This window comes from Elaeis guineensis, chromosome 7, assembly GCF_000442705.2.
Source record: "Elaeis guineensis isolate ETL-2024a chromosome 7, EG11, whole genome shotgun sequence".
Lineage (NCBI taxonomy): Eukaryota > Viridiplantae > Streptophyta > Magnoliopsida > Arecales > Arecaceae > Elaeis > Elaeis guineensis.
The window spans coordinates 72,482,490-72,553,476 of NC_025999.2; the positions used below are offsets into that span (position 1 = coordinate 72,482,490).

The following is a 70,987-nucleotide window of genomic DNA, read 5'->3' on the forward strand; positions in this document are numbered from 1 at the left end:
TTAGAGACATGTATGGCAATAGTTAAGAGGTCCTTGATTTCTCATGGTTTCCACTTAGAGGATCCTCAACCCGTCAATGATGTCGCATGGAGGATGTACAGATACTTGCCTTTGATAGAAGACTTTCATGCATTGAGAAGATACTATACGATAAGGGTTTAATATCGGCTGATGATATTATAGGTATAGATGTAGCTCCTACTGAGGTGAGTATGATGCTGTAGTTGTAAAATAGAAATTTAGATATAATGTTATTTTTGATCTAAATAATCTTTATTATTAGGTGAGGGCAGAGCATTCTTTTTTAGGTAAAGAGCCCTATCCAATTGAAGTGGACCCTAGTATCCATCATAGTATAGGAGCTGTGGAGGTAGTTTTTATTAATATAGAGTCAAAGATATGGCTTTTATATTATAATATGAAAGCTTATTGTGTGCCAACATGTTTGTTCTTATCAGGTCAATTTTGTGGCTGAAGTTGAGTGCAAGAAGGAATATGTCATCGTGAAACATGTGTTCTCATCATGCAAGCATATAAAAATGGGAACTCACGAGAGAAAGCCTACCAAGAAGAGAAAGGCCATATCACACCTTCTTAAAATCTATAAACATGCAAGGAAGAAACAATGAGCGGAGAACATGGGTGAAGGAAGTACGGCCTTACCCATAGTTGAGAGTGATTCAAATGCTTAATTGTTATCATTTTTGGAGCCCATCACTACTACACTTATGGAGCTACAATACTCAGTTAAGGACAAAGAAGATTCATCCCCTCTAGAGAGGTTTAGAAATTTTTCATGTATTAATTTTTAAATTGTTATGATATTTTGTAACTTTGTATCATATGCTTATATGACATATATTAAACATTCAATTGACTTAAAATATTTTTTATGCTTCATCACTTTTAGCATATTCGAGATTCTAGTACAGTTATAGATGTTGAAACATCGGTGATGCTGGATAAGCCAATACGATTGGCACAGAGGTGCACCTATCATGGGAATGGAAAAGATATACTCCCATCATATCTTGAAGCATCAATTGATTTCTATGTTGATGGAGATTACTCTGAGTAAGTCAACAGAATATATTTTCTATATCTCATTATTCACCATGAGTTCTTTTCTTAATACGCATAGGTTTTATATAGTGAGACTATCTGGAAGGACTAAGATACATCTAAATCTTCCCGCATTTGCCATGCATTGGATCAAGTCCTTCAAGATGGGCTACCATGGAGTGATGTATAAAAATGATGCTCATCTATGTCCCTTACTCTTGTATTTTTTGGTCCTAACTAATTATTTTTTGATTATGTACAACTCATTAATGTATACTTTCGTATCATAGAGTTATTTCATATAGAATATAAGAAGCCAGTGGAGAACCCCTCTTTATGTTTGTGTTGTGAGATATAGGTACAAAATTTGTTAGAAGTATACATTTTATTTTCAGCAGTGGATGTTACAACTTACTCATCTTTCTCTTATCTTCTTTGGTGGAGACTGCTATACTTCAATACCTTTCAGGGTCACTAAGGTGACCCTTGAGATCACCAATCAGATTCTAGATTCAACATACCAAGCATATAGAAATAGATGGGTGATATCCACTTATCAGATCTCGAGTTGATAGTGTTGAAAAATGTGTCCTAAAGCCAATCATCGAGGTTATAGATGATTGTGCTCCATATAAGTATATAAATTATAAAATGATAAATATTATCTGGCAGATTCATCATAAGGAATATATCTTCTAAAATAGAACTCATATGTTATGATGAAGTCCTTAGAACTACTTCCAAAATGATAAAAGAGGATTTATCATGTGGTTCTTAAATCCTGCTCGTGATCAAATGATACAATTGTCATAAGGATGATAATTGTATCGAGTATAGATCATTGTATGCCATATTATTTGGTTCTCTTCTTAACTAAGATGTGTGGTGACAAGGGTATGGCATACGGATGATATGTAGAAGTACATTTCATTGAGCGTGATCACTTCCGGATCACTCTGCTTTCAAGGGTTGCTCTAATGGAATATGGGTATATATATCCCTCGGACCTGAGGCTATCTCAGTGACTTGCAAGTAACTTATTATGCTTTGATGCCAGACTATCCGAACTTTTAATTCGATGATGGAAGATTTTTGGGTACAGCCAAGTACTTGTGAAGTCTGAGTGTGAGTCAAGATGGGATTGACCCCTCCAAGTAAAATTGAAGATGATGCATCATTGTGTTTCAATTCAATAAAACTTTGGCCAAAGTAATCCTAGTGAGGAGTCACAGGATTTTTGAGGTTGAGACACAATGTGGACCACTCTTCTTGGGTTGATAGTTTAACCCAAAGTCATCCTTGAGTATCAAGTGTCAAAGGGATAAATTATACAGTAACTATATCCACATGAGTTTTAGAGTGTTGCTGGGCATACACTCAGCCTATCCAGACATCGAGTCCCATTGCTAGATGGTTACATCGATTAGTACAAAAATTATTTTTGTGTTATTGATTTAGGTTTGAACTTATGGGGTCACACACATAGAAGTATCTGTCTGATCAAATGACTGATTGATGATTATGAATCATTGGAGGGTTCAATTATCAATTTGATTGATGATTAATCCTATGCAAAGATTGCAATAAATATTTACTAATAGTTAGTAAACTAAAGAAATAATTAATTGACAATATGGTTATTAATTGACTTAATTTGATTGAGCAATGGGGATTGAATTAGATCTAATTGAATTGAATTCAATTAGATTGATTTTGGATTGATTGGATGCATCCCTATTGAATAATAGGGCTTGTTTCAATTGATCTCAGGGATGCATGAATATGATTTAATTATTTTTATTTAGGCTTTGGATTGATTGAATGCAGCCCTATTGAATAATAGGGCTTGTTCCAATTGATCTCAGGGATGCAAAATCGAATTCTAACTTAAATATGAATCAATTATTTTAAATATATTTTTGATCGAATCAAATCCTATTGGATAATAGGCTTGATTGGATTAAGTCCTATTATCAAATTGCTTCCCTGATATCCATCCAGAATCAATCCCTAGATCAATGGGGTTTTAATCTAACTAGTTACAAATTCAATTGGGACCTAATAATTGGACTAGGATCCAATTAGTTAGTTTGTTATAACTAATTCTAAGTTAGTTAGGATTTGGTCTATTAATTAGTTAGAATTTGACCAAGATCTTGAATCTTATTTGGAATGGGACTAAACCAATTTCTAAACCCCCCATATGATATATATCTCCACGCCACACCTCCCTTTCACCATGGAAAATATTTTTCAAGCCCTTTATGCGCCCTCTCCTCTCTTTCGTGAAGAAAAAGGAGACGTCCTCCCCTCTTTCATGTCGCCCAAAAAGAAAAGGTAAGAGAAGGGGGCATCCAATATCTTATGCATCTTGTCTCTCCTCTTCTCCTCCCTTCTTGAAAGTTTTTTTGAAATCTTTTATTACTAATTTTTTAGCATCAAAGAGAGGATTCTCTGCTGATTTTACAGTAAAAAATTGAAGAAGAAAAGTTCTTCCCAAAAAGAGATAGATCAAGAAAGAAGATGAGTCTTCTTTCTTGCGTGCAGTCTTGAAGAAGAAGAAATTCTTCTTCCAAAATTTTTTTTTATTTTTTTTTAAGATAAAAATTAGATTAAATTTAATTTTTAATATAAAAATTTAGAGAAAAAATATCAAAAAAAATTTGATTGGAGTTTGGGGCTCTCTAGAGTTTTAGATCAAGGAAGAAGATGGATCTTCTTTCTTGTGCGCAGCCTTAAAGAAGAAGGAGTTCTTCTTCTAGATTTTTTTTAAAATTTTTTTAAAAATAAAAATTAGATTAGATCTAATTTTTTATATAAAAATTTAGATAAAAATATTAAAAAAATCTGGTTGGGTGTTTGAAACTTCTTAGAGTTCTAGATCAAGGAAGAAAAGAGAGAAAAAAAGAGAAGAACGGTTCTTCTCTTGGATCTCTCTTTTAGATTTTTTTTAGAACTTAGGATTTCATATAATTTTTAGTATGATAAATCAAATTAGATCAAATTTTTATCATAAAAAATCAGAAAAAAAATATTATTCTTAAGGGCGTAAAAGGAAGAGAGAAAAGTTCTCTTTTATGCATGCAAAATTGAGAAGAAAGGATTCTTCTCTTGATCTCTATTGTAGAGATCAGATGCATGGATTCAGAAAGAAAGGAAGAGGGTCTCCTTATTCTTCAATTTTATCATATTCCTCTTAGATCAGCCAAAAGATGGTGTCTTTGCGAGCTAGCACTTCTGAAAAGATCGATCAGCATAAGTGCTTCGTGTGGATACCCATAGAGGCGGGATGTGTGTGCGGCTGTCAGACATCATGAAGAACTATCTATCATAAATTTTGGATGTGCTGATCTACTACCCACGCTCAGGTATGAGATTTTGATCTCAATTAATTTTTATATGTAATTTAAATATGAATTAGATATGATCTAATTACACATAGATATGATCTGTACTTGCTGAATTTTAGATTTCAGATGTCTATACATGTATATTGGCTTATATCATAGATTCTGTATGATAATTTAGATTTAATCTATGCATGCATCATAGATTAAATTGTTTAATCTATATATATTTCACTGCAAAAATTTTTAAAATGCATGCACATCATCCACCACGCTTTCCTTCAGATAGGTACTTGGTCATCCTAATGAACATAGGATGGCATTGGTACATTTTTGTTTTGGATTTGAAGGAGCCGTAGTTTGACTGCTACAACTTGATATGGAGCTTCAACATATCAGATGATGCAAATATGTAATAGTGTTCGACAAATGTTTATTTCTTTTATGTGTAACAATATCTTCAAGTAATATATTATATTTTGTACCATGTTGTGTAGGAAATATTCATGTATTTTTAGCTATCAGAATGAGTAGGATACTACATCCCTAAAGCTCACATTCGAGATATTCATGGCTATCTGCAGCAGAGCTATGATACCATAGACTGCGAAGTGCATATGTTAAAATTTTCAAAGATACTCACATGAGGTAGCTCGAAACCATTATACGATGATTTTAAGGATGCCTCATTACATAGGAGTTGGATTATGGGAAATATTTATTCTATAGTTACTGTGTTACATATAACATATTTTGATCATAGTATGAGAAGAAGATGCCAAGTATAAAAAACTAGAACATGGTGGTTGTGTAAACGGTCTTCAAAATTTGTGTCAATTGTAAAATCTGATCTTGTACTAATTTGATACAGATATGTTAATACAATTCAAAATTTTTCTACACTGTGGCATGTTCTAATGTGCAACAGGTTAATATTATATTCACTATATATGTTGGTAATGTAATTGTGTATCATGCAATATTCAATATATACCAGGTTAATTTAAGTATGTATCGGCCTAACTTAAGTGTGTATAATGCTCTATTCATTTGTGCTGGTACCGGTGTGTTGGGCCTAGAAATAATTTTGATGAGACTAAAATATTTGAGTATATACTTGCACACCAGCGAGTTATTTAAGCTTTTGATAAGAAGTTTCAGGAAGCTAAAGCAATATTTCAAAGAATCTCCCAGTTTCCATTTTAAAAGTCCAAAGAAATAAAAATGAAGAAAATCACACTGTGAAAAATCAAGTGAAGAAGGTCAAGAGCTAACTCCAAGCCTTGAAGAGTCAACTCTGGCATGTAAATATCAGGTAGCATAGGTCTCAAGTCGACTCTAAGCATTACTCAAGTCGACTCTCTCAGAAAGATAGAAAGCATATTTTTTGAGACTAATTCTCGAGTCGACTCCTAAAGATCTTGAGTCGAATCGAAGACATCTCGAGTTGACCCCTGATTGAATTCGAATCAACTCCACTATGACCGACAGCTCCAACAGCTAAGTTTTCAAATATTGCAGTTTTGCATAGAAGCCCTTTAGTGGCTAGTTTTCAGCCTCCAACAGCTAGAAATCTATTTTTGGATACTCTAACAAAGATATATGGGCACCAAAGGCATTAATAAAGAAGAAGACAAAAGAAGATAAAAGAAAGCAAAAAAAAGGCTAGAAATCAAGTGAAAATCACTTTGACCATGATTATTCAACTGTATACAATGACAAATTAACTATATACCATTTTTATTTAACTGTATATCATATATATGTAACTGTATATCATGTTTATGTAACTATGTACCATATATTTGTAACTATTATCATGTTTCTTTAATTATATATAGTGATAAGTTAACCATGTACCATACTTATTTAACTATATATAATGATAAATTATTATGTACCATATTTATTTAATTATATGCAATGATAAGTTAACTGTATATATTGATAAATTAACTATGCAATATATTTATTTAACTATGTACCATATTTATTTAACTATGTGCAGTGGCAGCTTAACTGTGTACATTAGCAAATTAACAATATACCATGTTTATTTAACTATGTAAAATGGCAAGTTAACTGTGTACATTGGCAATTTACTATATACTATATTTATTTAACTATATACCATATTTATTTAACTATATATCATATTTATTTAACTGTATGCTATGTTTATTTAACTATGCAGTAGACTATGTAGATTAATAAATTAACTGTATACTATATTTATTTAACTATATACAGTCATAAATTAATTATATATATTGATAAATTAACTGTGTATCATATTTATTTAATTGTGTATCATATTTTTTTAACTATATGCAGTGGCAAGTTAATTATGTACGTCAATAAATTAATTGTATATCATATTTATTTAACTATGTATAGTTTCAAATTAACTATATATCATATTTATTTAACTATATACAGTAGTAAATTAACTGTAATCATGTTTATTTAGCTGTATATAGTAGCAAATTAATTATGTATATTGATAAATTAACTATATACTATATTTATTTAACTATGTACCATATTTACTTAATTGTATATGATATCAAATTAATTGTGCACCTATATGTAGTGGCAAATTAACTATGTACTATATTTATTTAAATATGTACAGTGACAAGTTAACTATATATATTAGCAAATTAACTATGCACCATATCTATTTAACTATGTACAGTGTCAAATTAGTTATGTATCATATTTATTTAATTATGTACTATATATATGTAACTATGTATAATGGCAAGTTAATTATATACCATGTTTATTTAACTATGTACATTGGAAAATTAATACTATATCATATTTATTTAACTATATATCATATTTATTTAATTATGTACAATGATAAGTTAACTATATACCATATTTATTTAACTATGTATAGTATAAATTAACTATGTACTATGACTCCTTAACTGTGTACCAAATTTATATAACTATGTACTATTGTAAATTAACTATGTATTATATTTATTTAATTATGTATAATGATAAATTAATTATGGACAATGACTCTTTAACTATGTACCAGGTTTATATAACTATGTACCATATTTATTTAACTATACATAGTCATAAATTAATTATGTATCATGACTCCTTAATTATGTACCAGGTTTATTAACTATGTACATGGTAATTTAACTTTATTTAATGATACCTTAACTATGTAACATCCAAACCAGCCCAATATAAGCCTACAATTCAACATCGAGCATGAGGAGACATCATAAGAAAACTACAAACTCCAAAAAAGAGTTTAGAATCAAACTATACCATGAGATATTAAAGCATGCCATAGATAGTGTGTAATATTAACAATGTGTCATATTTAGTTGTTTGATTAATCTGGATTCCTTTGTTGCCGTTGTTTAGTTCAAAATTTAGTAAGAGAAATCATAAAATTTAAAGTAAGAACAAAGCATATAAGTTTTCAAGTGAAAAGCAAATGAAAGTAGGAAATGTAGATATTTTCAGGTTTTACAAATTTACAACAAATTATAGGGTTTTCATAACACTCAGCCATTCTACTTCTCACAAAACAACTCAAATCTTAAATAGTTACTCAATAGTCTCATTACAAGTTGTTCTGTTCTATCCTTCTTTCCTACATTATCCATATTTCATATTTCTCAATGAATCTATCTATGAAGCTCTTCTCTTCTTCCTAGGCCTGTTAGGATAAGTCTTCACGATAGAAGGTAAAATATATATCTCATCTGAGGCATTGTAGGTTACTTCAATATTAGGAATTGGATTAATGAATTCTACATATGCTGTTCTATGTATTTCAGTCTGAAAATAATTATCAATGAATTGATATAATGATCTACCAGCCTTCTTAATGCATGCACATGCATACTTACATATCATCCAGAAGATTTACCATTCACCACAAGAGCAAGTGCATTCCTATAAGTCAACCTTACATGAGTACTTTATGTCCTTTACATCATAAATCCTGATGTTTGATTTAAAGACGAATAACCTCTAACCATCTTCTGCAATTCTCTACAATACTTTTTTAGGATCGGGGCAAAGATGGGTTTGGATGTTGTAACCTTGAGTCCATCTATCGTATATCAATTACATAATTTAGAGTCTTATCAATCATCTTAGGAATGAAAAGATGCTGAGCCTCCAGGATCTAATTTTTAAAATACTCAACCACATTAGATGTCATGATACCCCAATGTGGATCTGAAAAGACTTAATTTGCCCAATGCTCTGATTTCACATGCATAATAAAGTTACTTGCTCCTCGAACTTTTGCTATAAGTTTGCTTATTAATTTTTAAAAAATATTTAGTCTTAGAGTATTTACAGTAGGATTTAATAAATCAACCGATCTCTTCCTTTTAGATGCATGATAATGGACAAGCATTTGCATGCAAAATAATGAAAGGATCATGTATACACCACTTGATTTTTGAAATTAAGTGGTAGTTACTTGATTTTTTAAATTATCTTTGATATGATGGATGCAGTAAGAGTGGTATTTACTAGTAAAGTACTTCAGTATTGCTTTCATAAGTTCTTGATGTCTATCTATCATAATTGTGAATGGTTGTCTATAATAACCGACACAAAACTCTAAGGTTCTTTTCAAAATCTGACAAAATCAGTCCCGATTGTCATCATTCTCTGTATCAATAATAACATATGCTATAGAGAACATATTATTATTGGCATCTTTGCTCATAGCACCAAGTAAAACTCCATTCTCGTGCTTAATAAATATTGCATCCATGAATATTAGAGGTCTACGACCTTATATAAAAGTATCAATTGAGGCTTTAAATGAAATGAATAGATATCTGAATCAATCTTCGAGAGTTTCATACTCTGCTATGTTGTCGGGGTTGGTCTTAAAACTGGCATCACAATACCATTATATATGTTCATAAGATACTGACCTCTGACTATAGAGCTCTTTGATAGCAATCTGTTTTCCATGTTAAGCTTAATGACATAACAATTCCACACCAAATTCTCAACGAATATATTTTACAATATCAGTTGGCTTATACAAAGGCATATCTTGAATTTTCTTTTTCACAATATTTGAAACCCAATGCTTCGAAGCCTTCGGATGAGATCGAACTTATAACCCTACTTTGCATGTATGTTTATTATTTATTATTTTAATTATAAATCCATCTTGATTCCCAAGATGGGAAGCATGACTACGCCATCTATATCCTTTATATGCATACTCAACAATCATATGCTGATGATCATTCTTCATATATATAAAATCTCTATAATTTGCAATGCAGAAATTATGAATTATATTGTGAAGAGTTTCGACATCCTTGAATTCTTGACCTACATTCTTTATAAAGCTCTTCCAAGCATCCAACGTGTTTCATGGACTTGGTTCATCTTCAACAATAGCTCTTATTTCTTCAACCACTCAAACAGAATTACCCAAGTTGGCAAACAAGAAAAAACAAGATAAATTACTCTTTTAATAATTGTTGGAATAATGTATGTGTTCAGCATTCTGGGATGGGGCACTATCTCTATAATATAAAAAGATCATTCTTTCAATATATTACCTTACGTTGATTATCACATTAGATAATTCAGTCTAATTAAAAAAAAATTAAAATAAACTGTGAATAAAATTTGTATTATCTTATGTTGATTATCACATTAGACACTTCAATTATCAATATAGAATGATATACAACCATGTTAATTATTGCAGTTTTTAACTTTAGATGTATTTCAGATAAATTCTTAACATCCTTATCTACCGTGAGCATAACAAGCATTCTCGAATTATTAGGAATATAGAATTTTATATCAATTATTGTATAGGATAAATGCTTTCATCTCTGAATTATTTCATTGCAAATATAATTGAGAGTTGTATCTTAAAATTGAAATGATATGGGCTTTACTACCATAAAAGTGCCCAGCCATAAAAATAGAATTTTCAATGTCCATACAACCAATAACTATTAGAAACCTAGATGGGGTCTTTTAAAAAGCTAGATTTTTTCTAAGGATCAATAAAAGTTTGTTGCAAGAAGCTCATCCATAAATAGAAAAGATGTTTAGGACTTGGACAAGTCAACGAGACATGAAGAAAGATTTTTGCCATGGAGAAACTTAGGATGAGCTATAAAGAAATTGATCCATACCTCAATTTATTTGTTATGATAATATAACCTGAATCAAATGGGATTCGGGTTGGCTAGAAGAAAATCTAAATGGGGCAACTTCGATAATTGTGATTTCTAATTTTAGCCAATGAGATTCTATGATATAATAAGACTATGATATAATAGGACGTTCAAAAAACCTAGGAACCACAGAATAGGGAACGTTTCCGAGAGGAGTCCTGATCAAAAGAATAATTTAGGTATTTTTTAAAGTAAAATGACACCAAAAGAATGTTCTATTACGGTAAACTTAAAAGCAGAGATTAGGAATTAAAGTCATGGTCAACGGAGACTCTTTGTTAGAGCGACGTCAAAAAAAATATCGAGAATTAAATTTTCAAAAAAAATATTCTACTGAGATATTTTTTTCCCCACTAACCAATGGAGCCCTTGATTATTCTAATTTCACCCTTTTCTTCCTCCCCCTGCTAGGACACTTCCCTTTACACGAGATAAAACATTGATCTCATGCACTTCAAAAACACCGAAGTACAGAGTTCTTCCTCGTAAAGCCTGTGACAGTCGAGGATGGCTGTCACATAGATGTACCAAACGAAGTTTATACATGAATATAGATGATACATGAAGCATGTGAAGTGCATACTAGCCTTCACCATGAAAAACGTACAAGACAAACTTTGTCTCAACTTTGGTTTAATCACTATGACAAATTATGCGTCTTTCTCATTAAAAAGGCTAAATGCTCCACCTATGTAGGGCAGATCTTCTAATCCAACTAGCTTTTGGAGGCTCTGCAACTTCAATTTTGATAGTTTCTCACAACCAGGTCATGTAGCCTCTTTTGCTCCAAATTATCAGTCCACAATCCATTCTCCTTCTATGTGTACCAGAATGTCACTGGGTAGGATAGCATAAGGTACAGATTTTACTAATTCCATACCCTATTCACCCTCTTACCGACCATCCGACCCTATCCATCATGACGGATAGGGATTTTAAATCCTTATCCTACCCATGCAAATGATGGGTAATATCCTATTCTACCCATAACTTACGAAAACAAATGCATAATACAAACACCACCCACTCAAATCTGTTTCAAATTTATCATATTTCACACATATTTTAAATCAAACAAGTTCTAAAATCTATTTCAACCATTAATCTGTACAATACAAACAGATATATACAATAGCAAAAAAAATCCTAAACCCCTAATAGATTTAGTATATATATATAGATATATTTATAAATATATTATTATAGAAGATGATATTTTAGTAAATACATATACATAATGGATCGGGTAAGATACGATTTAAGAGTAAATCCACAATCCGACCCCATCTACTGTGAATTTTCAAAACTAAAATCCAAACCCGACCCATAATGGGTTTTTTCAAAAAAAAAAAAAAAAAAAGGACCAACCCTACCCAACGGATAGGGGCGGATACCTATCAGGTAAAGTATGGTACATTAATATTTTCTTGCCATGCTAGTTAACCGTATATTATTTTAATACTGTTTCTGAAAAAAAGACAACCGTGCATTTCGAAATTTAGTAGAATAACATGATTCTTTTCCTTTTCCTCTTCCCTACCCTTGCCATCATTTCTGCCAATCCAAGCTTCCATTAAAAATAAAACATGATAACTTCTACACACAAGCAGCAGATTATAAGCTTGCGACCATCCATTTGTCTCTTTGCTTTCTATCATAACAAAATTTTCAATGCATTGCTTCCATTTTACAAAGGGCAATTGAGGAACCGGATGCCCCAGATAAATTGCTACCAAGAACTCACCAGTGCAACATGACACCCCACATTAGTAGCATAAAGCGGCACTTTCACAGCGAGGTTGTCAAAGGCAAAAGATGGGGCTTATCGACAATCCGATCATATATGTGGGCAGTTACTGCTACAGAACATCTAACAACTAAATGTCCCATCTCATGACAGACCAACATTTACATTAGATATAAGAAACTAAACATTATTTTACACCAATCAAGTATAGGGTTGATAGTTGCGCCAACTTGAGGAACCTGCACAGGCAGCTGAATGCGACAAACCAACCGTCACCTTTTTGGGTTCTGGGAAAACCCAATGGATGGTAGTTTGACTCGAGGCAATGTCTTCTCTTATGTCAACTGATAGAGAAGTGATCGGTCTCCAGTAATTTGCGGTACTCATGGAATCTTGACATTTAGTTACACTGCTCATCAACCAGTAGACAGACAAAAATTAGCAAACGAATAATAACTAATTACGAATAAAATGGCCGAGTTTGATGATTTTTACTTCTAAAAGCATGTTATTCGTGTCCTAACTGATTCAAGTAGTCTTCAAGTTCTCGTGACACCCAATCACCTGAAACCCTGGATGTTGCTGTTTCTACTTTGCTCAAGTCTGCCTGAGAAGAGGAAGAAAAAGGGACTTACAATTACTTCTTAAAAAATAGATTTTGGTCAAATTTAAAGTTATGAGACGTGGGCATGGACATGGGATACAGATATGGCACAATATGAATATACAATATGACAGTCTTAAAAAAGTAGAATATGGTATGGTTAGGAGACGTCAAGGAATACTTGTGTGCGTGCATGTGTGTGTGTGTGTGTGTTAAGCATGTATTTATACATAAGTACATGCATACAGGCAGGCATACACATAACCATATGTATGAATATTAAAAACTATATATAAACCATAATAAGCTATCAAAATAACAGTCATTATTCCATAGACAATAATGCATATTGCATATTTTAAAATTAATATCAGACTACAAAATTGACCATTCCTTTCAATTTTGGAGGTGTTGTGGAAGTATCTAAAGTGTACTTGGAAAACATTCTGGAGTGTTTCTTTAATTTTGAAAAATAAGATACTTAACAGAAGTATCAGACACATTTGAGAAGTATTCAACAAGTATTGACATCTGATATGGATACCACACAGCAGATGATTTGGAGTATCCATGCTTCCTCGATTTAAGGATTTTAACTTTCAGAATCATGTTCCTTTGGTCTTGCTTATTCACTGCTCATGAAAATTTTAATTTGAAATTTTTATGATGAAATCTTTGGTTGCCTGAAAAGGGATTGTAACAATAAAGGAAGAAGAGAAACCATAAAATCTAAGACCACAACTAGGTTGATATTTTCCATTCCATGTTATAAGGAACTCTTAAGTTTTCATAAGAATCCAAACACTTCGAAGAAAAACTTAACTTGATTTACTAAATTCCAGACTAGAAAACAGGCCCTGGATGGTTTTGCAAGAAAACAAGTGTTGCAGCAATTACTGTTACCATGGTTAAATGATCAAGCAAGGATTTTTTTTTTTTAGACCACAAAATGCTGAGGCCCAGATGTCCTTGGCTGTTTCTTGCATAATATACAGTTATGCATCAACGTTACATGTGGTTACCTTAGCTTGCCTGTAACTTTCAAGCATTCGGCGGTATTGTTGCTGTGCTTCAGGGCAGTCAACCATTGATAGAACGCTTGAGACAGCTTCATCAAGAGCAGCATCCACTTTTTGCTTACGGAAAACCTTTAGTATGTCATTTTCTTCCTCTTTATTGATTGATTCTGGGTCAGCTCGAAACCCTCGTAATCCAACTCTTCTCCTACACCACCGCAATATTATCTTTTCTAGAATGCCAACAGTCAAAAGCAACTCATACTTCTTTCTTGCCTGATGTGCTCTTACACGAGCCTGTCAAAATATTTAAGAGAGAGGAAAAAGAAAAGTAAAAAATATATTTATTCAATTTGAAATAATATACATTTGTAAGACAATTAAAGGTTTGACATAGCAGGGTCCATCCTCTATTAACCAAAAAATCCACATCATTACAAAAACTAAATGAGTTCAATAATGTTTCAGATGTTGCTTGTGGATAATTGTCGTATGACATTTTTACACTAAATATCAGATATTGAACCTCATATTAAACCTTGTTGAAGGTCATAGTACATTATTATTTGCTAATTGGATAGCTAAAATCTGTGTCTATTATCCAACTATGGATATATAGGAGAAGTTCAAGCTAGTTTTCAGGAGAGATAATAAGTACAGCATTGTTCTAGTAATAAGTTGTCAAAAAATAATGTCCAGAGTTCCTGTTGGGACTAGCAAGTATTTCTCAAAGATCTAGTACTTGGGCTAATGGTAGTGGCTCATGGTGGCAGCAACGTCTTTTTATGAGCCACTCCGGAAAACTTTAATTTTATTGACTGATAATATTATTCATAAATTTCTTTCAACCTTTCCAACCTTAGTATAATGTATAAAGGCAAAAGGTGGATTGAATGTAAATCCTTTATCCATAAAAATTTTCAATCTTTTCACCTTTTCACACCCACACATCAATAAAATTTTCACAGAGATGTATTTTACAATTAAAAACAAGAACATGAAAGCTTGATTACTTGGATCTTTACAATACGTACACAAATAGGCATGCAATCAATTAAGTTTTTAAACGAACGTGTATTACAATTAAAAAATGAATATGGAGGTTTGATTACCTGTATCTTTATGACATGTTTACGTAATGTTACAAATTCTTTACGTCTCTTCCAACAACGATAGTTCTTTTGAATTGATAGAGCTGCTTTATGAAATGCTCGATCACAAAGACCACGAAAAGCCACAAACACTCCATTTATATCTTCTGGAGAGAAACCATCCTTGTCTTGATCAGCATTTTGATGTTTCTTCCAGAAAGAATAAGCACGGAAGGTTGATTGTATTCGTGCCGCAGCTTGAGTTGCATTTCTGACAGCTGCTAAGGAATCTTTAAGTAAAAGTTGATCTTCCGTACCACCTTGTAAGTGGGCACTTCTCTGCGATATGCTCTCAACACCTCCATCTGCCTCCACGGGACCAGAGGTTTTGGAAATCTCACTTTTTCCCATTGCGAGAGAAAAAAGATGATTTGTTAGTGCAGCTTCTGAAAGATATCCAGCAAGGCCTTTGTGGTCATTGGCAGCAGCAAGAGAACCTGGTGTTTTGCCTGCTGGTTCTTGCGGAGTGGGATCTGTCACAGCACCAGCTGAAGCACCTGCAGCAAGAAGTGCAGCAACCATTTTCTCCCTGTGACAATCATTTTTTTAAAGAGTCACAAGAAAATTTTCACAGCATAGACACAGAAATCAAATTCTACATTAAGTTTATATAACTTTGTTATAAGCCCAAGAGCTCCACCTTGGAATATATAACTTTTAGTTTTCCACTAAGGATGATTAATAACAGAATGTGAACTGTGTGAAATTTCAGTTACCTTCCAAAACATGCAGCCCAATGAAGTGCAGTCCATCCTTTTGTATCACGGAAATTTATGCCAGTGCCAGAAGTAAGAATTGGGTTTAAGGCCCACTCATATCCCAAGCCAGAAATCATGTGTATGATGCATTGCTCTTGCTTAGACAAAACACAGGTTTGGTCAGCATTTTCCAAATGTTTAGACAATAACCACTGCTGCAACTTATCTTTTAATAGTTCTTGCAAGATCCAATCCATTGTGTTTGCTGAAGTCTCTCTACCAGCTAGGAGAGCTTCAACAATTTCCCCTAACCGATCATCATTTCTTTTCAATTTTCTGGAACGATCAATACATGTTTCAACATCACCTTCTTGAGGAATAGATGTCCTGTCATGTCCATATAAAAGTAGCTGCACAAATCTGACTAGCAACAACAATTCCTCAGTGCCCATGACTGCATATCCTTGCTTTGAAGTGCTACTGAAACTTGAGGTGCCTGGGTTTGCACGAAATTCAAATTCTCGTACATCACTACAGGGTTCTCCATTTCCAGATGTAATGCGCAATTTGACTTTTCCAGGATCATGTTTGGGAGCCAGACAACGGAAGACACCTTCCTGAACAATTTCCAGTGGAACTTCAGCATCCCCAAATAATATGGCCCATGAGTGCCCTGGAGGATTGCAAAGAAAGTGTCCAGTAATGATAACCTGCAGTGTGCGCTTCTGTGTTTAGTTTTAAGGCAGCTTGACACATTACTTGTTCTTTATAGCATTAAAAAGAATGATAGTGTTGCTAGAGATGTATAGGAAAATTAAAAATATGGTTGTAAAGAAACAAAAAAGAATGTTATCGTGGTTCCTTTTGCTTAGTAATCATTACCATAACCATCAAGCCTTCTCCCAACTACTTATGTCAACTTTAAGAATTCCTATTCACAAGCATTCCCACTCTTTGCTACCTTTAATGTCATCTCATTCTTCTCAACATAACTAAAAGTGGTTGCTTCTATCTATGTCACCAATAGGTTTTCCCTCGCTTCAAAAATGAGCAAAGCAAACATCCTTATTGGAGCCCATCGGATCTTAATTGCACACACCTATACCACCTCAATCAACTTTTCCATCACTTGGTCCTTAACTTGTCAACTCCTGCAACTCTTATGATATAACCATTCCTCACTCTAATATCGCTAATTTTACTATATAATCATCTTGACATTACCATTTCTGCTACATTCAACTTGTGTATTTCTAGACCCTCTATTGCTTGACATTCTGAACCATACAGGACAGCACACATTTTATATTTTTTTTAAGTGCCTAGATATATGTTGATCACATGAGAAACTTAAAGTGCCATCCAACTCCTTCCAATGGGCCCTAATTTTCAAACTTTTTTTCATTTTTTTCTCCACTCTTTTGCATCATAGATCTAAACAACAAAATTTGTCACCCTATGGTCTCTTGTCCATCAAATAGGATTCAAGGTCTTATTTTCATTTCCACTTTCACTAAAATTACATCTTACATATTCTATTTTTTTTCTATTGATATTTAAGCCCTAATCCTTTAGGGGTATTTGGGATGGGATGATCATCCCGAGATCAAGAGTGATATGGGTGGAGCTAATGAAATCATCATATTTGGTTCCACCATTGTGATCCTACATAGTAGCCATCCTAGATCACCCCCATTGTTCAAATCACCACCCACTCGAGTGATAGGATACCCATCCTTGAGGTCAGGTATCCAAGATCACCTGAAGGTAGTGATCTTAGGCTGAAATTTGAGGACAAATATACCTCTCGGTCTAGCGAAAAAAATTGATACAATAATATACAATTAATCTATTATATCAAATATTATATATATTAGATTATATTGATATTTTATGTATTTTATTTATGATATATTATATCATAATATATTTTTAATCATATTATTGTCATATTATTATTCAATGATAATTTTAAATTATAGTAGAAATACATCATTCTACTTTATATTTAAAATAAAATTATTTAATATATTATTTACATTTGCCTTATTTTCCTTAGCAAAATAAATATTGGTATTAAAAAATATATATTATAAGTATAAATAAAATACTAATTCTATAATAACAACTAACTTATCTTTATAGGATTGATAATTTATAGGACTGATAAATATATTTTTATAAAATATATTAATAATTATATATAAAATAAATATATTAATATTTTATCATAATATATTTTACATGATTAATAAATATATTTTATGGAATATATCTGGGGTAGTTTAGTATTATATGGTCGGTGATCTTGGATTCCTATGGAATACAAACAGGTTACTTGTGGATACCCAGAAATCTTTAATCATCGGAAGAAAGCATACCAAACATGATGATCTTAGATCATCATGGATTAGTACCTCAGTATAAGGATCACTAGTGATCTAAGATCACCTTGGTGATCCCATTTGAGTTACCAAATGCCACGTTAAGGCTTTCTTCCATTAATCCAATTTAACATTTACTCCTGCACTCCTCTCGTCAATCACCACATCATCTGAAAAGCTGTTATTTTTCCCTGATAAGAAAGAGTAAAGCTGGTAAATGTCACAGAACTTTCCAACATGTAGTTGCTGACTGCAAAGACTGCAACAAGAAGACACCAAAAGTGCAAATACCTGTTGAAAAAAAAAGGCAGCTGAAATTTGATGGAGATTCCTTAAATTTTAGTTCATGGTGCACCAGGTAGCATGTTTATTTCTGGCTTGTAGTTGGGCCTGAATTAAGTAGCTTAAAAGCTAATTAGCATAGTATAATCCTTATTATTTGTGAATCCCCTTAATAGTTTTTTTTGTTTCCTGCTCTTGAGTGGGAGTCTCCATAAGGCTTTTAAGAAGCAAAGAAAGGATGCAAGGTTTAGCGTTCAAGATTATTCTCATCTTTTCATTTCTTTATTAGTTTCTTTTTGTCTCTGCTTTTTCCTCAATTTTGTAATTCAATACCGTCCCTTGAAGTGGCTGCTGCATTAACAGAACTCTGCAGAGCACCAAGCTCATGGTGGATCCATCAATTCCTCTAATGGGCAATGTGGTTAAATCTCCTGTGTTGTTAGAGACCTATAGTTACAACATAGTTATCTAATAGCCTATGAAATTAATCCAAAACAGTACCTAATGTTTTCTCTCTCTCTCGACAAGATTTGATGAAGTCTGATCTAGAATGAATTTCGTTACCACCATTTCCTTTTGTGATTGTGAGACACGAGTTTGTTCCATGCTAGAGAAGATTATGTCCAATGTTTTAAATACCAATATCAAACCTCATGCTGTTTTTTCACTGGAATCATGTATTATCAGTACAGTACCAGTACTGATGGTAAATACTGGAACTGAAATATCAGAAAAGAATGAAGCACCATTGGTGCTGACCGATGGGGTCGGTACAGTATTGTTGGCTATGCACGGATACAAACCAATATGGCTAGTAGACATCAGTATGGATGGTTTTGGCATGTTGGCACCAATATCAGTCCCGGTTTCACACTGGGAGGTACACATCAATGGTACCATTCCATTCCGGTGGTTTATTTATCCATAATTGTGTCAAAGATCTATACCTTTTATGATGCTCAAGGAGGGTGTAAAGCGGATAAAGTGTTGATGTCATGTGCTTTTCCCTCACTCTTTAGATGGAAGTGTTTGTATGCAGCCCTATAGTACTGCTAGTGCTTGTCAGCATGCACAGATTTAAGTACTAAAACTGGTAAAACAGGGTCGATGCTAATTCCTGACAGATGTTTGAGCAAACGAACTAGATAATTATGTTAAGTCCACAAGGAATTTCAATAAATTACAGTTGTGTTTTTCACGTGTAAAATTGTTTATTTAAGTTGGATAGGAAAATTTACTGCAATGTCTACTTATGTAGGTGTACTTTTTAGGGTAAAAGGGAGAACACTACCTTTTTTCACTTGGAATAACATTAAAGTAGCCTCATGTTCGGGGTGGTTGGACATGATTGTCCAAATCAGGTTTGAAGAAGTTCAATGATTTTGCTTACTGAAATGAGAGAAAATAACAGAGAAAAAATTTAGACCATTATATTATTCTGGATGAGGGCAATACATCACTCATATCCATAAGGATATGACATAAAATCAGGTTGCATAAATCAAGGAGAAAGAAGAAAATCTCTTTACCATCTCCAGAAGAGGTAGTTGCAGATCTGTTTAATATAGACTTGCCTTTTTTTGAAAAACAAATATTATTTTAAGGTATGATTGTTAATTGTTCCAGAAAAGTGAAGACTTTAAATCTGGCATTAGTGCCAAACTGACAAGGTTTGCTTCAGGTTATATGATGAAGGCTCATCTTGGTCTAGAATGGAGCTAAAAGATATATGTGATCAGGTTATATGATAAGAGGACCACATAATACATATCATGTGCATTATCCAGTTGTAAGTTTAAAAAAGTAAATACAGATGCCGATGAAGTTGAAATTCAAGAAGGATCAAAATTGTTTGACCCATAAAGAAGGGCCAAGAGTGGCAGAATGGTGGAAATATTCACTTCAGAATCTAGATTAGCATGAAAATTCAATTCTTGTTTTGTCAAAGTTTAAATTATAATGAGGATATTCTTAGGATCTTCATTGAAGTTTTGGTAAAGGTTTTGATATGTAGTTCAATCAAATTTCTGGTCTACTCATTGACGTGCCATAGAGGCAATTCGTTCATGCCTGAAGATCTAGTTGGACTAGAGTCATCACAAGGAAAGATATACAGTCTGCTTATGGAAGCTCAGGGGAATTTTTGGTAGTCTTTTGGAATCATTTCATGGCTATGGTCTCATGGATATCAGATACACACACACACACACACATATATATATATATACACATATATATACACACACACACATATATATATATATAGTCGATTGGGTTAAACAAAGTTCCAAGCGGAAGTGGCATGCATGTGGTTAGGCCACTGCATAGTGCATATATAGTAGTTTGCAGGTGCATATGCAGCTGCATGTGGTTCGTACTTTTGAATATTTAAAATAATATACATAATACATATGGTTAAAAAAATAGAAATAAACCAAAAAATAATAAGGATTAAGTTTGCAAATTCATACATATTTGAGAATTTTGAGTGCATATTCTCAGTTATAATAGAACATGACATGCTAACCCGATAAATATAGCATGTGGCGCTATGCAGGTGCATATGTGGCTGCATTAAACTGCTTTCTATTACAGTGAGGTTGAGAAAGTCCCGAAGTCTTTAGATTGTATATTAAGAGGCTATTTGTTTGATGAATTTTACTAAAATAAGTTGATAAAAAGTTCAAAATGAATGACTTTTAGAATAATGGTTGTTTGGTTGCTTTCCATAATACCTATTTTGCCAAAGCTGGCAAGTCATATAACCAGAAAAATGAGTTTTATGAAAAACAAGTCCCTCCTGTTTTTCATAAAACATGTTATATAGATACCCTGTTTTATAGTTATCTATTTTAGGAAAAACTCACAGACAACCAAACAGCACCTAAGATGTTTTGGTGCCTTTGGACATAGCATCCACCAGAATCAAGATCTTGTAACCAGTGGCCCAGGGAGTAACTATTTTTTTATATTCTCTGATTGATTTATAACCAGAAAAGAGTTTCATTCTTTCTTTTCTCCTCCTAGATTATGACTAGAGAATGCCAAATCAAAATTCTCTTGCTACGAATTATGAAGATGTTTCCTCATGAAAATTTTTAAGGTAGAAGTATCCAATTATGGATTAAATGAAGCCCTGATGGAAGAGTTCAATAACATGTCAATTTACTGGACTTCTTCCTGCACAATGATGTAGATTAAAGTTGAGCATCTGAGTTGAAAGAACAGGAACATAAATACAAGAGTAATGATGGTAAAGGAGAGAAATGATTGGTCTTGGTAATCTCCAAAGTTAATGATATAAAGTAACTAAAAAGATAACTCACGAAGTAAGAAAAAGAGGACAAGCTTTGTGGAATTGCCATTTAAGGCATGTATATTTCGTCAGGGTTAAACGAAACATCATCTTCATGCATGTAATCATCAGCATGAAAAAAAAGCTAAAGCCCCTAATCACATCAAAGTGATTATCACATGGGGTGCTATCCACTGGGTTCCCCACAACATTAGAAACACACAGCTTCTCAAAGGAGACACATAGGGGCTGGCACAGAAAGGAATGAAGCCCCTTCGCTGAACAAGGCAAATGAGGGATTACACAAGAATAAAGAAAGAAGAAAAGAACCTCACATAATATGGATTCCAACAGAGCCATACATACTGCTAAACTGAACCCCATTGGCCTAAGTACTTCCTCATCAACCTTCTACAACAAAAATTAAAACAAAGACATGATTGTTGAGATAGGTATTCAAAACAGGCTCTAGAATAGTCAAGAAAAATCAACTACAAAAGTTAATGAAAATAAAGCTAAAATGTCAAAAGTGACATGAGACTCTTTAGGCTAAAACTGGAAAACCAAAAATTAACAAAAGAAAACCTCTTGCGGTGTTTAGTGTTGGTTCAAGAATTCACCTTGAATATAAGGTTCTTCAAGATATAAAATTCCAGTATATCCTATGGCTGATCTAGCAATAGCAACTATTTGAGCAGGTTATTTGCACCATTTGAGGAGTACTTCAGCACCACCTGGATCAGCTTATATTGCTACAAATTGGTTTATACTATTGCATATTACTTTGATAAACATAATTCAAGCTGATATGTAACAGTAGAGGGATCTATATCAGTTTTCCTTTTAACCTATGCTTGACCATCCTAAAAAGCATTAGTTCTATTCATGGTTCAAAACTCTTGTCCATTGATTTTTTAACTTTTTGGCTTTTTGGAGATCTAATGGTTCAATCTACAAAAAAGATGCTAATATGATACAATTTGTTGACGAGTGCCGTGTTTGATGATACATGACTAATTCAAAGAGGAAGAGAAAAGATAGAAACAGTTCTCTTCAAGGAGCAGCAACCTCCTATGATCCTCTCCAAGCAGGACCGGTCCTCCTAGTTATCTAAAAGAGCACCCTTGATCTGAAATTCTCCATACCATCGAGTCATTCACATCATCAAGAAGAAATTTACAGCAATAAGTGCCCTTCAGTAACCAGCCGTAAGCAATAACACATCCTAAAGGACCTCAAACAATTAACTTGCACCATGAATACAAATAATGACTGCCTAATACATCACATCAGTCCCTAAATATAATATTTTTTATTTAATATCGACTGATGAGCCACATAACATTGGATGCCTTGCACTTTTATCAACTGCAAAGAGAACATATGCACATCTCTTCATAAGAGAATAAACTTGGTCTTTATGAATTGACATGCACCAACTTCTGTAGTTCATAAACCTACATTCTCCACTCTCTTACATGCCCTCAATCACTTCTTAATGCTTTGTTACAAAACTCAACAAACAATAAGTGCTTTGGTTAATCACTGTATTCTGAAAGCACATAACCTATGGCCATAAATAACTTAGGTCCCAGCGGGACATCCCATGGAACACCGGGATGGGGCACCATCTCATGTGTCGGGACAGGGCCGTCCCGCTAACGTCCCAGCATCCTGATTGCGACGTCTTGGGACATCCTCTATCCCAAGTATTAAGACGGGGCGGGATGGTGGCATGTCCTATTCCATAGAAAAATCAAAACAGCTCCGTCCCACAGGATTTAAAACCTTAGCCGTAATATTCCAAAATAAATTATTGCAACTTTCTAATTCTCTAAGCTCTAAAGTAGTTGTTTCCACCAATGCAAGCTCGTAATTTATAGAGCCTTTCGGTAACTTCACTCTTTTATGGCAGACCATGAATCGAGCTATAGCCCAGCAACTGCACCAATCCATTGGCAAGGAGGTTTGGAAATTTGTTTAATTTTGGATATTGGGCTATAGGTCAGTGAGTCCACCACTAGTCCACTAGGGAGGAGAATCTGGGTCCCAATTTTTTTTGTTCTTCTGAGAAAATCTATCCACAATGTCCAACTGATTTTTCATTAAGGTAATAAAAAGGGTGCATTGTAGAAAGTTAACAGTGGGCTTAGTGTCCCATCATTATTCTCAGAAAAAGAATAAGAAATCTTCTTCCAAGTGTCCAACAAACTTGTAGATCTGTAATATTGTTTTGTGTTTTCATTTTCTTTCCTTTTTAGTGCATGTGGGGGGTGGAGGATGGAAAATTCAAGAATCTGGAGCAAATGGAATTTCTTGATTTCCTCTTATAGAACATATTATTTAACAACTTCTATCACTGAGGCATTTATTTTAACTCTTTGCTGTCCTCAATCCCTGACTGGACTCATGGAGCAAATGTAAAATTCTTTATCGTTCAGCATTCTTTGCAATAGTTTCTTCAATTGTCAACAGCCTCAACAAGATCCTTTGACCTCAGAACATGATGGCCTGTGTTGCAAATAACCTCTCGAACTTCCAACCAGATTGTGCAGAAGAGTATGTGAGATCTTATCAGAATGATGTAACACCAGATTGAGTCCAAATGCATGTTATTTTGAAGGGAAAAAGGCATTCTGTTGTGACTAGGATGATCCAGCCATTCCCTTATAAAAATCTCAACTTGGTTATCATCTCTCAAGAACATGAAAATGAAATTCAACCCTTCTGCACCCACCTCCCCCCTCCCCCACACCCCCACACCCCCAAAAAAAAGAGCTGATAATCAAGTTAAGCATCTTCATTCTACATCTAATTTTACTGTGCAAAGTGAGATACTTTGGCATGTATTAGCACAACCAAAAGGATTCCCACCATGTGCTACAATCTTATGCAGAAAATCTTCAATGGAACTATTCTTTACATTTATATACATAAAAACACTCCGTCATACTAGAAAAGATATTGTACATTTTCTTATTATGTCTGCAGTAACTTTATCAAATCAAAAACTAATGCCCCTGTGAAGTTCTTCAAGTTTTCATACATCATTGTTATATCTTAACAAATTGTCATGCATAGCTAAACACTAAAATAAACAATATAGTGTTGACAGAAAGAATAGAGAATCAAAAAATTCTATAACTTTCAGGGTATGCACCTTTGTTCTTTCAAAAGAAAATGCCCATTCTGGAGAGATTTCACATATGTTAAACCATGGTTTTTGTGCTACTGGCAAACCAAAATCTGCTCCAGAAGAAGAACATACACTATTTCCAGTTAATAGCACTGTCTCCAGCCCATGAGTGTTATTATCATTTCCAGGAGTCAGCAATCCAGAGAGAGCTCCACAAGAGTTTATCGTAGAGGTAGAATTTATCAGGGAATGAGATCCGTGAGACCATCTTGAAAATTCTGCAGTGCAAGGTAAATGGATGTATCATTAATGTTAAGATATTAGGAAGTACTTCAAGGTAAATTATCATGGAAACAAATGAGGTGGCATAAATTAGCTATATGGTAGTCCACAGGAGAAATCTAGTGATAGTAATTAACTTGTATGGCTATCAAAGACAGATGAAAGGGCAATTGGCTCATGGATCTTAACACTATCATGGCTTGCATTGTATCAGTGGCCTCCTTTTCTGGTGGTTTTTACGTATTTAATAATTTCGATAATTAAAATACTATTGTGTTTACTAAATTATAAGGTGATTCATAGAACATTAGCTCATCCTTGGATATTTTGAAACTTGAATTAGCAAAATCCAGATAAGATGGTGCATTTATAGTTAAAAGAGTTCAAAACTGTTCCTGCTAAGTTATTTCGCAACCAAGCTTGTTGATTATCGAAGATAGTCAAAGAAAAATTTGGCCAAACCTAACCAGACCAAACAAAAGTCAATGATCCATGTTAATTACAAAAAAGGAAGCATGACATACCTGGACTCTTTACCATCTGGAGAGCGTGAGAACCATCTTGCTGTCCACCCTCTTCCACATGATCATTTGCCTCATGTTTCAATTGATCAAGTAGACTGTCGAGTGTTTCCTGTACGAAGTCCCTTGTTTCATGGTTCAGAATTCCTAAATCTTCTGATTTCTCATTCTGATTGCAGCTAGGATGCAACTTCTCCTCAGAATAGATGTAACCATTACCATCATCATCATCATCCAAACTTAACTGCTCTTCAAGCTTCCGTAATGCATGATTGACCTCTGGCAGCAATGGCTGGTTATAAGTTTCTGATGTATCCATTTTAATCAAGAGGGGCTTCTCAGTTTTTCCTGTAACAAACTCAGAACTAGCTTCTTCCACTGAAACCGAGCTGCACGGGTTCTGGCACTGTTCATTTAATTCATTAATTTGAGTGGGGAAGCCTTGAACTTGAGCATCAGTAATGCTGTTGGTCTGATTGAAAGTTGAAGGAGATTCAGTTGAGACGCTGAAAATTGGTTCAGGAACAAATCTTCCCTGGAAGGAACAGAGAATAAGAAAAGTGAAAAATAATACATAATTAATATACCTTCAATATGTCACACTCATTAAAAATGAAGCCACCACATACATCATGAAAGAAAGAAGAAAAGGGCAATCATATGGAGAATAGAGATAATAGTGAGACCAAAAAATGCTGAAGCAGGCCAAACCGCCTGGTTCACCCCATACTGACCAAACCAGTGCAATATCGACATAGTTCAGCTTGTTTTTCCAAGAAGGCACCTGAACCGCCCCAAATCGGATGTTTGGAGTGGAACTGGTGTGAACTGCCCAGTTCACACCAAGTTGAACTGGTTCAGTCCCCACTCCCTCTATTTCAATTGTAGAAAGGCCTGAGAAGGCCTCCCGAGCCTTCTCAGGCCATTCTTTCATTTCTTCTTCAAAACAACCCCCCTTTCTTCCAAAAAATGCCGGGATTTCAACGATTAAAGGAGGATCCAACCATAAAAAGGTAAGGTGGCCTCCCCCCACCTCCATTCTTGTTTTTTCAATATTGGAAACAAGGAATGTCGTACCGGGCCGAACCGCCCGGTACAGGGCATACCGAACCGGACCGGTGGCCAGCCGATCCGATTCGGCCATTTTTTTCAGAAAACACATCCGAACAGCACCGAACCGGACGGTTCGACACGATTCGGGGCCATACCGCCCAAAATCGGGCGGTATGGCTCGATACAGTTCGGTTCGGTGTTCAACCGAACCGTACTGACAAAAATCAAATGGGGGGAGGTGGGGGGTGTAGTGGGGTCTGGACTGTCATTTAGTGGCAACCCAGATGCTTTCTCTGAGAGATCCGAGAGCTCTCTCAGAGAACTCCCAAGCTCTTAGACATTCGATGATGCAAAAAAAATTAGAAAAAGAAAAAAAATTCCACCAAATTACAGCTCTAGTTCGAGGAGATGCTGATTTTTGGCTGAAAGTAAGGTAATGTTTATTCTTTTAATAAGTATTTTATTTTTTATATTTTTGTGGATAAAAAAAGAATAAGAACGAAGAAGTATGAAAATAAGAGGAAATCATGCCAAAATTTTGTGATTTTGGTATGATTTGATCATATGTGATAGATCTTTGGAAGATCTACATGATGACACTAAAATTATTGATTTTATTAATTATATATTTTTTAAATATATATATTTACTTGTAAAAATTTGTTAAAAAATAAATTCAAAAAAAATAAAAAATCAGAGTTTCAGAATCATGTTTAGAATAATTGAAGCTACTTGAATCTAACCTCGAATTTTTTTTAAAATTTTTGAAATAAAAAATATTTTTTTAATTATTTAAATAATAAAAAAATTATCAAATAAAAAATATGTAAAAATAGTATTATATTTTAGTTAATTCAAAAATATTATTTGAAGCATCTAACATATTTTTTTGAATTTATAAGTTTTAAAATTATTATTAATTTTTTTTGAATTTATATATAATATTGTTTTTAATAATTATTAAACTGCCATGTTTTGTTATACTTGTAAAAATTTGTAAGAAGAAAAATTCAGAGTGTGACATTCATTGACTTTTATTAATTATATAATTTTTTAAATATATATATTTATTCATAAAAAATTATTAAAAAAATAAATTAAAAAAATAAAAAATCAGAGTTTGAGAATCATGTTTAGAATGATTCAAGCTACTTGAATTTAACTTCGAATTTTTTAAAATTTTTGAAATTAAAAAATATTTTTATAATTATTTAACTAATAAAAAATGTTATCAAATAAAAAATATATAAAATTGGTATTATATTATAGTTAATTCAAAAATATTATTTAAAGCATATAACATATTTTTTTGAATTTATGAGTTTTAAAATTATTATTGAAATTTTTTTGAATTTATATATAATATTTTTTTAATAATTATTAAACTGTCGTGTTTTGTTATACTTGCAGAAATGAATAAGAAGAAAGATTTAGAGCCTGACATTGATTGGGATCATGGCGAGATGCTCTCGGCTCGATATCATTGGAAATGCAAATGATGCAACACAGAGTTCAAGAGAGGAGGGGTAACTAGGTTAAAGCAGCACCTGACTGGTAGTTATCCTAATGTGTCCATGTATCGGAAATACCTACAGGAGGTCCGACAATTGATGAAGAAGTACTTCGCTAATTCGAAAGAAGCAAAAGAAAGGACAAAATAGAAGAGGACAGAAGTGGATCGTTGAGCTGCAGAACCACCTTCTTATCACTCTAGAGAGTCAGAGGAGGCTTCTACTCCAGATAATGAGGAGGCATAGATTGAGGCTGCCATTCCGACGAGCTTGGTTGATCAGTACCGGCAGGAGGAGATGGCCAGGTATAGAAAGCGATTTGGACCATCATGCTACAAATCGGGATCTGGATCAGAGATCGATGGGGGAGAATTCGAGTTCAGAAGGACTATCTCAATCAGAGAGCCCGATGGTAGAGGAAGTAGACACAGCATGTCATCTTTGTTGAAAGCTTTTGGCAGGAGGAGGTCCTCCAGAGATATTCCAGCAGGAGCCACTATCCATGATTTCGATCCACATGCTTTTTCCAGTAAGGATTCAAAGTAGCAGAGGATTGACACTATGGTGAAAAAGGATAAGAAGAAAGATATGTGGCAAGCTATTGGATCATAGTTTCATTTCAGCCATATTCCAACAAATACAACAGACAATCCTTACTATCGATCTGTCATTTCAGCCATAGAGGCTGCCGGCCAGGGTGTAAATCCGTCAGGACCTAAAGACATCTATGGTCAGCTTTTTGACAATAACAAGGAGGATCTGCAGAGATGGATTGCTTCTTACAAGAATAAATGACCTACATACGGACTGACAGTGATGTATGTGGTTGGATCGGTCCTACTAGACAGAGCATCATTAATTTTTTGACGTACTATGATGAAAAAATATTTTTTCACAAATCAATTAATGCTTCAGATAAAATGCACGATGCCGCATATATCCTCGATCTGATGGAGGAGGTGATTGATTTAGTGGGTGAGCAGTATGTCGTGCAAATCATCACAGATAATGGACCACAATATAAGGCTGCCGGAGAATTGCTGATGGAGTAGCGACTGCAGATATACTGGACTCCATGTGCTGCACATTGCATTGATCTTATATTGATGGATATTGAGAAGATTCGTAGGGTACAGCAGATAATGGAGATTACCCAGACTATTACTAGATTCATCTACAATCATACATGGATTCTTTCATTGATGCGGATGTTTACTGGAAGGAGATCTTAAGATCGACTATCACATGATTTGCTACCAACTACATAGCACTTGATAGTCATCTTCAGAAGAAAGCAGCCTTACATCAGATGTTTGTCAGTGTCGAGTGGCAAGAGAGCAGATATGCGAGGGCTAGTACTAATGGAAGTCATGTGGAGAACTTGGTGATGAGTCAGTCATTCTGGCAGCGGGCTGAGAAGATAATGAAAGCTATTAAGCCATTATATGAGGTGCTTCGCAACGTAAATTGTGAAAGATACTCCTAGATGGGCTTCTTATATTACATGATAGAGAGGACAAAGAAACAGATCAATGAGAATGATCCGAAGCATGCTTAAGAATTCATTAACATCATTGAGTACCGTTGGGACTATCAGATAAATAGAGATTTGCATCTAGCCGGTAAGCATGGATTCAAGAATATTTAAAATATTTTTTTCTTATACTTGTAAAAATATACTTAATCAATTATGAAATTTATAAGTAGCTTATTATTTGAATCCGAGATTTCAGTATACTATTCCTGGAATAGATATGGATAACGAACTTCTTGTTGTTCTTCGTAATGTGATATATAAGATGTGCTCGATCCAGAAATCGTATCTTTGTGTCTGCAAGAGGTATGCTAATTTAAAACAGATGTGATTATTCAACTGAATTCAATCTGTACTCAACGATATATTTATAAATTTAATAAATATATTTTTTTATAGATGAAACAGTTTAAAGAGGGATCAGACAGCTTTGAAGTCCCATCAGCTGTCGTAAGTAAAAAGCAGATGAATCCAGATAAATTACATATCAATAATAAGCAGTATAGATTGACATCAAATGCCTAATAATATTATAAAATTTGATATATAATTTTGCTTTTGCAGTTGAATAATGGATTCATTTTGGAATGTCCGCAAAATATTTGAGAGGTGTGGCTGTCCGCATTCTTTTTCAGACGATCTCTACTAATGGCTGTGAGCGCAATTGATCGACTTTCGCCCTTATTCACAGCAAACAGAAAAATTGTCTGACACAAAAGCACCTTAATGATCTTGTATATGTTCACTATAATCTGAGGTTGAAGCTAAAATACATTTAGAAGAAAGTACAACTGAAGTACACTGATCCGACACTAGATGATTATACTGACAAAGACGACGATCTGATCATCAGATGGCTTGCAAGTCAGCAGCAGGAGCCAGAGCTTGATGAGCTGGGGTCTCCTCCACGACCAGCCAGTGTGGTAGCTAGGGAGATCAGGGTGGATCCAAGGCAATGGGCAAAAAAAAATATTTCACATAAGGTTCCAGCTGATCAGCCACAATCTGAGGGGACACAGGGGACTCATTCATCATATGACTCGATGTCCGATACATCCTCACAAAAGTTTGAACGACAAATATTTAGACGAGGTCGGCAGTCAACAACAAGATATCCATCCTTCCAATCACAAAAAACTCAATCATAGAAGGGCACAAGGGGGAAAAGAAAAGACAATTACATATGCACCACTCTCGAGAGTACAGGAGCTATCTGGCTCAGATTCGGAGATCAAAGAGAGTGATGATGATACTAGTAGTAGTAGTCATGGATCTAATGATCAAAGAGGAATTGGAGAATAGGAGATCATTGCTTATGAGACAGCCGCAGGATGATATTCGATTCATCGATGAGTCTCAGTTTACACATGCCACACAAGATAGGGACCATGGTGGATGAGTCGGTAGAGACCGTGGGGAGCCGATTTCATATAGACGACGGACTCCTAGAGGTTATCCAGCACATGATGCAGCTGCAGACGATCTTGCACGTGAAGTAGGATCCATGGATGTATCCGGATCATCCTCGCATTATGGATCCTATTATCCGCAGCCACCTTATAATCCATATGGATATGGTGCATCCGAAGCATCGTCTTCTAGTGGTTACTACTCTATGCAGTCTGAAGCATCTTACGAATCAGATTTTACTACCGATATATTCGGATGGGCTCTTCCACAGCCATACCATCATCCCGAGGATACTTTTCAGAGTCAGAATTTGAGTGAGAGATCTGAGATATCTTACAATCTAGAGAGGATGCCTTATGGGATGAATATTCAAAAGTACAGTACGTCTTGATTAGAGGGATGGACTGATATTCCTCCAAACTATGCCAATGATCCAGATATCTATGAGCGTCACAGACACTCGACGAGATATTAAATGCAGAGCAGATCTTGAGGTCAGTATATCATTTTTTATGCTTTATACTTTAAAAGTTTAGATATATTTTAAAATATATTTATATATTTTTTTTTTAATTTTAGAACGATAGAGTTGTAATATAATGTAAATAAATATATATTTAAAATTTTAAATCAAGAGTCCTTGTACCGCTATCGAACTCAAAAATTGAATCCAAATATGTTAATAATATGTAATATAATATAATTTTGAGGTTATAATTATGAATTAATAACTTGGAGATCCAAAAAAAATAAAAAACAAAAAAAATTATATCGATATCGAATCGGTATGCCGGAGCGTATCATGTGTCGGTACGGTACGATATCGATATCGTATCGTACCGACCCGACGTCAGTACACGCACCGCTATCGGTACAACGGACCTTGGTTGGAAAATATCAAAAAATAGAAACATAAGAGATCATGTCAAAATTTTCGACTTTGGTATGATTTTATGATATATTATAGATCTATAGATGATCTGCAGATAAGACTAAAATCTTTAGATTTCATCAAATCTATAATTTTTTAAATTAAAAATATATTTTTAGATTAAAAATAAAAATATAAAATATAATTTAAAGATAATTGTAAAATTAAAATCTTATTAGGGAGCATGCAAGTTACTTTCAACCTAAATTTGGTATCCACTTATTCAAGTATGGATGCAATTATACATATAGTGGCCTACACCAAAATTTGAATAAAATTGAGAAGTAGCCTTAGATGTATGTCCACTGGCTTAGAAAAATATATGTAGCATCTATGATAGGATTCTACACATATCTGAGCTCAAATTAATATTTTAAATTTTTTGGATTCAAAAATTATTTTTTGATTTAAAAAATTATTTAAAAAATATAATTAACAAAAAAAAATAAAATCAGTACTATGTATTAGATAATTCAGAAGTATTTTTTGAAGTAGAAACATATTTTTCTAAATTTATGATATTTAAAAATATTTTCAATTAAAAATTGTTAAAAATTTAAATTACACAAAAATAATGAAAAATTAAAACTATGTATTACATACTTCAGAAGTATTTTTTAGAAGTAGAAAATATTTTTTTATAATAATATAATTTATTATTTTAAATAATTAATAAACTGATATGCTTGTTAAACCAGCAAGAATGGATCCATTGAGGAAAAAAGATGTCGAGTGTAATATTGGTTGAGATCATGAGTGAATGCTCTCAGATCGGTATTATTAGAATGCAACTACGATAACATAGAGTTTAAGAAAGGAGAGATAACCAAATTGAAGCAATGCTTGGCTGATGGTTACCTTAATATATCTATCCATAGGAGATCCGATAGTTGATGAAAAAGCACTTCACTAATTTTAGAGTAGCAAAGCAAAACTAGACCACTCTCAAAGCTGCTGAGGAACAATAGTCCATCCACATAGGCTTCCCTCCCTGCTCCCAACCCAGACCTTGTCCTCCACGTCATCCGCGCCACCGCCCCCTCCCCGCCCTCGACTTCTTCTCTTGGGCTCACTCCCACCCCTCCTACCACTCCTCCGCATCGAGTTCGACGCCCTCCTTCCCCTCACCCATGCCCGCCTGTGGCCCCATCTCTGGTCCCTTGCCATTGACATGCGAGCCCTCTCCCTCTCTTTTGTCGGACTTGTTTGCAGCCGTCATCAATGCCTACAGCTGCATCACCCTCCCCAACCTAGCCATCGAGGTCTCCCACACCTCCCTCCTAGCCAACTCGAACTTCGGTCATGCCCATCTTAACCACCATCTTCAAGCCCTCCAACCGTACCAACGACAGTGGAGGAGGGACGGGCCAACGCAACGAGGGCCAGTACTGCCTAAAGCATCAGCTAGAGGCATTAGTGCCACCAAGGAAGGTGTATGGAGTGATAGGGAGAGAGGAGGGGGATAAGCTATGGGAAGAATGAGAGGCGGAAGGTTCGAAGCAAAAAAAAAAACATTGTCTTAGAAAAAAATAAAACATGTGGCGGACGAAGGCTCTACCAACGCAGATGCCTCAGTCATTATATATATATATATATATATATTAGATTAGAATCTTATTTCGGGGCATACAAGTTACTGTCAACCTAAATTTGGTATCCACTTATTCAAGTTTGGATGCAATCATACGTACAGTGGCCCAAACTAAAATTTGAATAAAATTTAGTCTTTCATGTACGTCCATAAGCTTAGAAAAATATATGTAGCATCCATGATAAGATTCTACATGGATCTAAGCTCAAATAAATATTTTAATTTTTTATGATTTAAAAATTTTTAATTTAAAAAATTATTAAAAATATATAATTAATAAAAAATGAATAAAATTAGTACTACATATTAAATAATTCAAAAATATTTTTTGAAGTAGAAAACATATTTTTCTGAATTTATGTTATTTAAAATTATTTTCAATTAAAAATTATTAAAAAATTAAATTACACAAAAATAATGAAAAATCATAACTATGTATTACATACTTCAGAAGTATTTTTAGAAGGAGAAAATATATTTTTTTCATGATAATGCAATTTATTATTTTAAATAATTAATAAACTGATTTGTTTGTTAACCAGCAGGAATGGATCCATTGAGGAAAAAGGACCTCAAGCATGATATTGTTTGAGATCATAGGTAAATGCTCTCGGGTTAGCATCATTGGAGTGCAACTGGTGTAACACAGTTTAAGGTGGGTGGGATAACCAGGTTGAAGCAATGTTTAGCTGACGGTTACCTCAACGTATCTATATGCCAAAAATATTCATAAGAGACCCGACAGCTAATGAAAAAGTATTTCACTAATTTTAAAGCAAGGAAAGAGAGGTTTGCAAGAAGAAGACAGAGGTGGATTGCCGAGCCGTAAAGTTACCTTCTTATCACTCTGAGTCAAAGAAGGCCTCTGCTTCCAATGATGAGGCATAGGTCCAAATTACCATTCGTGCGAACCTAGATGATCAGTGGCAGCAGGATGAGATGGCTAGGCTTGCGGCTCAATTTGAGCCATCATACTACAAGTCAAGCTCTAGTTTTGAAACTAACAGGGGAAAGAGTTTAGGAAAACCTCCTCGGTTGTGAAGGACATCAATGGAGGTGGTGACTTACATCTAGCAGGTAAGCAAGAAACTAAGAACCGTCTAAAAATTTGACTGCTTCTATATATATACAATTTTACTAAAATAATTACAAACTCTATTTGTAGCTTACTATCTGAACCCAAGATTCCAATACACCATAACTAGGATCGACATAAACGACGAGTTTCTAACCATCTTGCATAATGTGATATACAAGATGGAGCTTGATCCAGAAATTGCAACCTTATATTTACAAGAGATAAGTTAAGTGGCTTGCTTTTGTTAACTTAACTCTATCTTTAGTCCTTAATATATTATAACAAATATATTTTTTACAGATGAAAATATTAAGGGAGGGCACCAATGCTTCGGAGTTTTGGCAGCTGCTATAAGCAAGAAAAATATGAATCTAGTTTAATTAGATATTCTATTACTTGACGTTACATAGCTACTAATATGATACTATCTTATATGTAAATATACTTTCTTCGATGCTTTTGTAGCTGAATAATGAATTCATTTTGATTTGCCAGCAAAAAATCTTAAGTGGCTTACTATTTAGATCCTCTCCTAGACAGTCTTCTCGAGTGGCTATAAGCGCAACTGGTCCACCTTTGCTCTCATCCATAGCAAGCAGAGGAACCATTTAACATAGAAGCGCCTCAACGACCTCATATATGTTCACTACAATTTGAGGTTAAAACTATAATACATTCAGGAGGAAGTGGAGCTGAAGTACTCGAGTCCAATTCAAGATGCTTTTGTTCAGGATGAGGATGATCCGATGATTGGATGGCTTGTGGGCCAACAGTAGAAGCAAGAGCTTGATGATCCAAGATCGCCTCCACAATCAACTAGTTTTATAACCCGCGAGTCTAGGGTGGATGCAAAGCGATGGCTAGATCACTACATTCCACGCATGCTTCCAATTGATTAGTCATTGCTCGAGAGGTCAATAGGGAGCTGACCATCATGTGACTCCAAGTTCGATACATCCACCCAGAGATATGATCAAGAGTTGCTTAGAGGAGGCCAGTATGCTACCTAATTATCTCAAACAGTAGGGAGACATCTATCCTCCCAGCAAAGCTAGGCAAAGAGAGGTGTGAGGGGAAAGTAGGTAGCTGCTTGGCATAGCCTCAAAGAAAAAAAGAGAGAAACTGAAGGAGTTAGTTCACTCAGATTCAGAGATCAGAGAAAGCAACAATGACAGTTTCGATGGGTATAAATTCAATGGCCGGAAAGGGAGTGGAGGACATGAGACTACTATTTATGAGACAATTTATACATGCCACATAAGATATGGACTATAATACACGAGCTAGTAGAGCCTGCGAGGATGCGATTACATATAGAAGATGGGTTCCTCAAAGTTGTTCAGGATACAATGCATCTGCAAATGACCTCGCATGTGGAGTAGGATTCATAGACGTATTAGATTTTGAGTCGTATATTGAATTCTATGACCAGCAGCCATAGGCAATTTATAACCCATATGGATATAGGAATGACGCATTTGAGGCATTATCTTCCAGTGGATACCACCTAATGCAACCTGAAGTACCTTACGAGTTGGATTTTGCTATCGGTATATTCGGCAACCATATTATCAACCAGAGGACACCTTTCAGAGCCAGAGCTTCGATGAGAGATTTGAGACCGGTTATAATTCAGAGCGCATACCTCATGGGATTAGCATACAAGACTATCATGCTGCTTGATTAGAGGGGTGGGCCAATGTGCCTCCTGATTATGTAAATGATCCAGACGTATGAGCAACATCAGCACTCGAAGAGATTCTAGACGTCAGATGTATTTTATCCTTTAAATACATGTAATTGATTATATCATTTTATGTTTTGAATCCCGCTAATTGACTTGAGGATATGTCACTTGATAAGATTGCAGACTGGCAGTCATTAAAATTACCATTTAATTGTTCTTAAGAGTATAGGTCATGAAACTCTTTACAAACCCACCACGATCACCATTGGCCTCCACCTTCTCGGACTTGAGATCAATGTAGGGCATCTCTTTTGATTTTTTTTTTTAAGTGCAATGCTACAATGACGCAGAAAAATCACTTCAAAACATCAAGAAGCATTATTTAAGGTCTATCAGAGTGATAGAAACATCAAAAAAAAAAAAATTATTCAAAAAAATCAAAAGAAAAAAGATTAGTTTTCATGAAACCTTAGAAAATTAAAAAATCCCAAAGCACACCATTGCGTACCATGTATCGGTACAGTACTGAACCGATGGCCAACTGGTATGACTAACCTTGAGTGAGACCGTAGAATTGCATCTTAGATAGGACAAGACCATCATATCATGATATTACTTGAAATCAAATTAGAGATAGAAATAAGGTTTACTTTTACATAGAGGCATCTTTGTCATTTAGTAGCCAGCAAATATGTGAGTTGTGCACTCTTCCTTAAAGTCTTTAATCCCTTGGTTCTCCATTCAACTTCTACCTCACCGCTATCTGAGACATTGTCATCCTTTGCCTTTCATTGCAGTTATTACCTCTGACTTCCTAGAAGCTCCATCACATACAACCCTTGTGGGTTGATACCAGAAACTCCCTAAATGAAATCAATGAATTACCACAGCATATGTATATTATGTGCTCTTATCTAAAAGAGTAAAGCTAAAGATAAGATGTCCCTTTTCCCACTGGCGGAGCTAGGATTTTGTTTAAGGTGAGGAAATAATTAAACCATGTTTGTAATAGTAATTGTGAGAAGGCAATCCATCAGCATGAACAACACAACATGTTAAGGCAAGGTACATGATTACCTCATCATGTTATAAACATCGTGTTACTTTAAAGGAGTTCAAATTATGAAGCTCAGAGCTACCGATGATTTAAATTTGCAATTACTAACCAAACTTTTCCACACCTTTTCATGTATCTTGACTTTTCCAATCAAAGGGCATCTCTGCTCTAACAAATAAGGAGTCTTATATCTGAACTCTTATTTTCTCTCCTATTTGATTGGAGAGATGGAATTGTTTTCATATAAACCTAGATTCATGAAAATGTTCAATAAGAGGCTGTGAGAACAGTGCTGTTAAAGAGTGATCAACCACCTGATCTGGTTAGAGACGCTGTGTGAATAGTAATGGTGGTGTTTGAAAACATGCCATCATTTGTGCTTATTTTTTAGTTGTTTTGACACATTCTTTTCTATCCATTCTTCCACTTAGATTCTTTAAATTAGAAATGGCTATCCTGGTATGGAAACAAGTGGGGTATCAACTCATGAAAATTAAACTTTCAACTGCTTGCTCAGATGGTATCACCCCTTGCCACTTGGGCAAGGGAGGATTCCAGTAAATGGTTTCAGTCAATCACAACCAATAATTTAGGCATGTAAATTGATTGAGAAGTTAATCTGCAGTCAAGTTAAAAGCAGTGAACCCATATTCAAATAACAAAATATCCAGTCACCAAAAGGAAACCCACATTTTCAGGAAGGGAATCTCCTATTGGATTTCCCAAATCCCATCCATATCTAGTGACAGACCAAGAAATTTTGGGCAGGGGGTGCAAATGATCCTAAACTCCAGAATAGTCTAGAAAATCCAACACATCCAGAAGGCAATTGTCCCCCATCTCCCACTGGCTATGCCATTATCATTGCCTGCTGAAAGTGCTGCCACTTTTGACATAAAGCAGCATCCCCAACATAGGAGTCCAGTCTCTCTTTTTACACTGTTTGTGATCATGTTAATGAAATTTGAAGCCATTATATGGCCCTGAACCTTTGGTGGTCAGTAAAGTTATGATGATTAGTATTGAGCTGTAGTGTAAAAATTTGAGAATCAGGAGGTTCATATAGTGAATTTTTATCCATGTATTTGTCTATATTCTAATTGTTTGACAAGTTAAAAACCTTTTTCAGACAAGATGCTGAAGATTCATGTCTTAACAATCTTTCTTTCATGTATTGAACATGCATGAACTGTTCAGCTCTTGTAAGGAGAACCCATATTATATTTCCCCAAGAACAAAATTTAATATCCAATCCTGCATACATACCCCATTTAGAACAAAAATATACATTAGCATTATGAACAATGGCAGCAGCCATGTATAGCAATTCAATGGTTGATATATGAGGTCCAGGTTCATGCACTTTTTACATAGGAAAATAAATTGAAGCAACATATATTTAATAAAAGAAATTTAAAGAAACATGATAAATTAAACCAGGCAAGTATGATGGTGTGTATATGTCAGAAACATTATGTATGTGTGCATGCAATGGCATGCATGTATAGATGTATGGACATATGGATAGACTTGCACATGCCAGTTTGCAGTGAGCAAATCCTAAAAATATGGATGACCATTTGAAGATTACAAAACATAAAGCAATTCGCCAGAATATAAATGTAAAGGTGTGTAAGCACTGGTGATGCAGGATAGTTTTTTATCCAGTATAGAATAAATTTTTGGTGTTTTTGTTTATTGCTTTCTCCAAAATTTTGGTTGGTTGTTTTCAGGAAAACTTAATGAATTCCTTATAAATTACAGTCCTTTTTTTTTTTTTCAATTTTCTTCATTTTTTTCAGCACTCTTTCATTGGGGGAAAATGATGGATGGAACAACTAAAGAGAAAATGTATATACAGAATTTTCCCATCTTTTGCTGGGTGGGGGAGGAGGGGAGAGGGGGGGAATCAGGAACAGACCTCTGCCACGTCTCTATAATGGACAAAAACAATGTGCTCATTGGCCCTGCACAGGAGAAAAACGTGTACTTAGGCACACATGAAATACTTACTAATTGTAACACTAGGTGCTAGGCACATAATAATGTTATCCATCACAATCTTCTAATGATATGGGTTCTATTAAAAAAACTGACATATCCAATATGAACCATCACTATAGTAAATTCCTAAAAACATATAGATCAACAAACAGCTTGAGCACAAAAGACTTGTCATTGGTATAATAGAATGCTAAACTAAATACTTACTTTTGAAGCTTACTTGGAAAAAGGCAATTATATATTTGATTGTATCAGAAGCTTAGGAAGTTTTTTCTAACAATATCAATTACTTTCTATCCAATATAAAATAGATCTGTTTAAATATCATCAACAAATTGACATTTGACGCCATCACATAAACATTGTGGCAGTTGGTGGCATCAGAAGGAGAAAAGGCACTTTTATACTCACGCATGACCAAGAAAGATGCTCAATACTATTCAATTATATAATCAAGATAGCCTCCAGAGGAGAGTAAAAAAAAAAAAAGATCCCTTTTGTAACACAAACAACGAATACACAACCACCTTATCTAAGAAGGCAGCAAAAAAGAGAAGCCAAATGGATCAGATATGACTTGACAAAACTATTCTCATAGTTTAGTCTATCCATAAACTTAATTCCAACCTGGTCTGAGGCTGAAAAAAGGGCCTGGCTCAATCTGGACCTATCAAGTGATGGTTCAGTTCTAAATCTTAGACTTAAAATAAGTTTAGATTGGATTTGCATCAAGCTGGACCCTGTTTTACGCCTTAATGATGAAACTCTTAAGTGGTCTACTCCCCTTATCACAACAAAAGGAAATATGTATGTTGTGTTAATTGTAAAATATGGCTAAACTCTACAAGTATCCTTCCACTGTCCCACATTGTGTGCATGTCTACCATCTAACAGTTATCAAATTCAAGCTAGTTGATAGTATCACCTAAAAACAATATCTCAACTATGGAGTAAATTTTTCATGAACTTCATGGATAAGTCATCAAAAGGAAGTCTCAAAACATCCGATTAATAAATAAAAAAGCAATAAATTCCACTAAGAAAATCAACATAACATATCTCTCCATGATTATCAGAAATAGAGAAGAAAAACTTATTTAATAAGTGACAATGTTCGAAGGCTTATATGCTAAGCTAGCAACTTTTTGTAGTCAAACAAACATAATAATAAAATCAAAGGGAAAAAAAATGAACATTTGATCAATCCAAAGTAAATGGGATTAAAAAGTATGCCAATTATTTAAAAATTACGAGGAATGTATAATCTTACGGGTCCAACATCCAATAAATACGCCTCTGAAAACAAGGATTTTGCTCCCCACGAGCATAATAGCAAGACAGTACTTCAGCAGCCCCAACCTAGCCATGTTAACTGATGCTGAGAATATCATTTTAAGGTAAGGAATATACAGTCCAGATGACCTCACAACAAAAACATAAATAATAGCAGTTTAAACTAATTTCAGATCAGGTAACTTTTACTGTGACTTAAATATGTGCATGAAGTACCAAGAATTCAATGTTTGCTGATATTTAGGAGGCATAATACAGTTATGTAATGGAGAAATTAGCGACCGATATACTAATCACTGTCAAAAAATAGAAATTCTATAAATATATTAAATAATTTATAATTAAAATAGAAAAATAGAAGATTTATGAATGCTATTAGTTCATGTACATGCAGAGCTCAGCGATTTCTGTCCAGCAACTGATGAAGGCCAGGTTTGATATTTTGAGGTACAGGACATAATACCAGTCATGTACTGTTCCATGCATAGAATAATGAATGCCTATATTTACAAGGTTAGCCATCACTGTTAGGATTTGACGCCTCGAGATTCAGCCCACATTGAGCCCACAGCGAGGTTCGTGGCGAAAAACGGAGTCCAACGAGACCAAGATCACCTGAATCGGAGCTCGGATGGAAGAGATACGAGCTTTTGAAGTCGGCACGAGAATCGAGGCGGCGGAGGACCGCCGGCGACCGGCGGCGGACGGCAGCGGCGCGCGGGACGCGCGACCCGGGCCCGCGTGGGACGCGCGACCCAGGCCCGCGCGGGGGGGGCCCGCGGCCCAGGCGGGCGCGCGGCCCAGGCGCGCGCAGGCGCGGCCCAGGCCCGCGCGCGCGGGCCGGCCCAGGCCAGCGGGCCTGCTGGCCCTTGCCCCGGTCCACCGTGGACCGGGTGGTCCGCAGCGTGGTCTGTGGACCGCGTGGGCGTTTCTCACGTGTTTCTCGCGGTCCACGGCACTATTCCGTGGACCGGAGCGCGATCGGAGGGCCCAGGTGATTTCCGGTCTTGATCCGACGGTCCAAGGGGTTTTTGGCTTTGATTAAGGAGTCCTAATCCTTCTCTAATCAAGGTTTAAAGTCCGATTATGCCTTTAAAAGCCTTGAGAACGAACAGAAGAGGGGTTTTCGGTTTTCTCGCCGCCGTACGAACCGAGAGGAGAGAGAGAGGCGTGAGGCGCTGTGAGAGAAGGAGCAGGAGGCTCCTGGACAGCGGTCGCCAGGCTCTTCAGGGGTTCAGGAGGGGCTCCAAGAGAGAGAGAGCTTTTGTGAAGGAAACTTCATGTGAGAGAGAATTGGGTGTACAAGGGTTGAGGGTGAGGTCTCCTCTTGTAAAATTTTCTTTTCATAGTGAAGTTTGCATGCCCCGTGGAGGCGAGCCCTTTTGTGGCTGATCCACGTATTTTGATTGTTTTTCCTTTTGTTTTGTTTCTTCTTTCTTCCTGCTACATCGCGTGGTACTGAAAGGGTCTTGGGAGGTGGTGTCCTGGCCAGACATCCACCCAACAAGTGGTATCAGAGCAAGGCGGTACAAGGACGCAGATTGCAGTGGTGGTGAGCAAGACTGAAGATGGAGAAAACAGAAACAATCAGGATGGAGATCAACAAGTTTGATGGTAAGAGCAATTTCTCCTTGTGGCAGGCAAGGGTGAAGGACGTGCTCATCCAACAGGGGTTGATCGAAGCTCTCTTGTGCGATGAGAAACCGACCACCATGGAGGTGCGGGATTGGAAACGGCTACAGATGCAGGCGGTGAGTACCATCCGCATGTACCTGACGGATGAGGTGGTGATCCATGTGCTGAGCGAGACTTCCCCGACGGTGCTGTGGTCGAAGCTCGAGGAGTTGTACATGGCGAAGTCTCTCACCAACACTCTTTTCCTCTGGAGGCAGTTTTACCAACTGCGGATGACTGAGGGACAGAGCGTGCAGGAGCATCTGAGCCACTTCCAGAAGATCCTCACCGACCTTCTCAGCGTTGGCGAGAACGTTGAGGAGAAGACCAGGGCGCTGGTTTTGCTGGCATCGCTTCCTTCTTCATACGAGTCCTTGGTGACTGCTCTTCTAGTGGGGAAGAGCACTATCAAGATGGACGAGGTCACCGCGGCGATACTCCAGAACGAGGTTCTCAGGAGGGAGAACCCAGCTTCGAGCTCAGGTGGCGGTAGCTCAGCTTTGGTGGCTTCTGGAGGTGCAGGAGGCGGTAGACGGAGCGACAGGAGATCGCATCGAGGGCGATCTAAGTCCAGGAGGGACTTGAGCAAAACCAGGTGTTACCGGTGTGAGGAGTTGGGGCATCTAGCCAGAGATTGCCCTCAACTGAAAAATCGGACGGTGGCTGCTGTAGCGACGGCCGGCAGTGATTTAGATGGAGATGTCTTCGAGATATCTGATGAGGTATCTACTTCTTTCCAGCAGTGGATATTAGATTCTGCATGCCCCTATCATGTGTGTTGCAGAGAGGAGCAGTTTGACTCCCTGGAGAACAGTGAGAGCACTGTATATCTGCCGGATGGATCGAGCTATGCGATCAGAGGCATTGGGACGGTCAGCTGGAGGACACATGACGGTGCAGTGAGGAGATTGGGGGAGGTCCGATACATACCCGATTTCAGGCGGAATCTTATCTCACTTAGCAGACTGGATTCGAGAGGCTACAGGACGGTAGCTGGTGGAGGAATCCTGAGGGTGCTACGCGGCGATAGGATTGTACTGGAGGGGAAGAAGGGGAGCAGAGGACATTATTACCTGGCAGGGAGCCCAGTGCGAGGTGGAGCATCGGGAGCCAGGTGGAGCCCAGAGCGAGGTGGAGCTCCAGGAGGCGGATCAGGCACGAGACAGAAGACTTGGGAGGACGAGAGGCGACGTCGCAAGGTAAGATTCCTATTGCCGCAGGATGATGCCCCGAGCAGGTCTCAGGTCAGGAGGAGCACAGCATACGACGGAGATGGGATCGAGCAGCCTGGCTCGACTCCCATGTTTGCCCATCCATGATCAGCAGGCGATTGCCCCAGGGCATGGGGGCGAGGAGATCCAGAAGCTCTCGGAGTTTGGAGGAGGTCGAATATCGAGTCGAGGTGGAGATTGTTAGGATTTGACGCCTCGAGATTCAGTCCACATTGAGCCCACAGCGAGGTTCGCGGCGAAAAACGGAGTCCAACGAGACCAAGATCACCTGAATCGGAGCTCGGATGGAGGAGATACGAGCTTTTGAAGTCGGCACGAGAATCGAGGCGGCGGAGGACCGCCGGCGACCGGCGGCGGACGGCAGCGGCGCGCGGGACGCGCGACCCGGGCCCGCGTGGGACGCGCGACCCAGGCCCGCGCGGGGAAGGCCCGCGGCCCAGGCGGGCGCGTGGCCCAGGCTGGCGCGCGGCCCAGGCGCGCGCAGCCCAGGCGCGCGCAGCCCAGGCGCGCGCCGGCGGGCGCGAGGCCCAGGCGCGCGCAGGCCCGCGCGCGCGGGCCGGCCCAGGCCAGCGGGCCTGCTGGCCCTTGCCCCGGTCCACCGTGGACCGGGTGGTCCGCGGCGTGGTCTGTGGACCGCGTGGGCGTTTCCCACGCGTTTCTCGCGGTCCACGGCACTATTCCTGGACCGGAGCGCGATCGGAGGGCCCAGGTGATTTCCGGTCTTGATCCGACGGTCCAAGGGGTTTTTGGCTTTGATTAAGGAGTCCTAATCCTTCTCTAATCAAGGTTTAAAGTCCGATTATGCCTTTAAAAGCCTTGAGAACGAACAGAAGAGGGGTTTTCGGTTTTCTCGCCGCCGTACGAACCGAGAGGAGAGAGAGAGGCGTGAGGCGCTGTGAGAGAAGGAGCAGGAGGCTCCTGGACAGCGGTCGCCAGGCTCTTCAGGGGTTCAGGGGGGCTCCAAGAGAGAGAGAGCTTTTGTGAGGGAAACTTCATGTGAGAGAGAATTGGGTGTACAAGGGTTGAGGGTGAGGTCTCCTCTTGTAAAATTTTCTTTTCATAGTGAAGTTTGCATGCCCCGTGGAGACGAGTCCTTTTATGGCTGATCCACGTATTTTGATTGTTTTTCCTTTTGTTTTGTTTCTTCTTTCTTCCTGCTGCATCGCGTGGTACTGAAAGGGTCTTGGGAGGTGATGTCCTGGCCAGACATCCACCCAACAATCACAAACAACACACGCTGTTGGTGTGGACCAATACAGAACATTGAACAGTCTGCAATACAGGGTGGTATGGTTGGCATTTCAAACCTTGGACAGAAGTTGCCAGGGCGTGGTATCAGGCCCAAAATATGTTAAATAGGATATCGATGCCTGAGGCAACCCCAAATTGTGTGAGCCATAACCTAGCTTCTGAGTACTTGCTTTTAAATATCAAAGTTTTCACAATTGTGGAACTGCATGTCAAGGCAAATTCAGAAACTAGCTAGCCTCAGTATTTGCATGTCATACTGCATGTCCTCATTTACTTTGGGCAGAAAGCGTATTAAAACATACCAAGCAACTGTTATACATTTTCGTTTTTATGTGCAGAGAAAGGCCTTGCTCAAGAATCTTCACTAGTTATTTGATGAAATCAGTGAAACAAAGTTGTTGGGATTTTCCTTTTCTCTTACTTGAGCATGATATCATTCTTTTAAATACTTCGCATCCTTTGATTTTTCAGGGGGGCACTCTTGGAGGTCTTTGTCAAAAGAATTTTTTGTCAATTTCAAAGAGCAGGTATGATCATCAAGGTGATGAGTTGGATCACTGACTTCATGCCAAGATGGTGCATTTGTCAGGCTGGTCCTCAATAAGGTCGATCAATTTGGCTAAAATTTGTTCTTGAGGAGCTACATTAATGATGATCAGTAAGTAGAGAAACTGCATGTGGTGATTTTTTTCTCCTTTTTGAATAAAAAGGGAGGCGAAGAGCTTAGATTCATTGAGTTAATGAAGAAAGAAGAAATAACATGTGATTTATATAAGTTCACATCTTAGCTCATAAGAACTAGAACTTCTTTGTGGAATTTGACAGGAAACACAAGCCATCTTTCATGAGTGGACCCAGAGAAAGGAGAACAGTTTGCACAAATTTGGGAAGGAACAGAAAAGAGGTGGAAAGGAAAGGTAGCTTCTTTCAGAAAGGTTAATGTTATAAGCATGGACTGGCATTACAAATATAAATGAGTTAACTAAACAAACCTTAAGATGCTCATGTGATTCTGCAAGGGTCCTTCCATTGTTCTTTTTCCGCCACAAATATCCATCATTACGGTAATTGCGTAGCACCCTTCGATTGAAAAGTAACAAAGAACCACCTATTCAAAGGATATCACAAACATAAGCAACAGATCAACAATACTGAATATCCATTATCCAAGAAGAGCATGTATATTACTAGGTGGCTTATCAGGAGGCTTATTGGAGAGTTGAAAACTTTCATGATTGTGTAAGATAAAAAGAACTTCTACTGGCTTCAACCAACGTGTCTGAGCATCTTTGCACAGCTTATTAATATCAAAACCTGAAACCACACAGACAAAACAACTTATTTGGGAAACAGCTTGATGAACAAGGACAAGTAGACAACAATTCTATCTTAACAAAAATGATACATCATTTATTTTGCTGTTCACATTAAGTTAAAATTGAATTTGTGGAAGAACTCTATATTTTTGTTATGTATATCTCAAATATTGGAGTACTTAGAATGGAGCAGATGAGAAATGCAATGGTTAAATCACTAAAATGGCTCGACCATCATCCTCCAAAACCTACTAAAATTGCATAAATAGATCTATGAACAACAGAATAAAATGTACCTTTCCGTTGTCATACTTGAACACCTCATTTAACTAATTCTGAACACAATTCCAAGTTATAGATTTTTTGACTACAAAAAGGAATTATGAAACATACTAGAAGAACTGGCACCACTTGGGCCAAAAAGTGACCACAATTGACCTGAACTCAACAGGAAATCAAATCAAATTCACAAACTTGTGACACTGAAGAAGCAAGCCCAAGAGAGCAACACTCTAAACTCATAGGTCAGAAACAAATCTAGATTATTGACTATTTCAAGTCTCAACACATGCCATACCGGCATGTTGCAGAAACTTTGAGTAACCAATCTTTCCTTCCATAAATGCTAAATCATCAGTTTTCCAGCCAAAAAAAAGAGGTAAGTTTCATAATCACCATACAAAGCATCAATTGTCAACATCAAAATCATCTTCCTGAATCAGAAGGCAAATCCAACTACATATGAAAGAGATTGGAAACATCTACAAGCATGAAAGAAAGTCCCTCAAGCTTCAATTTCTTGAACACTTCAAATTTTCCTGAAAAATAGAAAAATATGCACATGGTTTCATTTTTAAGAAAAAGTGGCAAAAAGCATGCGTTGATTAAGTCACGATCACATGTTACAATCATCATCAACAAATCCAAAACCCACTAAAATCACAAAAATGATCTAAAAAATAATCAAATAAATAGGTAATTAAACAAAGTGCACCTTTGGCATTACACTTAACATTTTACTTAATCAACTGATCCCCAATTCGATTCCAAGTACACGATTCTCCAAATACAGGGATCAGAATCATTCAACTGGATAGCAAGAACAAATACTACGGATTGGGTGTAAAAAAAGAACCAAAATGGACCCGAATTCAACACAAGAAATCGAAATATTCGTATTAAACATGAGCAAAATACTCCACTTTGATAACCTTCCTGCATCGCGATCGGTCCACAGAAACAGTCCTGAAAGAAGCGGCAGTCGAGCTCGAATTGAGTGCAGAAGTATCAAATTTGAAGCCCTCAAAGATATCGAGAAGGGAAGGAACCAGGAAAGAGATGAAAGCCGAGAGGAGACACAGAGACGGGAATCAAGACCAGTGGTCAACGCGGGAGTTGCCGAGACCGGAAGAGGCCTCCAAAAGCGGCACGGTGAATTTAAAACGACGGGAAGCCAAAACAGTGGGAGGTTCCAAGAAGCGGACAAGTCGAAAAGCGGGAGAGAGAAAGGAAGCCAGCACACGGAGACTGGCAGACGTTCCATCGATAGGTCGAAATCACACAAAAACCGGACGCATCCCTCAACCCATGGAAGACACGTGCATCCATCAGTTAAGACCAATTCCAATTTTTCGTATGAAATAAATATTTTTATTAATACTATTGATTTAATTTAGCGTAGACACAGATTTTATAAATTATTATATTTAAATATAATATGTATAAATTTCAAAAAAAATTTAGTAATTTATTTTTTTATATTTTGAGATATAGCGGGGCAACGAGACAGCGTGTTATGACTTATCATTTGGCTTTTGATACCCAGCGAAATATGCTAGGTGATAATGAAATTAAAAATAAATTTTATATAATAAAAAATAAAAATTTAAAAAAAATGAAAAAAATAATAATGTGATACTAATAATTTCAATCAACGTGGCATGGAGTGGCACTTGAAACAAGAGATGCAAGGTTTTTTTATCAATCTCCCGTTGCATCAGATTGTTGTGAAACTAAAGTCAAGTTCAAAATATTTTGAAGAAAAAAAAGTCAAAAGTCTTTTTTTTCTTAAGTCCTTAAATTTTTTTTATAGCTCCGCAATATCTTTTATTTTTTATTATAAATAAATTATTTTTTAAATTTATTTTTAAATTTTTTGATGTGTGTGGCTTCTATTTTTTCATAATTTTTTATAATTATTATAATTTTTTTTCATTTTGATCATTCCTTGTTTTGAATGTTTTTTTCCTTTGAAAAGAGTTCCAATCAAAACCTAATTTACTTGTGACAAAATATTAAGAACAAATTATTTTTTTGGTGCATGTGTCATATCCTAAATTCGAAATATGATATTACCCTACTATCTAGAGGCATAGCTCGTAATAGAAGATTTGTATAAAATTTATAATCATAAAATATATAATAATAGTGGTTCAAAAATTTCTTCCTATATTAAGAAAGTAAGTATACAGAGCTTCAGGATCAATTGTTTAAATATTCAAAAACTATGTAACTCATAATTTATCATAAGTTCTACATAGTTTTGATACACCATTAAAGAATAATTTTTACTACAAATTAAATCATTTCATATATACGATAATGTAACAAACCATGACATAAAAATCCAATCATGTATGCATAAATTATGCAACTATTCTTGCAAAATAGAGCACTTCGTAATAACAGTATAACAAACCATAAAGCCAATCATACTATTGCATATATATAAATCATGTAAATTTTATAAATATAATTCCAAGTGCATAGCGTATATAAATTCATAAATTATTTACCATTTAGCTATATCATAATGTAAAATAATACTCTCGAGACTAAATGGTAAGGTCACCTTAGATCATGATAAGACTATAATCGATTGGATATCATAGTTGGCCAACTATTAGACCCATTGAAAAGGTCGTATGCCAACTATTAGACCCACTGATAGGATTGTATGCCAACTATTATATCTACTAGTAAGATCATATGCCAACTATCATATCCATCTATAGGATCATATGTCAATTATTATATTCATTGATAAAGTTGTACATAGCCATCTGAGAACCTATAGTCGTATTTTTTATATTATATTTTTTTAAGTCATATTTCTTTAAAATATGCTTTTTTAAACTATACATAAATAAGATACTAAATGACTTTATAATCTTCATAGTTCATAAATAGTCTTTATTAGTAAAACAACCATCAAATCATTTATAGAAAATCAACTATTTTCATCAATGTTCATAATTGATAATCAGGCCATATGTATCATTTTCATAGCAAAATATATTTTTTATAATTTAGAGGTCATAATTTATTAATAAATTATTTACAATAAAATTTTCAAGGAACCATGCAATTTGATATAAAACATGAAATATTCATAATTCATATTTTTTATCTCAAATTTCAAGAAAATACTAGATTAATCATATCAAACATAATTTATTATTGTCTGAATTTGATTAGTCATTCAGAACTTTATATGCAGTGTCAAGGTCACTTACGTTCATTTACTTTAAAATCATAAAGTTCAATTAGGCAAATCAGCTACATCTATTCAAAATTATTTAAGAATATAATTAATTAATATGCACCTATTTTAAAATCTAAGTACATAATAAGAAATCTTAGGGGATCGAATTAGGCTAGATTAGGCTTCATACTCAAATCGGAGTGGAGAAAGGAAGGACTACCTAGATGGTGGTGTCTGATAACTTAAGTTGATTGATCCGAGTCAAGTGAACTCAACTAGTTAAGATTAATTAAGATTTAGGTGACTCAACAAGAGCTAACGGTGACTAGATTCTAAAGGTATTAGCAAATGTTGAGGGTAAAAACTAATATGCTACCTAGTGTCCAAAGATCAAGACTCCTTACTATGGTCGACTTACTTATGCTACAGGAGCTCTTAGTGATGAAACCCATGAGTCATGAAGTGGAGGGAGAAAGAGGGTAGAAAAAGAAGGAATCGAATGGGGGATGAGAAAAAAATACTTTTTCTCTTCTTTCCTTTTTTTTTCTTGGCAAAATATAGGAGGAAAACCTCCTCATGCTATCTTCAAAGGAGGAAGGAGGAATGGTTCCACAACTACGGTGAGCAAGGATCTAAGCTCTTGAAATAAGGTCATGGAGCATGGGTCTTAAGTCAACCGCCCAAATGATGATGAGGCCAGTGAAGGTGAGAAGCCATGCGAGCAGTGGTTAGAGAGAAGAAAGACCAAAAATAAGGAGATGGCTTGGTCGCATCGTGGAACAGAGGAGGAGAAAAGAGGGAAGGATAAGTGAGGGGATTGGGGGCCTTCTTAGCTTGGTCCAATGAAGATTCATCATGGCCAAAGGGAACCTAATCATCTTGGCAGTGCATCTAGGGCACGCTAAGACCAAGTAGAGAGAAAGGAATAGGGAGGAAGAAGGAGAAACGAGAAAGGGGTGATGGCCAAAGTCTCCAGAGAGGAAGAAATAGGGAAGGAAGATTGATCGGTCCCATCTTCCTCACACTCGATAGTGAGAAATCCCATCGAGAAAGGAAAGGACAGGTGTAGATGATTTCAGGCAGTCCTGCTTTCAATATCTTGGTCTTTACCCTAAGCTACTGGGTTAACCTAAATCAACAGAATCAAGTCGATTAAGCTCCTATAGCATGTAGAGTTTCCAAAAAAATAAGAAGCAAAATTTTTTCCTTTTAAAAGGAGTCCTATTAAAAGTCTAATATATTTTCAAAACATGTGCATTTTTTTTTATATATAACGTCTAATTTAGAAGAGTTGATTTTTCCATAATACTTTTTAGTTTTCTTGAATTTTAGAGAGGGGTTAAGTTTTCTCTCTCTTTTTCATTTAATATGGATAGAGATATTTGAAAAGGATTCAAAAAATTCTTTTAAGAAAAGCTACTCAAATTTTATTTTTTTAATACTTTTAATGCATGTATGGGTTTGGGATAAACATTATAATTGGCAAACAATATTTGAGAATGTAGCTAAGGTAGAAATAATTATATATATATGCTGGTCAAGTTTGCTTTTGACAAGCATAAATACATGCAGAGCTGTTATAAACTATTTCTTGGCATAAAGGTATTCTTTTATGCTATTTTTTACTTGTTTAACAATAAAATTCATCATTCAAAAGTTATTCTAAAAGGCAGCTTTTGGTATATGTAAATGTATAAATTAGTACAACTCATCACATACGCAGCTATTTCTATAGGCATAAATTTTACCATTCCAACCTTTCTTATCCCCAAACCAAATGCAAGAGGTTTTAAATTTAGAATAATTTAAATAAATCTAAATTCTCAAAATATCTTCAAATAATTAACTCATGACTAACTTTTTTTCATATGCATTAAATCTCATATACTTATCCCTCTTCTCTTCCCTTAAGGTTTTTTAGTAAGGATATGTTAGAAATTTTTGGATCCTCTCCTTCTAGCTAAATTAAATTTCTATAAGCTGTTGATTCAAAATATCTCAAATCCTGTCTTCTTATTCTCAAAGTTCGCTAATGTAGGAATCCTTTTTTTTATAGAAGTTTTGCATGTTTTCTTGAGCATTCTAGGGAAGAAATCTAATAAATTATTTTAAATTGTAATGGAGTAACCTAATTAGGGTGATTTTCAAATTAACAAGCTGAGAAATTAACATGCTTTTTATATAGTTTGATGATGAGAGCAGACATTGAGACTTCAATGATGGATTTAAACTAAATGGAAGTGTAGATTCTTGATCTTATATAAGAAAACTAAAGAAATTAATAAGCGATAAACTAACATTATTAGGTCAAGTTTAAAAGTAAATTCAGTTCTGTGTCTTTGCCTAATTTAGTAGATTTTATCAGTTCCCCTAATCTCAACTGCTCCCTGTCTCCCATTTCCTCTTTGAGGTGTCCCACGGTTACCATTCCCTTTCTCTTTTAGCGAAGTTAGGTGGCGCCAATGACTATTGGTGGGAAACGTTAAGCTTGGCTAAGTTATCATTGACGATGACTTTCTGTCTTGTTTCTCTATCAATTGCCATTAACTTTATTCTTGCGCCCCACCTAACGACCATGATATGGTCTTAAATAATCCAATAAATATCCTATAGCAACCAAAAACTCATATATAATAAAGGATCCATGTAGAAAGTTTATATTCGCAAATAAATATTTATTTAAGTCGTTAATTTGAAAAAGTGACACCACTTAATAAGACAATCTGATCATGTTTACGGATGCAAATGAGTCGGGTTGACTCATGATCCGACCCGATCCAACTCATGATCCGATCCGATCCAACTCATTTAGATACCGTCTGAATTATTTTAAAGAATCAATGGGGCCGTAGATTCTAAAATTGAATCCATTCTATTTTTTTGATTGGATCTATGTTTACTAAATTTTAATCTGACTTAAGTCATCTGATTTTTGATTTGATTTGAATCTTCTGTTCAATAACCAGATGTGACCAAATCCAATCTAAACCCAGTACACGAATTTGAATGGCTGAACCCATACCCTAGGTATTCCTTTTAGAAGATACCATATTGGTTCATAAAAATAAAAAATAAAAAATAAAAAATAAAAATGAAAACAGTTCTAAACATAATTCAAATGAATTGTGAGTCCCTAGGTATTCTTTAATGACTTAATTTGGGTTGCAAGCCTATTTTATTCCATTTTTCTTTCAAAATTTATGGTGATATACGAAGACAGTGGGAGATGTTGATGATTTGGTAATCATATCAATCAAAAATACATACTTAGGTGATATATGTTTCAGCTTTTAACACAGCTGAAGAACTATAGACTGCACAATTTGAACAAAAAATATTGTATTCAACAGAATAACCTGAAACTTTCTCATATCTTTTACTTCCCCTCACTAGAATTTATTAAAGCAAATGCAATATAGCTAGGATCCGGCCAGACCTGAACCAAATCCAATCCAGATTCGAATTGTTTGGGTTGGGGCTGTATTATGTACAAACATGACTCAACATAAAAAAATTTGACCTAAGACCAAACACAATCTTCTACCTAGTTGGGTTTGGATTCAAAATTTGGATCCAATTAAGGAATTGGGTCAAGCCAAGGTTACTCATGACCCAGTCCAATCCAATTCATTTGCACCCCTAATCACATTGACAAATCCCTCTTGGTAAACTATTACCTTTGTGCTTCCTATGAATCACATGCAACACACCGATTCTAAACAAATTTGTTTGCAAGCATAGCAGCAATCGATCATTATTAACTATAATGTTGTTATCCAAGCTCAATGTTTCCAAGCTTCAAACACCATCTTGAGGAGTATTAGTCATTTTTGGATTGACCAAGATAAACTACCATCTCCACTTAGCTGGCCATACTTGAATTTAAGCTCTTCACCAATTAAAGGCTGGTTTTCCTTTCTTAATGTTGCGGCCAATCCCCCGTCGTCCGATCGTCGGGGTCGCACACCTGCAAGAAGAGTCCTCATTGACCGGAGATGCCTCCGGTGGGGACTCTCCGACGGTCAAGTCAGAGAGAAGACTAGGCACAGTGTAACTCAGCGAGAGGGAGAGAGCTAGAGAGAGCTCAAGAGTTTAGAGGCGCTTTAGAGAGCTTACCCATACCCGAGAAAGCTCACCAAGATTGTTGCCTTATCCTGTTTTATAGTAGAATGCTGTATGGTCCCGTCATTAATGGTGCAGACAACTGGAGAGTTGTCAAATCGTCAGGGCTGTCAAATCGGCGTGGGTTGTCAGGTCATTAACCCATGTCCTTAGCAGGACAACGCCCCACGGCGGTTGTACAGCATGTCCTTGGCAGGAGAACAGCCCATAGCGGTTGTACGGTATTTGGACAGACTGGCCGACTATGGCGGCCAATCCTCCCGTCGTCCGATTGCCGAGGTCGCGCACCTGCAAGAAGAGTCCTTACTGACCGGAGATGCCTCCGACGGGGAACCTCCGACGGTCAAGTCAGAGAGGAGACTAGGCAACAGTGGAACTCAGCGAGAGAGAGAGAGCTCAAGAGCTTAGAGGCACTTTAGAGAGCTTACCCATGCCCGAGAAAGCTCACCAAGACTGTTGTCTTACCCCATTTTATAGTAGAATGCGGTATGGTCTCGCCATTAATGGTGCAGACAATTGGAGAGTTGTCAAATCACCGGGGGCTGTCAAATCGACGTGGGTTGTCAGGTCATTAATCCATGTCCTTAGCAGGACAACGCTCCACGGTGGTCATACAGCATGTCCTTGGCAGGAGAACAGCCCATAGCGGTTGTACGGCATTTGGATGGGCTGGCCGACTGTATGTCGGTATTCGACTGTCGGATCGTCGGGTGGTGACTCGGAGACACCGTCGACTGATCTGGTGCCTTGTGAAAGTCGGACGTCGGCTGCCACCCCCGACAATGAGTCGGTGATGTGGGTTCGGCCGCTCGACCGGTCGGGAACAGTATGAGTCTGTTCGGCCGGCATACCTTCGGTCGGATATTGTCGGCAGCCATTGTCGGCAGTCATTGTCGGAGTCGTTATCGGTCCGATCGGTAGAGTCGTTCGTCGGTCCGGTCGGTAGAGTCGGGTGTCGGTCGGACCAGTCCGAGGATAAGTCGACATACGGGGGTCAGTCGGTATATCCCAACAGTTGCCCCCCCCCACTCCTGAGTCCGATGTCGTGTTGGCCCGTGTGAACACGTGGGCGATGGCTTCGGACGAAAGGAGTGGTTTTTCGTCATGTGTTGCCCCGACTCTAGCGACCGTATCAACGAATGATCCGATGTCAGTCATCCCGACTATAGGTCGAGCATGCACGTCGGGTCGGATGTCGGCCAACCTCCGAATGTAGCATGACACGATCATTTCATAGAGTCTGATAGTCGAGTAGAGTCCGATGTATTCGGATAGGATAACGATGACAAGTCGAATATCCGTTGTCCGGCCCTTGGTCGGACGTGCACGTCAGGACGTATGATAAACGATGGCAAACCGAATATCCTTCGACCGGTCGTGATCAAGTCGGTGTGTCACAAGTCGAATACTCGTTGCCCGGACCTTGGTCGGGCGGGTACATCACGGTGCATGATAAACGGTGGCAAGCCGAATATCCTTCGACCGATCGTGACCAAGTCGGTGTGTCACAAGTCGAATACTCGTTGCCCGGACCTTGGTCGGGCGGGTACGTTGCGGTACATGATAAACAGTGGCAAGCTGAATATCCTTCGACCGATCGTGACCAAGTCGGTATGTCGCGAGCGCGACTACGGTCATCCTGGCGTTTTGCCCTTCTTAGTCGAAGCTAAGTCGGCAAGTTAGCCAGCAGCATTGGCCGAAGCCCTTTGCCTTCAGAGGCGGAGGCCGTCGGTTCGGCGATCGACGATCGAGCCATAGATTCGATGTACATTCGACGTAGATTCGGCGTAGATTCGGCGATCGAGCCATCGTTCGACGATCGAGCCGTAGATTCGATGATCGGCTATCGAGCCGCATTGGTCGAGGCCCTTTGCCTTCAGAGGCTGAGGCCGTCGTAGATTTGGTGATCGACGATCGAGCCATGGATTCGACGTAGATTCAACGTAGATTCGGTGTAGATTCGACGATCGAGCTGTTGGTTCGGCGATCGATGATCGAGCCGTAGATTTGACGATCGACTATCGAGCCACGTCGATCGAGACCCTTTGCCTTCAGAGGCCGAGGCCATCATAGATTCGACGATCGACGATCGAGCTGTGGATTCGACGTAGATTCGACGTAGATTCAGTGTAGATTCGACGATCGAGCCGTCAGTTCGATGATCGACGATCGAGCTGTAGATTCGACGATCGACAATCGAGCCGCGTTGGTCGAGGCCCTTTTCTTTCAGAGGCCGAGGCCATCGTAGATTTGGGCGATCGGCGATCGAGCCGTGGATTCGGCGATCAGGTCGTAGATTCAACATAGATTCGACTCAGATTCGGCGTAGATTCGCGATCGAGCCATCGGTTCGACGATCGATGATCGAGTCGTAGATTCAACGATCAGCTATTGAGCCACGTTGGTCGAGGCCCTTTGCCTTCAGAGACCGAGGCCATCATAGATTCAGTGATCGGCGATTGAGCCATAGATTCGACGTAGATTCGATGTAGATTCGGCGATTGAGCCGTCGGTTCGACGATCGACGATCGAGCCGTAGATTCGATGATTGGCTATCGAGCTGCGTTGGTCGAGGCCCTTTGCCTTCAAAGGCCGAGGCCGTCGTAGATTCGGCGATCGGCAATCAAGCTGTGGATTCGACGTAGATTCGACGTAGATTTGACGATCGAGCCATCGGTTCGGCGATTGATGATCGAGCTGTAGATTTGACGATCGGCTATCGAGCCACGTTAGTCGAGGCCCTTTGCCTTCAGAGGCCGAGGTCATCGTAGATTCGACGATCGACGATCGAGCTGTGGATTCGACGATCGATGATCGGGCTGTAGATTCGACGATCGGCTATTGAGCCACGTTGGTCGAGGCCCTTTGCCTTCAGAGGTCGAGACCATCGTAGATTCGACGATCGGTGATCGAACCATGGATTCGACGTAGATTCGGTGTAGATTCGGCGTAGATTCGATGATCGAGCCATCAGTTCGATGATCGACGATCGAGCCGTAGATTCGACGATCGGCTATCGAGCCGCGTTGGTTGAGGCCCTTTGCCTTCAGAGGCCGAGGCCGTCGTAGATTCGGCGATCGACGATCGAGCTGTAGATTTGGCAATCAGCGATCGGACCGTAGATTCGACGTAGATTCGGCAATCGAGCCGTCGGTTCGGCGATCGACGATCGAGCCGTAGATTCGACGATCGGCTATCGAGCTGCGTTGGTCGAGGCCTTTTGCCTTCAGAGGCCGAGGCCATCGTAGATTCGGTGATCGACGATCAAGCAGTGGATTCGACGATCGACGATCGGGCCGTAGATTCGGCAATCGAGCCGTCGGTTCGGTGATCGACGATCGAGTCGTAGATTCGACGATCGGCTATCGAGCCGCATTGGTCGAGGCCCTTTGCCTTCAGAGGTCGAGGCCGTCGTAGATTCGATGATCGACGATCGAGCCGTGGATTCGATGATCGACGATCGGGCCGTAGATTTAGCATAGATTCGACAATCGAGCCGTCGGTTCGGCAATCGACGATCGAGCTGTAGTTTCGACGATCGGCTATCGAGCCACATTGGTCGAGGCCCTTTGCCTTTAGAAGCCGAGGCCATCGTAGATTCGATGATCGAGCCGTGGATTCGGCGATCGGCGATCAGGCCGTAGATTCGGCAATCGAGCCGTCAGTTCGACGATCGACGATCGAGCTGTAGATTCGATGATCGACTATCGAGCCACGTTGGTCGAGGCCCTTTACCTTCAGAGACTGAGTACGTCATAGATTCGGCGATCGACGATCGAGCCATCGATTCGACGATCGACGATCGGGCCGTAGATTCGACATAGATTTGGCAATCGAGCCGTCGGTTTGGCGATCGACGATCGAGCCATAGATTCGGCGATCGGCTATCGAGCCGCATTGGTTGACGCCCTTTGTCTTCAGAGGTCGAGGCCGTCGTAGATATTCTGCTCCTTCGATCTCTATCAGGATCTGCGCACGAGGAGTGGGCAGAGGGGTGTAGGAGTCACACCTGTGATGCGTCGGTCTCAGACTCCGTTGTCGGGGTGAGACCCATCTATCGATGGGGCCTGCTGGGTTCAGCAGGAGTCTGATTTTTCTTTCGCTTCTCCTTCTAACCTGTGCCCTCGATCAGGTGCCAGTCGGAAGCTCCTTCGTCCGCACACATGTATTTATACGCGTGCTCCAGCAATTCGGCATACATCCGGGGGAGGGTCTTGTCCAAGGAATAGATGAATCGGGACCCCCTTAGTCTCCTCTTCATGGCTGAGATAGCCATGTCTTCGTTGAGGTCCTAGACCTCAAGTATGGCCGCGTTGAATCGGGCCACAAAGTATCGAAGCGTCTCGTTTTCTCCCTATTTGAGGAAGAAAAGACTGTCCGAGGTTTGCGGTGATTTTCGACTGGTGCTGAAGTGGACCATGAAAGAATGCTCGAGCTGTCCGAAGGAGTGGATATTTTCTGAGCGGAGGCCACAGTACCAGGCCCTGACAGCTTTACGGAGCGTGGCGGGGAAGCCGATGTAGAGGAGGGCATCGGTTGCCCCTTGAATTGTCATGAGAGCCTTGTAGCTCTCCAGATGGTCGACTGGGTCGGTGGAGCCGTCGTAAGGCTCCATATGAGGCATCTTGAATCAACTAGGAATCGACTCATCGAGGATGAGTCGGGAGAGAGGTTGGGCGGTTTGAAAGTCGACATCGTTCGAAGACTTCTGTCCATCCACCTGGAGCTCGACAAGCCGATGATCGATTTCTTCGAACCTACGTTCGTAGTCATCGGTCCGTCGGTACTGGAAGACCCCAGGAGTCGAGTCTCCCGACGAATCTGAGAGGGAGGCGGACGGTGTCTGCGGCTGCTTTTCTTTCTTTGCTCGTTCCAGCTGGGAAGGAGAGGGTCGTCGAGATCGGTGAGTATCATGCCGTGGCCGTCTCTCCCCCTCTCTGTGGGAGTGCTGTGATGGCTGCTCCTGAGGAGGAGACGGAGACCGATGCGGGTGTCGGTGGCAGCTCCTGGAGGGCATTGGGTGCGCCGTTGGTTGCCCCACCGATGAGTGCGACAACTGGGTCAGTTGCTGTTGGAGGTTTTTGATCGCGTCCATCAGAATGGTCATTTACCGCACGACCGTCGCGATCTGCGCCTCCGTGGTCACCATCGGGTGCAGAGAGCTGGGTTCCATCATGGAGGGTGAAGGAGGGGCCTCTTCCCAATGGGAAGAGTGCCTCACCGATCCAGTTGCTCTCGATCGCTGTGCCCTGATTTTTATCTTCTCGAGAGGTTTTTCAAGCTCTATGGAGCTCGCTGTCTTACCTCTGTCGACCCCCCTATCTGCCGTGCCAAATCTGTTGCGGCCAATCCCCCCGTCACCCGATCGCCGAGGTCGCGCACCTGCAAGAAGAGTCCTCACTGACCGAAGATGCCTCCGACGGGGACCCTCCGACGGTCAAGTCAGAGAGGAGACTAGGCAACAGTGGAACTCAGCGAGAGGGAGAGAGCTAGAGAGAGCTCAAGAGCTGAGAAGCACTTTAGAGAGTTTACCCATGCCCGAGAAAGCTCACCAAGACTGTTGTCTTATCCCATTTTATAGTAGAATGCGGTATGGTCCCGCCATTAATGGTGCAGACAACTGGAGAGTTGTCAAATCACTGAGGGCTGTCAAATCGGCGTGGGTTGTCAGGTCATTAACCCTGTACTTAGCAGGACAACGCCCCACGGCGGTCGTACAGCATATCCTTGGCAGGAGAACAGCCCATAGCGGTTGTACGGCATTTGGACGGGTTGGCCGACTGTATGTCGGTATTCGACTGTCAGATCGTCGGGTGATGACTCGGAGACACCGTCGGCTGACTGGTGCCTTGTGAAAGTCGAACGTCGGCTGCCACCCCCGACAGTGAGTCGGTGATGTGGGTTCGACCGCTCGATCGGTCGGAAACAGTATGAGTCTATTCGGCCAGCATACCTTCGGTCGGATATTGTCGGCAACCATTGTCGGCAGTCATTGTCGGAGTCATTGTCGGTCCGATCGGTAGAATCGTCCGTCGGTCCGGTCGGTAGAGTCGGGTGTCGGTCGGACCGGTCCGAGGGTAAGTCGGCGTACAGGGGTCAGTCGGTATATCCCAACAGTTGCCCCCCCACTCCTGAGTCCAATGTTGTGTTGGCTCGCGTGAACACGTGGGCGACGGCTTCGGACGAAAGGAGTGGTTTTCCATCATGTCCTGCCCCGACTCTAGCGACCGTATCAACGAACGATCCGATGTCAGTCGTCCCAACTATAGGTCGAGCGTGCACGTCGGGTCAGATGTCGACCAACCTCCGAATGTAGCATGACACGATCATTTCGTAGAGTCTGATAGTCGAGTAGAGTCCGACGTATTCGGATAGGATAACGATGACAAGTCGAATATCCGTTGTCCGGCCCTTGGTCGGACGTGCACATCAGGACGTATGATAAACGGTGGCAAGCCGAATATCCTTCGACCGGTCGTGACCAAGTCGGTGTGTCGCAAGTCGAATACTCGTTGCCCGGACCTTGGTTGGGCGGGTACATCGCGATGCATGATAAACGGTGGCAAATCGAATATCCTTCGATCGGTCGTGACCAAGTCGGTATGTCGCGAGCGCGACTGCGGTCGTCCTGACGTTTTGCCCTTCTTAGTCGAAGCTAAGTCAGCAAGTTAGCCAGCCGCGTTGGTCGAAGCCCTTTGCCTTCAGAGGCGGAGGCCGTCGGTTCGGCGATCGATGATCGAGCCGTAGATTCGACGTAGATTCGACGTAGATTCGGCGATCGAGCCGTCGGTTCGGCGATCGACGATCGAGCCGTAGATTCGATGATCGACTATCGAGCCACATTGGTCGAAGCCCTTTGCCTTCAGAGGCCGAGGCCATCGTAGATTCAACGATCGACGATCGAGCCATAGATTCGACGTAGATTCGACGTAGATTCGACGATCGAGCCGTCAGTTCGGCGATCGACGATCGAACCGTAGATTCGACGATCAACTATCGAGCTGCATTGGTCGAGGCCCTTTGCCTTCAGAGGTCGAGGCTGTCGTAGATTCGACGATCGACGATCGAGCCATGGATTCGACATAGATTCGGCGTAGATTGGGCGTAGATTCGACGATCGAGCCATCGGTTTGACGATCGACGATCGAGCCATAGATTCGACGATCGGCTATCGAGCCGCATTGGTCGAGGCCCTTTGCCTTCAGAGGCCGAGGGCGTCGTAGATTCGGTGATTGGCGATCGAGCCGTGGATTTGGCGATCGACGATCGGGCCATAGATTCGGCATAGATTCGACGATCGAGCCGTCGGTTCGGCGATCGACGATCGAGTCGTAGATTTGACGATCGGCTATCAAGCCACGTTGGTCGAGACCCTTTGCCTTCAGAGGCTGAGGCCATCGTAGATTCGACGATCGACGATCGAGCCATGGATTCGATGTAGATTCGGCGTAGATTCGACGATCGAGCCGTCGGTTCGGCGATCGACGATCGAGCCGTAGATTCGATGATCGGCTATCGAGCCACGTTGGTCGAGGCCCTTTGCCTTCATAGGCCGAGGCTATCGTAGATTCGGCGATCGACGATCGAGCCATGAATTCGACGTAGATTCAGTGTAGATTCGGCATAGATTCGACGATCGAGCCGTCGGTTTGACGATCGACGATCGAGCCGTAGATTCGACGATCGACTATCGAGCCACGTTGGTTGAGGCCCTTTGCCTTCAGAGGCTGAGGCCGTCATAGATTCGACGATCGATGATCGAGCCATAGATTCGGCGATCGATGATCGGGCCGTAGATTCGATGATCGGCTATCGAGCCGTGTTGGTCAAGGCCCTTTGCCTTCAAAGGCCAAGGCCATCGTAGATTCGACGATCGACGATCGAGCCATGGATTCGACGTAGATTCGATGTAGGTTCGGCATAGATTCGGCGATCGAGCCGTCGGTTCGACGATCGACGATCGAGCCGTAGATTCGACGATCGAGCCGTAGATTCGTTGGTCGAGGCCCTTTGCCTTCAGAGGTCGAGGCCGTCGTAGATTCGACGATCGACGATCGAGCCATGGATTCGGTGATCGACGATCGGGCCGTAGATTCGGCGTAGATTCGGCAATCAAGCCATCGGTTCGGCGATCGACGATCGAGCCATAGATTTGATGATCGACTATCGAGCCATGTTGGTCGAGGCCCTTTGCCTTCAGAGACCGAGGCCGTCATAGATTCGATGATCGGTGATCGAGCCATGGATTCGATGATTGATGATCGGGCCGTAGATTCGACGTAGATTCAACAATCGAGCTGTCGGTTCGATGATCGACGATCGAGCCGTAGATTCGATGATCGGCTATCGAGCCGCGTTGGTCAAGGCCCTTTGCCTTCAGAGGCCGAGGCTGTTGTAGATTCGACGATCGGCGATCGAGTCATGGATTCGGCGATCGGGCCGTAGATTCGACGTAGATTCGACAATCGAGCCATCGGTTTGGTAATCGATGATCGAGCCATAGATTCGACGATCGACTATCGAGCCACGTTGGTCGAGCCCCTTTGCCTTCAAAGGCCGAGGCCGTCGTAGATTCGACGATCGAGCCATGGATTTGGCGATCGACGATCGGGCCGTAGATTCGATGTAGATTCGGCAATCGAGCCGTCGGTTCGGCGATCGACGATCGAGCCATAGATTCGACGATCGGCTATTGAGCCACGTTGGTTAAGGCCCTTTGCCTTCAGAGGCCAAGGCCGTCATAGATTCGGCAATCGACGATCGAGCCGTGGATTCGAGGATCGACGATCGGGTCGTAGATTCGGCATAGATTCGACAATCGAGCCGTCAGTTCGGTGATCGACGATCGAGCCATAGATTTGGCGATCGGCTATCGAGTCGCATTGGTCGAGGCCCTTTGCCTTCAGATGTCGAGGCCGTCGTAGATATTCCACTCCTTCGATCTCTATCAGGATCTGCGCACGTGGAGCGGAGAGAGGGGTGTAGGAGTCACACCTGTGATGCATCGATCTCAGACTCCATTGTCGGGGCGAGATCCGTCTATCGATGGGGTCTGCTGGGTTTAGCAGGAGCCCAATTTTTCTTTCGCTTCTCCTTCTGACCCGTGCCCTCAGTCAGGCGTCGGTCGGAAGCTCCTTCGTCTGCGCGCATGTATTTATATGCGCACTCCAGCAATTCGGCATACGTTCGGGGGAGGGTCTTGTCCAAGGAATAGGTGAACCGGGACCCCCTTAGTCCCCTCTTTATGGTCGAGATAGCCATGTCTTCGTTGAGGTCTCGGACCTCAAGTGTGGCCGCATTGAATCGGGCCACAAAGTGTCAAAGCGTCTCATTTTCTCTCTGTTTGAGGGAGAAAAGACTGTCCGAGGTTCGCGATAGTTTTCGGCTGGTGCTGAAGTGGGCTACGAAAGAATGCTCGAGCTATCCGAAGGAGTGGATATTTTTTGAGCGGAGACCACAATACCAGACCCTAGCAGCTTTACGGAGCGTGGCGGGGAAGCCGATGCAGAGGAGGGCATCGGTTGCCCCTTGAATTGTCATGAGAGCCTTGTAGCTCTCCAGATGGTCGACTGGATCGGTGGAGCCATCGTAAGGCTTCACATGAGGCATCTTGAACCAACTAGGAATCGGCTCGTCGAGGATGAGTCGGGAGAGAGGTTGGGCCGTTTGGAAGTCGACATCGTTCGAAGACTTCTGTCCGTCCACCTGGAGCTGGGCAAGCCGATGGTCGATTTCTTCGAACCTACATTAGTAGTCGTCGGTCCGTCGGTGCTGGGAGACCCCAGGGGTCGAGTCTCCCGATGAATCTGAGAGGGAGGCAGACGGTGTCCGCGGTCGCTTCTCCTTCCTTGCTCGTTCCAGCTGGGAAGGAGAGGGTCATCGAGACCGGTGAGCATCATGCCATGGCCACCTCTCTCCCTCTCTGTGGGAGTGCTGTGATGGCTGCTCCTGAGGGGGAGACGGAGACCGACGCGGACGTCGGCGGCTGCTCCTGGAGGGCATCGGGTGCGCCACCAGTTGCCCCGCCAGCGAGTGCGGCAACTGGGTCGGTTGCTGTTGGAGGTTTTTGATCACGTCCGTCATAATGGTCATTTGCCGCACGACCGCCGTGATCTGCGCCTCCGTGGTCACCACCGGGTGCGGAGAGCTGGGTTCCACCATGGAGGGTGAAGGAGGGGTCTCTTCCCGACGGGAAGAGTGCCTCGTCGATCCGGTAGCTCTCGATCGCTGAGCCCTGATTTTTGCAATCTCGAGAGATTTTTCAAGCTCTATGAAGCTCGCTGTCTTACCTCTGTCGACCCTCCTACCTGGCGTGCCAAATCTGTTGCGGTCGATCCTCCCGTCGTCTGATCGCTGGGATCGCGCACCTGCAAGAAGATTCCTCACTGACCGGAGATGCCTCCGGTGGGGACCCTCCGACGGTCAAGTCAGAGAGAAGATTAGGCAATAGTGGAACTCAGCGAGAGGGAGAGAGCTAGAGTGAGCTCAAGAACTTAGAGGCGCTTTAGAGAGCTTACCCATGCCCGAGAAAGCTCACCAAGACTGTTGCCTTACCCCATTTTATAGTAGAATGTGGTATGGTCCCACCATTAATGGTGCAGACAACTGGAGAGTTGTCAAATCATTGGGAGCTGTCAAATCGGCGTGAGTTGTCAGGTCATTAACCCATGTCCTTGGCAGGACAACGCCCCACGGCGGTCGTACAGCATGTCCTTGGCAAGAGAACAGCCCATAGTGGTTGTACGGCATTTGGACGGACTGGCCGACTGTATGTCGGTATTTGATTGCCGGATCGTCGGGTGGTGACTCGGAGACACCGTCGGCTGATCTGGTACCTTGTGAAAGTCGGACGTCGGCTGCCACCTCCGACAGTGAGTCGGTGATGTGGGTTCGGCCACTCGACCGGTCGGGAACAGTATGAGTCTATTCGGCCGGATATTGTCAGCAGCCATTATCGGCAGTCATTGTCGGAGTCGTTGTCGGTCCGGTCGGTAGAGTCGTCCGTCGGTCCGGTCGGTAGAGTCAGGTGTCGGTCGGATCGATCCAAGGGTAAGTCGGTGTATGGGGGTCAGTCGGTATATCCCAATACTTAACATGGCTGATTTGTCTACTAAAATCTCTTCAATCATGGGTACTTATTATGCCGTAACATTGCTTTCTAATCCCTTCAACCAAAAGAACAAGATTTGTATCTTTATGTGTGTGCACGCGCACGCGCACACACATTGCACATGCAATCAATGAAAAATACCTTTCAAACTTCTACAAAAATTTGTCATGTTTAGATGTACAAATGGTTTATACCTAGTTTTGACACATATATTTAGATCAGGACACAAATATAGCCAAATTTGACTAGACCCAAGTCATTGCTCTGCTAGCATTAGTCCCATTACAATATACCTATTTGGAAACTGTTGCTTACCAATATAATGACTGTAACAAATATAGCCAAATTTGACTAGACCCAAGTCATTGCTCTGCTAGCATTAGTCCCATTACAATATACCTATTTGGAAACTGTTGCTTACCAATATAATGACTGTAACAAATATTATTCGCTTACATATGCCTTGACTGATATTATTTATAATGGTCATCTTTATAATAGAAATAACAATCAATAATGTGAAAATAAAGTCATTATCTAACACAGTTATTGTCAACCAAAAAAAATATATAAACTCATTTTTTTCATGTGTAGCGTAACCCTTTTTTATCTTATTTTGACATTTGAATTTAAAAATATGATTCTATGTAGATAACAAACGCCAATGTTAGATACAACCTATTATAAATTTCATGGTTGTTAAAATGCAGTAAGAATAAGATGACGGTCATCATCTAAATTTTTCACCATTAACATATGAATAGAGCCTCTATAAAACAATCAGAATGTCTATTAAAATATTATAGCAAACCGATGATCATATTAATAGTATTCTCTAAACTGTTAAAAAATAAATCATTCATGATTTCTTCTTAGGTGAGTAATGTTTGCTAAGTGAAAATTATTCAGTCATTTATGCATTCTACATTATTCACAAAATGTTCATAGGTTACTCAAGAAGTATTCTAAAGTTTCAAATTAATTATATGTCTAATGCTACTGTTGGCAATTTTTTTTACAATTTAATTTTATACTTTCTCTCTTATACATACTGTTGTCTAGATAAATACGTCTAAAATGCTATTGTTTTGAACTCTTCAAGAAAATTCTCTTCCTTTCCTTATTTTTTCGTAAAAGAAAATGACAACCTTTGCCTTTAGCCAAAATTGTACCTAATGCAAAACTTGAGATTATGATATATCAAGTAGAAAATAGATATGAAAATTTTACTCTTTGAAAATCACTTGAATAAATAGTTTTATTCAAGAATATTTTTCCCTTACGTATTAAATACAGGAATTATTTATCTCAAACTCTAGCTCGATATGCAAAAAGCAATTAAATAGCCTACTTGATATTAAGAATGCCTTTACTTCCATCAGAAAAGATAGGTCCTAAGGTGAATGCCTTTGATATCCAACATATAGTTTTATATCAAAATATCTCTAATTCAAAGTCATGGCTTCCCTGTCGTTACATATGTGAATGGGTTGACAACTGAATAATAGATTATCCATATAGATATCCATTCAAAATAAGGAGCCTCACTGCTTGAGAGTATGAATTTTTTCCTTATGCAATATTATATAGGCACTAGTCTTATTTCTATTTCTGTTTGTGTACACAGTGCACATCAATTATTGACCAACTGTAAATAAATGGTTAATAATGAAGCGACTATGGTTTGGTTAAATTATTTATTTATTTGTGCATTGATGCTTGGAGATATCATACTGTCACTTCTTACCCATACAAAGCAAAACGCAACTGATAGAAGGAGCTGTTCATGACATTATCACCAAAAGGAGTTATTTAGAGAGAAAACTATATATTAAAGACTATCAAGATATAGAATTTTCCAAAAAAAAAAAAAAAAAAAAGAAGAGAATGCTAATATTGGAAATAACTCCTTCCGTTCATTATATGAAGATCAAGAAGGATACATCTAGATATCTCTAAAAGACTCTTCTAAATCATGTACTCAATATACAATTAAGGCTTTTAAGTTTATTATTATGCTTTTTTTCCTTTGTTTTTTTCTATTTCTTTTTCTAGGATCATTTCCCCATGAGAGTGAAAATTTGGCTGGCTCCAGAGTGTTATAGTGGTTATATCATTTTACCATCAATATACTTATATTGTTTTCTATATGTTAATTGAAGTTCCTTTTTTTAAAAACTTTTAGAAGGATGATATTTTTTCATGTGTTCATCTTTCTTACATGGATGATTCTCATCACAAATCTTTTCTTCTTCCATTGGATGGTAAATGAGGGATTTAGAAAGAAAAACAAGCTCTTATTAGATAAGCATGAGAATAATTCAAAAGGCTTTTTGGAATGATTTAGATAGTTGCAATTGTACTGCCTAGTGAATTATTTAGAATTTTTTCTTTATCATATGGTAAATATTAATCTTTTATTGTTGAAATATGCAAAGATAGACCTCTCTACAAATCTACAAAATAGTTTGCATTTGAAGATAATTAAGAAATAATTACATATAATGGTACTTAGTAGTGTAGTTGATCAAGTAACCAAAGAGGCATCGGAGGGCTTGGCTTTTCTTAATAGGTTTTGCTTTTATCATCAATCTGGATACAATATGATTCCTAGATTATTATTGATTGGATCAAGAATTGCCGATCATCTATAGCACATCTTGCTTCAAACAAATTTTGAAAATTCATATACTACTCAACAACATTATATATTGATGTGTTTACATAAGGTGCTCAAGTGGTAGAGTGGACAGATGAAGAAGAGTAATACTTCTTTCATCTTTCTGAAAACCATCTCTTTTGCTTTGGTGAATTATAATTCTTCCATTAGAGGACAAGCACACTGGACTTACAACTTTCCTCAGCCTATCTTTCAAGCTTATCTTGTAATACTCTAGGAAATCTCTTTGAGAGTTTGCACATGGATCGTGGCTATTTGTTACTGAAAAGAGTCACTGGGATGTTACCAATGACGTAGGTAGGTTGGCATCCCCCTCACCCAATTTTAGCCAGAATTAATTCCTCTTATCCTGGTTGAGGGAAAAAGATCATATAGGTTATCTACAGGGTTCTACATTTCTCTATATATTACTTCTTAATGTTAAATGGATAATAATCATAATTCATTTATCTTTCATAAGAGAGAAGGAAGTCTTAGCTATCTCACCTATCAGATTTTTTTTTTTTTTTTTTGAGTAGAAGGGGAGGGTGAACAGTCCACCCTATCCATTGAATACAGAGGAAAAGAAGGAAGAAAAGAAGAAGAGAAAAGGAAAATACATTGAAAAAAATAAACTCTGGAAAGTATAGCTGGCAAAAAGTTTCTTGCTGGGCATTTGAGTTACCAAAAGAGCCCCACACCTTAAACAAGTGCAATGGTTGAAACCCCAAAAGATAATTTACCAAAATGAAAACCCGGCCAGAAGCATCCTATCATTTTTTTTTTTCTTTTCTTTCTCAACCATCCAAGAGATTTAAAAACAAGTTTATCCCAAGCAGCTCAGATTCTTTTTAGACATCCTTTTCCTTGTTCAAAGTGTCCAAGGGAAAGGATTTCTCCATATTTACTTGACCAAGGCTCAATGTCTGTCACAGGCACAATGAAGTCCAAATTGCTTTTGCATCAAAAATAAATCCAAATTACTTGGCAACGCCAATTCCTTCGTGGTCGTCCACTTTTCTCTAATCCCCTTGGGAGGTGATATATATATATATATGTATTTTGCTATGACCGATAACGAAAAGCATGAGGTTTGACCGTTAACGGCGACGAAAATCGCTAAAAAACTCACGTTGTCCCCGAGTGGCTTCGCCAAGATAGCTTGAAAACTCCACCGTCCGATGCACATCACCGCTGTAAAAGAAGCCACATAATCCATCGCTCTATTCGTCTCCTTGCAGACATGATTTGCAAGGAATGTGGTGCAATTCCCAATTTCATATTGTTTCAAAATCCATCCAACCTCCATAGATGAATCATCTTCAAAGGAGGATATGATTAGCCTTCATGAAAAGAATAGCATACTGAATTCTCTACCGAGCTGCTCTCAATTTAGCCGTAGGACGGATATGTTGAAAAGCTGACTCTCGCTCGCTCTAATGAATTGGGATTCCAGACTCTTGATTATAAATCATCAGAACTTAATTGATATAATAACAACAATACCATGTTGACCATAATAGGACCTTGATTTGACCAATGGGTCTACGTTCCCCCAGCTGATCGGAACTCCGTTTTCGTAAGATCCATTTATTCTATTAAAGCTTTAAATCCTATAGGATAGGAGTTTTTTAAATTTTCTAATGAAATAGAATGCATTGCCGTCCTGTCCTGTTCCATCTCGATACTTGGGATTGGAGATATTTTAAAACATACTAATTGAGATGCTAAAATGATGGTAGAATGGTCCTATCCAATACATGAGATGGAATCCATCTCCATGATTTGAATCCTTAATTCCATTTGCCATCCAAAAACAATATTTTTCTTATTGTGAATGTTGACATATAGTGGAGCAAAGGATAAAGCCTCTATGGGCCAAAAGAATCTTTTTTCTCTCAGACAGTCAAAACTCTATTTTCAACGTATCCGTCTATTCCAAAGCTTTAAATCCTATGAAATGAGATTGCTCCAGTAATCTAATGAAATAGGATTGTCATCCTACCTTAATATTTGAGATAGAAAATATTCTAAGACATGCCGGTTGAAATTTGGAATGAATGGTAGGCGATCTTATCCCGATATATGAGATGGAACCCACCTCCATGATTGGAATCCTTGATTCTATTTGCCGGAAGCAGCATTTTTCTCATTATGAATGTTGATGTCCCACAAAGCAAAGGACAGGGCCTTTGTAGGCCAAAAAGGTCTGTCTTCTCCCAGTTAGTCGGAATACCATTTTCATCGTATCCGGCTATTTCATTAAAGCTTAAAATCATGTGGAATGGGATTATTCCGGTCATCCAATAAAATAGGATGTGCTGCTATCCTATCCCATCTCATATTTAGGATAGGAGATATTTTAGGACATGCTGATGAGATGTGAAAATGATGGCATGGCAGTTCTGTCCCGATATACGAGATGGGATCTATTCCATCATTTGAATCTTTATTTGATTGCCATCTATAAATAGCATTGTTTCGTAGGAAAGTCTACGGTAAATGTTCGCATACGGTGATTCACGAAAGTCTACGGTAAATATTCGCATATACAAATGGACGGTGATTCACGTGTACGAAGAATTGAATGATTTTTTATTTTTTTAATATTTTATACATACATCACGATGTGGCAGACAATGACGGTCCAATTATAGATAACCATATATGAATCACGCATAATTCGCATATACGAATGGACGGTGATTCACGTGCACGAAGAATTGGATGATTTTTTATTTTTTTAATATTTTATATATACATCACGATGTGGCAGACTGATGACGGTCCAACTATAGATGATCATAAAAGAGAATCTTCATGCATGTTGATGTTCTCGTGAAGCAAAGGACAAGGCCTCTATGGGCCAAAATATTAGGGTCGTTGGACACCAATAATAGTATAAAAAGTATCATCCATTTCCCTTCTTCGGTTGACTTGAAATACATTCCCCTTTGTCGGCTGAGCAGTCGTCATCAAGCTGACTCCCAGATGCGGTGCGACAGTCTCCACGTATCAACAAAACGAAAGGCATCTCTTTCCGTAGTTATTAACCAGAGAATGAACATGGCCACCTCAACTCCTCCAGGTAGCAAGGGCAAAAGCATGACACATGCAACACATGTATTTTTATCAGTAAAAACAAAGAAATAAATTCATATGCGGAGGTTGAGTTCAAACTCAACCATAGGGTTCATAGCCACATTATCTAATGAACTATGCTAGCATAGTGCAAACTTAAGAAGCA

At 38.7% G+C, this 70,987-nt stretch overlaps 1 protein-coding gene and 2 pseudogenes across 5 annotated transcripts; 1 reads left to right on the top strand and 2 right to left on the bottom strand.

The window, feature by feature from the left end:
• Positions 1-7,994: 7,994 nt before the first annotated feature.
• On the bottom strand, positions 7,995-12,761 carry LOC140859323 (uncharacterized; annotated as a pseudogene).
• On the bottom strand, positions 12,250-47,811 carry LOC105048996 (calmodulin-binding transcription activator 4). Of its 5 annotated transcripts, none has more exons than XM_010928531.4 (12): positions 47,577-47,811; positions 46,238-46,363; positions 46,042-46,157; positions 40,870-40,958; positions 39,517-39,562; positions 25,747-26,278; positions 24,965-25,218; positions 15,862-16,553; positions 15,107-15,674; positions 14,001-14,291; positions 12,870-12,981; positions 12,250-12,783 (listed from the first exon to the last, which is right to left on the bottom strand). In XM_010928531.4, exons 1-11 carry the CDS (start codon positions 47,584-47,586, stop codon positions 12,883-12,885), a joined length of 2,823 nt encoding a protein of 940 aa, XP_010926833.1. In that variant the 5' UTR covers positions 47,587-47,811; the 3' UTR covers positions 12,250-12,783; positions 12,870-12,882. The 5 variants fall into 5 exon arrangements, with proteins under 5 accessions (XP_010926833.1, XP_010926832.1, XP_073117205.1 ...); XM_010928530.4 differs by having other exon boundaries at positions 47,568-47,811; XM_073261104.1 differs by lacking the exon at positions 47,577-47,811 and adding an exon at positions 47,041-47,552.
• Positions 28,065-32,115, top strand: LOC140859408 (uncharacterized; annotated as a pseudogene).
• Positions 47,812-70,987: the final 23,176 nt, after the last annotated feature.

Excerpts from the sequence above, each read along its gene's own strand:
- LOC105048996 (XM_073261104.1), bottom strand. The coding sequence starts at position 47,074 with ATGATTTTGATGTTGACAATTGATGCTTTGTATG. Across the intron at positions 46,364-47,040 it reads GACAATTGATGCTTTGTATG|GTTTTGATATTAATAAGCTG; the intron begins GTGATTATGAAA and ends GTGTGGTTTCAG. Across the intron at positions 25,219-25,746 it reads CCAGATGGTAAAGAGTCCAG|AATTTTCAAGATGGTCTCAC; the intron begins GTATGTCATGCT and ends CTTGCACTGCAG.